This window comes from Lactuca virosa, chromosome 3 (genome assembly GCF_052849685.1).
Source record: "Lactuca virosa cultivar CGN04683 chromosome 3, Lactuca_virosa_CGN04683_v6, whole genome shotgun sequence".
In the NCBI taxonomy this organism is placed as follows: Eukaryota; Viridiplantae; Streptophyta; class Magnoliopsida; order Asterales; family Asteraceae; genus Lactuca; species Lactuca virosa.
The window spans coordinates 98,933,276-99,005,364 of NC_136428.1; the positions used below are offsets into that span (position 1 = coordinate 98,933,276).

The 72,089-nt window shown below is 35.7% G+C and overlaps 1 protein-coding gene across 1 annotated transcript; it reads left to right on the top strand.

Moving 5' to 3' along the window:
* The first annotated feature begins 38,623 nt into the window (after positions 1–38,623).
* On the top strand, positions 38,624–40,962 carry LOC145163865 (uncharacterized). Its single transcript, XM_079082615.1, has 4 exons — positions 38,624–39,379; positions 39,454–39,606; positions 39,683–39,932; positions 40,007–40,962. The coding sequence occupies exons 1-4, from the start codon at positions 38,624–38,626 to the stop codon at positions 40,960–40,962; spliced, it is 2,115 nt and encodes a 704-aa protein (XP_078938741.1).
* The last annotated feature ends 31,127 nt before the right edge of the window (positions 40,963–72,089 follow it).

The window sequence follows — 72,089 nt, forward strand, 5'->3', positions numbered from 1 at the left end:
GTTAGGACTCAGGTTCAAATGAGTGTTAGGTCGAGTGCGTGTTCGACCCGGTTTGGAAAGTGTTGTAAGACTGCGGGGGTAGTCGTAGCATTCACTAGTGGTCAGTTAGCATGAGAAGTGTTGTAAGACTACGGGGGTAGCAGTAGCATTCACTAGTGGTCAGTTAGCATGGGAAGTGTTGTAAGACTGCGGGGGTAGCCGTAGCATTCACTAGCAGTCAGATAGTGATAGAGTGCCGTGAGACTGCGAGTGTAGCCGTAGCACACTAGGTTGATTGATGGCATGAGGGTGATGTTGGAACGTGGGAGGAACAGTAGCACCCAATAGTTCGATTGTAGCAGTGAAGATATGGAAATCCACAGATTGGGTTTCGAAATTACCCAGATGGATTAGATTTGGTTGAGACAATGATAAGCCTGTGGGATCGCCTATACAGTTATGAGATCAGGGAAATAATGATTGTGTAAGGTCATTTGGTACGCTAGGCTACCATTGGTCGGGTAGCAATCACTTTTACCCTTGGATTCAGTAACGTCAGGATTCGACAATTGGACCCGATCGGTTGGATAAAAAAGTTGATAGAGTAGCAGTGGTATGATAACTAGTGGCAACTAGTTCCAGAGAAGGATTTCGTTTAGAAGTCGTGTGAGGCGACTAAGTAGGGAGTCCTTTGGCTCCGCAGTCGGGCCGAAACCCGATATTTCAGATGATTGGTGAACGAATTGAGACCAGGGAAGTCTCGATAGATTTTGGCAAGCAGCCATGTGGCAGCATACTGCTTTACGCAGTTCAATGTTCGGACAGTTTCAGCGTTTGGACAGTGTTAGTAATTGGGTTTGAGGTTGCACATATGCATGGAATGTCTAGACGATTTGGGGAGTGACAAGTCACTCACAGTGGGAGTATCTGAGCCTTAGCCAAGTAAGAAGGATCTGCAAGGATGATTGGGTCTGTGACCCTGTTTTATAGTGAGAACCTTGAGTCATCAGAAGTGGAGTAGACAGTTGAGGGGTAACCAGACTGGATTCAATGATAATGATTCGGTATGAGTGGTCTGTCAGGGAATCATACTATCTCAAGATAGCAGATTTCAGATGGAGTTGATGTGATCCTGTTGTAGGGAAATTTGTTCATTTTCAGGTTTTAGAACCCTGATAGAGTGGGTTATGGTTTCCTTGAAAAGGCTGGTCACGGTTACCCTGGGAAGGCTAGGGTGTGCCCAGGATTGTAACCATGTCGCCCAAGTTGTCGGGCGCGTAAGGGATGGTAAGGGATGATTTCGAGGACGAAATCTAATTTAAGTGGGGGAGAGTTGTAACATCATGTTTAATTAATAAATAAATAGATGAAATTTGATGAACGAATAGTCGCAATAAAATTCATAATGTTCAGTGAGATGTTGGTTCTGGGAGCGGCTTAGGGGTGGATTGGTAAATTCGGACCTTATTTGTAAGGATTTCAGAAGATGGGGTTTAAAGGGTAAAATATTGACTTAATTTGAAAAGAGATTGGGAAGGAGAGACCAAAGGTGTACATTGGGCGAAAGTATTATATGATCAGGTATTAAACCCGTCACTTGGCTTCACCATGCTAACCCTAACCCTAGCTATTACTTCAGCCGCCACCCATCCTTATGCCTCCCACTGTCCGCCACCCTCCTTCCTCCACTTCTGGCGTCGCACCCCCCACGGTTGAGACCGTTGACCACCAAAGCCACCTCCACGAAGCTGATGCTGCCTCTATCTCCGGTCCAAAGCCACCCTCAAGGAACTCCCAAGCCGTCACCGCAATATAGAGCCTGTTGCCGTTGCTAACTCGCCACCGGAATGCCACCCGCTGCCAGCAACACCTCATTCTTCGTTCCTCCCTATGGATTTGACATCAGGACCGTCGTTGCCGCCGGCAATGGCTTTTGGGTCGTCACCTCAACTCGTTCCAGCGTCACCAGCCTCCAGTCGGTGGTTGGGAGCGGAGGTATCATAGCGGGCGTGGGAGGGTGTTGATGTTGAACCTGAGACGTATGGTGCGAGGGTTGTTGGCAGGAAATCAAAGAAAATAACCACCATGGCCGCCAACCAAGGTGACCGCCGCTGCTGTCGCCGCCATTCGCCACCAGGTGGGTGGTTGGTTTCCCTTTCTGAGCAAAAGACGATATGATGGGCGTGTTGTAGTTGATGAGTGTGTGTGTGTATGGCTAGAGTTCTCGGATAAGGCATCACCACCACCATAGGGTGGTGGCTGCCGCCACGTGCCACCGCCGGCCACCACAAGGGTGGTTGCGTGTGTGTGTTTATTTTAGTGTAGCGTGTGTGTGTGTGTTTATTTTGGTATTTTCATTGTAAATTGTAAAAATGGAATAATGGAAAGAAATTGAAAACCACCACCTTGGGGTGGTGGCTGCCGCCACCGGCCGCCGTGTCGGGTGGCGGTGTGCTTAGTTGTGTGGATTGTTTTTGGGATGTTTGGACAAAGGGACTAGCGAAATCCTAATGGGCCCGATGAAGCCCTAATGGGCCCAGTGAAACCCTAATGGGCCTAATGAACCCTAAGTAATCAAAAGACCTAGCTAATGGGCCTAATGGGCTAAGATGGGTTGGAAAACCCTAATGTAATGAAACCCTAATTTGGGACTTATCGGGACCGCATTAGAATTATTTAATGAACTTAAAATATTAATTAGTAATCATTTACAATCAACCTAAGTTAATATTAGACTTAATGGATTAAGTCGTTAATGGGTTAAGTAGGACAACTTAACCCTAATCGTCATTTTATGTGAAACCCTAATTTCAATTAGGTTTATTGTTGGGCCTTTCTATTGGGCCTTGATGATTGGATTACTAATGGGTCATCCAAGAATAATCAAATGGACTAGAGAAATTAGTTGGGCTTTAGGGTAAGGCCCATATAAGGAGTTGGGCCCAATTTGGAAAATTGGGTCGTAGATGGGCCATAGTTTGGGCCTTAATGACTAGATGATGTTGGGCCTTAGAATAGGACCATGTAAAGGCTTGGGCCCAATTTGGAAATTTGGCCATATGTTGGGCTTTGATTCCTAGTTGATTTTGGGCTTAAGGATTGGGCCTTGGGCTTGAATAAGCCAAGTATGGGGTAATGTAATAATTATCCAAAGTATGTACTTAGGGTTATGTAGTGGAACCCAATTATTAATTGGGTGTTATTTTGGTGTTGACAGTTCGGGAATCTGTCATCCAGCAGCTTGGGTTGAGTCTGCGGGACTTCAGCAGTGTGGGATTGAGCCTGTGGGACTTCAGCAGTGCCAGGTGAGTCTTCTCACCATACACATGGGTCTAAGGCACCAAGGCCGGCCCATTATGTGATTATGTTATATGTGTTGGTCATTATGTGATTTGATATGATATGTGATTTGTTATGATATGTGATTGTGTGTTTTTGCATGGAAGACCCCGGGGGAGCCCGTGACATTGGATATAAGACCATGTGGGCTAGCCCATGGCATTCCTAGGTAAAGACCATGTGGGGGAGCCCATGACATTGGATGTAAGACCATGTGGGGTAGCCCATGGCAGTCCTAGGTAAAGACCATGTGGGGTATCCCATGACATTCTTACAGGTTTTATGTATGCATGGCTAATGTGATATATGTAGCTTTTATAGCTAATATGATATGTGGTATGTGCTAGAGATAGCTTGTACAGCTAAAGTGATATGTGTTATGTGGTATGTGTAGCTTTATAGCTACTATGATATGTGTTATGTGGATTGTGTGTGGGGTATGCTCTGGGGAAGATCACTAAGCTTCGTGCTTACGGTTTACAGTTTTGGTTTCAGGTACCTTGTTTCAAAGGAAAGGAGCCGGCTTGGTCGCAACGCATCACACTATGTTTTCCGTACAGTAGGTCTTTGGGATTATACTCTGATATTATTTTATGATGACATACTTGATTATTGACACCCTGGTTTTGACATGAGATATTATTATGAATGTTTTATATTGATGGTTTTATGTAATAACTTAATTAAAACGAAATTTTTGGTCTTGAATTTTAGGACGTTACAAAACCGTTATTGTTGCAGATATTCTTGAGAAACATAGGGATCGACCGCCACATGAGGCTATGTTTTGAAAGTCATGTTGTGGTAGGTGGTTAGATATTCATGTCGAGGTAGAGGGTATCATTTACTTTTATATTACACGCTCTGCAAAGAAGTTGTGACAATCCCTCTAACCGAAGTATAAAAAATGGTTTTTAGATCGACTGGCGTCCGGGAACAAGGAATTTTGTTTTGTTTCCGACTTCCAGTTTGGTGAATATTTTGGTGCCTCAGATTCCGGTCTCGCCTTCCAGTCTCGTGTGTTTCCTATGGTTTAGAAAACTGAGTCTGTAAAATTGCAACATGATATTGATGTATTTGAAAGATAGCTTCATCGGTTATCGGATGAGGATGCGGTCTGTGTATGTATATTATATATGTTAGAGAATAGTTTCAATGGTCGAGTGGCTCATCAACCGGTTAAAGACAAGTATTTGTCTTTGGTATTCACCTTTGATGAATTAAACAGGTATCATGTCGTTAATTTAAAATTAACATTTCTAATGTTTTCTATGAAATTGATTGTGTTTTTTTTGTGTTGCAAATATCTGTGTGAGGTAATTTGGGATCAATTTTACTCTTAGTTAGAGATGGTATTCAATAAGCTTTATAGGCTTATTTATCTCGAGAAAGAAAAAGAAAGACAACCTAAAAATTTTGATGTACACCATATCCGAAATTTTGTACACTTTTAAGGTAAAATACATAATTATCCATTTAAACATTTTATGTTTGCTAATATTTCGATACATCATTCTTTCATATATTGATTCTGGAGAGTTTTCTAGTGAGTAATTTGTTTGGTACCCGACAACCAAATGTGATCCTTTAAGTTGTTGGATGGTCGAAGCTTAAGAGTTTAAAGAAGGAGCAATGCTTTAAATTTCTTAACGTTGATGGGGTAGGATTATTTATATAAATTTTAATTTTCACCTCTATATAATGATGTAAAAAATTTATGTACAATTATGTTAGCAGGATAACCAACTTATAGAGAAGTTGCAGCCGATAGCAGATGAGAGTCATGTTGCACGGTGGTCTTTTAGCTCTGCGTGGATTGAACACCATGCTTTAGCTACCCCACCAATTCACATGACACCTTATCTAACACCATTACCTCGTAAGTCGCTTACTTATGAGCCTCCATAAAATAAGGCACAGACCAGATGTTGGCAAAGGTTTATATGCATCTGACCCACCGCCACCACCAACTGTAATAACAACAGAAAGGACCAAATGATTATTGAGTTACAAAAGGAGCTTCTTCAATGTCGCAAGAATTTGATGACACATGAGATGCATATTTTACAACTTGAAGTTGTGGTAGGCGTACGTATACATCCTGATAATAATGGTGCCAAAGATGATGATGGTACATCATAGGGGTTGGAGGTACATTGTTAATTATTTCACTCTCATATATTGTTATTTAACTTTATTGTATACTCGTTATTACATCATACATAATTTACTAGTATGGAACCGTTAAATGATTATAGGTTGACAATGTTACCGTATACAACCACTTATCATGGAGGAGCTTGGTAATGAATAATATGATGAGTTTTAGGAACATGGATATGAAGTACATAAATAATTATATATGTGTTTTTACACATTGTTTAATTGATTAAACCTTTATTATATTTAATATTTTCATATGATGACACTTTTCATACCGTGAAGCAAATAAATGACGAACATGAGTAGATGTATACTGTACACCTCGGCAGTGTAGCTATACCTGTATTTGTAGACCTGTCATAGATTAAAGTAATTCCACGGGAAGATTACAAAATGCCATTGCTAGTTTTTAGGCGTCCGCATCGAGCAACACATACCCATATGGTTGAACTCCCCATGGATACAAATGAAAAAGAAATACATTGCAAACCAACACCCAACACCGCTGGACAGTTGTATATGTTAGTACATTAGAATATAGGGTTTAGTCCCAAGGCCCTTAGGGATTTAGGTTAGGTCAAGGGTCCCTTATGTATCCCTATTTACATAAGGTTTAACCCTCACTGTTAATTAAAACAATATATTGTATATCATGGTATCAGAGCTCTAGGTTAAAACCCTACTGCTGACCATAACCTGCAATCATCGTCGTCCACCTCCAACGACGTTCTATAATAGTGGTCGGAGGTGCCCTAATTAGGTTCAATATTTTTTTCCCTTTCGTCTTTCTCATCCTAAATAATAATACAACTGTCGGCCCTAACTAGAGTCCATCTTTGAATTCTTTTATTGCTTTGTCTACTTATGCATCCTCCTTGGATGGTCCTTGACTTAGATCCTTCTATCTCTTCCCCGGATGACCCCTTCCTCCAAGCCTTCTATCTCCTCCTCTGATGGACCTTTTCCTTGGCTAGCCTCTTCTGATGCTGCTACTGCCTCCCTTCGTGTAGCGTTCCAAAATATTGAGTAAAAATTTCATTTAAATAAGTTAAATCTATTCATTAGTTGTTCCAAAGACGATCAGAGTTAATGTATTCTCAAAACATTAGAGTAATTTGTAAACATACAGTGCAAAATAAAACTCCAGGGGATGCAGTTCGATCAAGTCGAGCCCTTCATTTGAAAATAGAAGTACCAAAAAACATAAACATAAAACCGTAAGCACAAATCTTAGTGAGTTCCCCAAGGCCCTTAGGGTTTAGGTTAGGTCAAGGGTCTCTTATGCACCCCAATTTATATAAGGCTTAACCCTCGCTATTAATTCAAACAATATATTGTTTATCATGGTATCAGAGCTCTGGGTTAAAACCCTACTACTGACTATAACCCGCAGTCATCGTCGTCCACCTCCAACGACCTTCTATAATAGTCGTCGGAGGTGTCCTAATTAGGTTCAATATTTATTTCCCTTTCCTCTTTCTCATCCTAAATAATAATACAACTGTCGGTCCCAAACCAACGTCCTTCTTTGACTTCTGCTACTGCTTTGTCTACTTTTGCATCCTCCTTGGATGGTCCGTGCCTTAGATCCTTCTATCTCCTCCTCGGATGACCCATGCCTCCGAGCCTTCTTTCTCCTCCTCGGATGGTCCCTTTCCCTGGCTTGCCTCTTCTAATGATTCTGCTGCCTCCCTTCTTATAACGTCCCAAAAATACCAAGTAAAAATTTCATTTAAATAAGTTAAAGCCATTCATTCATTGTTCCAAATACGATCATATTTAAATTATTCTCAAAACATTAGAGTAATTTGTAAACATTCAGTGAGAAATAAAACTCCAGGGGATGTAGTGCGATCAAGCTGGGCCCTTCATTTGAAAACAGGAGTACCAAAAAATATAAACATAAAACCATAAGCACAAAGCTTAGTGAGTTCCCCAAAATACCACATACTTAACATACATAATAAATTGAAACTAAACTGAGTCTATTTCACCCCCTTCGGTATCTTTCAACCGGTATTGGGTCTATTTCACCCCATTCGGTATCTTTCAACCGGTATTGGGTCTATTTCACCCCCTTCGGTATCTTTCAACCGGTACTGGGTCTATTTCACCCCTGAGTCTATTCAACTCCTTCGGTATCTTTCAACCGGTACAAGTGTATTTCACCCCGTACAACAAAACATACAGTCATATCAACAAGAGTCACAAAGACAACAAACACATACAAACATATCAGCAAGTGTCACAAAGACAACTATCATCCTATAAACATAATTCAGTGGGCCGATATTGGTGCCTTCGACCCACGAGTACAGTGAAGAGACTTATCTGAACTACTCAACAGAAGCCCAACAGCTACATCATCATCAGAACAGCCAACGCAAACTTCCTAAAACCAAACCGAGACCAATCCTTAGTCAAATACTCCATTCTACCCAAGTTTGACCAAAAGTCAAATTAGTCAAAAAAGTCAACGATCAAAGTGTGACATCCCCATTTTCACAGCCAGAAAAGACCGATTTTGTTTATGCTTTATAAAAATCAGAGTACCTCTTTTAATAAAAATGTTGCGGAATTTGTTCCCAGAAAAACATGATAAATACGTTATCAAAGCATTTCCGAAGAAATGTATTTTTATTCATTTTAAAACATTGGGATGTCATCGTCAATACAGAAACATAAGCATAAACAGAACTTACATTCGTTATCACTAGTGATCTACACCTCTTTAATCTCTCAGTGTAATGTAACTTCGTATCGGCACCTGTGATTCAAATAAGCTTGAGTGGGTCAGGTTGGGAAACCCGGTGAGTACATAGGGATTTCAATCCCACAATGTCATATCATATATACAATTTAGAACTCACCAAAATATACAATTTTACCATATATATAATAGCAACTCTTACCCTACCCCGTTAATCCTCACAACGAGACTATCCATACTCCCAGACCTTAAATTTTACCTCTTACTTAATCCATACTCTCGGATCTAATCCATGATCTCGTATCAATAATTGTGTCCATTCCATACTCTCGGATTAGGGACAAGTGTCTATGTGTAAATCCATTCTCCCGGATTAACGACGAATGACTATGTCCTATCCATACTCCGGACTGAGGACGACTGACTAGATCTTAATCCATACTCCCAGACTAAGGACGATTGACTATGTCCAATCCATACTCTCGGACTAGGGACAATGACTATGTCTAATCCATGCTCCCGGATCAATGACATATACTAAATTTTCCACACGTAGGTAAAAACAACATCTACAACTTTCATTTAGACTCCATCGGCTAATTCTAGACCGATCTTAAATTTAACAGTAGGAGGAGATTAGACTGTTAAATGACCGCGAAAAATTCGTATCTCCTTCATACGGACTCCGTTTTCGTCTGTCTTTTTACCGTTGAGTTCCTATTAATGATATCTTCAACTCTCATTTAGGTTGCGTAAGCCAAAAACCACTCGAACTAAAATTCGAGTTTCGGGTCGTGCACTGCTAAGCCAAATCTTAGAAAATTCATAACTTCCTCATACGAAGTCAGTTTTGGGCGTTCTTTTTTTTGTATGTTCTCGGTTTAAAGTACACTACAACTTTTGTTTAGATCACTAAGGCCAAAAGTCGCTCTATCGTAAATTCACTATTTACGTCTCCCGTGTCGTGCCGGTTTTGCCGCGAAAGTTCGACGGGTCATAACTTCTTCGTTATAACTCGGATTTCGGCGTTCTTTATATGTACGGAACCCTTGGAACATATACTACCACTTGGTTAACATTACTCCTTCTAAATAATCTTCCATCAAAAACTCATTTTTGATGCTCATTGTCTCTAAATTGACTAGCCCGGATCTACGGGCGTTACACAAAGTCCACAAGGTCAACGGTCAGCTTAGCTAAAGTCAACGTCACGATATGACCATTCCTTGGTCACGTCGTGAGAATGCAATGACAAAAAATCGCGATTCTGGACACTATCACGTCGTGACAAATCCAATGTCACGTCGTGACTTCTGGTCAGATGGCCAAAATCTTCATTAAGTGCTTAATCTCTTCAGCCCAAGGCCCAAAACCTCATATCTAGATCCTAAATAGCTTCATAATGGATAAAGTTTCCAACTTTATCCATTAGGATGGTCCAAACAACCAAGATCTAGTCTTTAAGTCTCAAAGGGACCAAGAATGCATCTTCCTCAGCTAAATCCATTAAGTCCAAGTCTCCAACCTTCAGATATGAATCACTATGATGTTTAGATGGATAAAGTTTCCAACTTTATCCATAATAATGACGTAAGCTTTCAAGATCTAAACTTTAATACACCAAAATGGCCTAAATGACCAAAATAACTTGCATGGCTGAAAGGGAAGGCAAAAGATCAAAACTTTCCTAGTCCATGAGGTCGAAGAAAACATTCTACACTAATCAAAAAGGTTTTGGAGTCCAGATCTGAAACATAAAATGTTCTTAGGACCTTGGAGAGTAATCAAGTTGCAAACGTTATTACCAACTCTCACTCAAAACTCATTAAAATGGACCAAAACACCAAATACATTTAGATCCAAAGATGAAATGCAATAAAGCTTGGAACTTTATAACTTACAAAGGTCTAGAAGGTAGATGAAATTTGAGATCTTCAGTTTCCAAGCTTCAAGGATCAATCTTGTATGAAAACATTGCTCTAAAACCACCAAAACTCCAAAGAAAATGGATGAGAGAGGAGAGGGGAGGCTCAAATCTTGAAAATAAAGGCTAGGGTTTCTCCCAAGAGGTTCTAGATATGATGGAGGCTAAGAAAATACTCTAAAACATTAATCCTTACCTTTAAATACCTTAAAAATCCTAAAAAAATTGTGGGCTTTTGGGTTGCACATTTCTCATGTCGTGAGAATACATTCTCACCTCGTGAGTACGGGTTTTCGCCCATTTTCACTCCAACTTCAAACAATCATAACTTCTTCATTTCAACTCCGTTTTTGGCGATCTTTATACCTACAGAATGGTATTGACAAGGCCCATACTTATATCTAGTTAATTTTGGATTAACACATGTCGAACTAAAAATCATAATTCATGAAAGAAGTCGAAAACATCACTTTTCCTATTTTACCCTTTGACTCCAAGACACAAACCAAGGCTTTAATCACTTATATAACATTGTCATCATCCAATAAGGTCTGAATCACATTCCCTTGAAGCCCAAGACCATTACTTAATCTATTCATTGACTACAATCCTGAAAATAGGAAAGTTCTCGATACAAGATGTTACACTTCGCCGAAAACTTCTTTGTTGTGCAACCTTTGATCTATAATAGTCTCTCTCTTTATCTATCTATAAACACTGCAGTTGTTGATATCGTAAGCATTAGTTCCGTACATTACAACTTGAGTTCTCTTTCTTTCTCGCTGCCTTTCTCCGGATTCCTCAGCCACCAGCTTCATGATCGTCACCAATGCAACCGAATATCTGCTTATTCAACAATGGAACCGTCTTTGGTCGCATCTTCTTCTCTCGTCTTCTCCTATGAGCAGTCATTATTAGCTTCCATGGTTAGAGCTATGTCACGGTCGTTTTCGATGTCTACATCTACGTTTTTTTTATGTAATTTTCTTTTATTTATTTTTTCCAATTTAATCGTCTCCTCTTGATCAAACTTCGGGGGGTGTTAGTATGTTAGCATTTAGGGTTTAGACCCAAGGCCCTTAGGCTTTAGGTTAGGCCAAGGGTCCCTTATATATCCCTATTTATATGAGGTTTAACCCTCACTATTAACTAAAACAATCTATTATCCATCAGTATAGACCCTAGAAATCACAATCTATATGAATAATGAGATGCTTCACTATTGTTTGTCCATCGATTTCTCACTTATATATGAACGGTGGAGTTTTGGATGCACTTATATAGGGACTATGACTTGGTTGGTTGGAATGTGATGTAAGTTATATATGTATGCGATCATTGCATAGTACATATTTAATAAGGCTACTAACTTTATTGTATAAATGTGTTGCTTGGAAGCACATCATGGTCTGGATTTCCTTGTTGATAAAGTGTAGTCCGAATGATGCTCGGTGGACATTTATGCCGATAGCTTTCAGCATAGATGAATATGACTGGATTAACATGGATGATGGGTCCATTTACCCAACTTGTTCTGAGTGTGATACGGTATACTTGTGTTTCAATTAACTTGTAAGAATATGATATTTGATGATTATTTAACTCCTACCTTTTATGCAACAATACATCCTTATCAATATACCGAACTTGCACTGATTTTTTGGAGTATTGAATTTTCGAACATTCACAATGACTATATACGATAGTTATTGGACTGACGTCCATTTTTCAAACTTTGCATCTTGGTTTAAATCTATACGAGCCCATATACATGAACTCTTACTGGATATCAACTAGTGGGGTACCAAACCTACTGATGTAATCCCCCTTGAGAGTTTAAAAATCATCTTTGTGAAGGGCACAAACGTACCATAAAAGTCTGGCGGTAAAGGGGATTATTGAGTGTTCGTATGTTGGTTCCTAGAGAGGTTGATCATTGACAATTTTGTAACCATAGAGGATTGCACCAAGATCCGAGTCAAGTCATATCGCAGGCGATTTATGGAAACTAGCGGAAACACCCGGGCTTCGCCCCGGGCCGTTTTTTGTGTTTTTTATGAAAAAATGTAAAAGTTTTGACTGTAAGGACCAAAAGTGTCAAAATGGTTAAAGAATTAAAGGGGTTGGATTAACAAGTTTTTAGAAAAGGGACTAAAGTTGTCAATTCCTTAAAGTTTTGTGGCCAAACTTTGAATATTAAAAGGTTCCTAAAAAATATAAAAATTTTGATTGCAATGACCAAAAATGTCAAAACGGCTAAAAAATGAGGGGCAAAGTTGACAAAAAAAACATACAAGTTTACTATTCATAAGTTTTAATATATATATATATATATATATATATATATATATATATATATATATATATATATATATATATATATATATATATATATATATATATATATATGGGAGCGTTTAATCGAGAACATTTCTTATCGCGAGAACATTTGAGAACAAATTTGGACCACACAATTCTTTAATTAAAATTATAAAATAATATTCATATAAATCAAAAATAGTTACAAACAATTAAAAAACCCACTAACTAACACCACTCACCACCCAACCAACACCACCCACCACCACCCCGCGCCAACACCACCCACCACCACCACCCGTCACCACCACCCATCACTAACTACCACCACCCACCACCCATCACTACCCACCACCCACCACCACCAACCACCAACCACCACCCGCCACCACCCACCACCATCACCACCCAACCACCACCACCTGCCACCACCACCCACCTCCACCACCCATCACCACCGCCTACCACCACCACCCACAACCACTACCTAACACCCACCACCACCACCCATCACTACCCACCACCACCAACCACCACCACCACCCGCCACCACCACCCATCACTAACCACCACCATCAACCACCACCCACCACCTATCACTACCCACCACCCACCACCACCCGCCACTACCATCACCATCCACCACCATCACCACCCAACCACCACCACCCGCCACCACCACCCACCTCCACCGCCCGCCACCACCACCACCAACCACTATCTACCACCCATCACCACCACCCACCACCACCACCCACCACTACCCACTTTCACCGACCACTACCCACCACCCACCACCACCCGCCACCACCACCCAGCACCACCAACCACCACCCGTCACCCATCACTACCCACCACCCACCACCCACCCACCACAACCACCACCACTACCAACCACCACCATCACCACCCACCATCATCACCACCCAACCAACACCACCCGCCACCACCACCCATACCTACCCACCACCCATCACTATCACCACCACTTGCAACCACCAAACAACCTACCACCACCCATCACCACACACCACCACCACCCCGCCTACACCACCCGCCGCCACCACCCGCACCCCCACCTACAAAGATTTGTTATTGTGTTTTTGATTCATTAGTTTTTCTCGTGTATATAATCACATGTGATTATATGTATCAAGTCATATGTGATTATATGTATCAAATCATATATGATTTATATATTATTAAATATATATAATCACATGTGATTAAATACACGTGAAAAACTAGTGAATCGAGAACGCAAAAATAAATATTGTCCACGTAAATCATATGTGATTAGATACATATAATTACACGTGATTATATGTATTTAATAAAATATTATTTACGTGGGCAGTATTTATTTTCGTGTTTTTGATTTAATAATTGGCATCATGTATTAAATCACATGTGATTATATGTATTTAATCACATATGATTTACATGGACAATATTTTTTTCACGTGTTGATTCAATAGTTGTTCTTGTGTATTTAATCACATGTGATTATATTGTCACACCCCCGAACCAGACGGCGGAAACGTCCGGGGGCTCGTGTGACTAACAATTGAATTATCATTACAGTGAATATAAATGAAACATAACATCATCATCAGCATGCATAATTTAATACAACTGCCATTGTTTACATCAAGTATAATCTTTTAAGTTACATTACCAAAACATTCACTGGATGATGTTTAAAAGTACACAAAACACAATCCCATATTCTTGATGATTCTTCTGCCTAACGAGTCCCTGAGAATACAAGTTATTTTGAAAATGTCAACATATATTATGTTGGTGAGTTCATAAGCATGTTTGATTGAAAAGTTTTGTATAGTTCGTAAAGCACCAGAAAATCCGATATTTTCTGTAAAGTGGTTTGAAAATGATGTGTCAAATCAAGTATTAATGCATGTGTGTTTACTGCTTTTGAAATGCATAAATAAACAAAAATGTAATCCAGATAGAAACCCTGTATTTTCTGTTGTAAGTGGAAGGTGATGTATAAATGTATTTATCCCAGAAAATCTGATATTTTCTGCATATAAAAGTATCGTAATCATAAAATTTCCAAGACCGTGTATCGATGTATGTATGTTTTTAGTATCGTCTAGATTCGTATAAATATACTGAAATCCTTGATGAAGTTAGTCTCTAAGTGAGTCGTTACAACCATGTTTGATAATGACTAATTCGCCCGTCTTGACGTTTTCAGGCGTCGGTTTTGATATAGGTAAGGTTTGTCGCCCTAGACTGGCCTAGTCTAGCTGTAGAGAGCGGCTAAGGCGTGGGGGGTCACCCCGTATAGATCTATACACAAACTCCCGCTCTCCCTCCAGAAAACTTTGGTTATAACTACAGGCTACAATTGTACACTCAAAGGTGTCAACCGACAAGTCTCACTAGAATCTCAACCTCTAATACCATGTTTAATGTTTACGTGTATGTTGTATGTTATCAAATCCAAAGGTACATATATAAGTATACGAAGTTCAATAATTATGTAAAGATATAATTTCAATCTACTAAACATGTAAGTTTCAGTCCAAGCCCAATTAACATGTAAATGAATCACAAAGGTTCAATAACATGTAAATGAGTAATTTGGGCCCAATAGACATGTAAATGGACCACGAAGGCCCAACAACATGTGACCCATAATTCAGGCCCAAATTAACATGTAAATGGGTCGCATGGCCCAATAAACATGACATGGAAAATATTGGGCTAAATATACATTTAAATGGGTTCTTAAGGCCCATTAGCCATGTAACATGAATATTTGACCCAATAAAATTGTTATCGCTGTATTTCACCCATTTGTTATTGTATTGTTGCTTATTTTTGTTCGAGGTTTACCAAGTTGATTATAAAAAGTCTCCTTTTTGTAAAACAACATTTTTGGTCCAAAAAGCCTCAAATTTTCAATTAAGGCCCAAAGTTAATAAAAATAACACTTTTGTCCCCATTTTGCACAAAACTTGTATTTATAGCTAGTTTTGGTAAGAATAACATTTCTAACCCATTTTTGTCAAAAATATCATTTTTGGCTTGATTTTTGTGAAAATACACATTGTTATGGTTTTTGACTTTTCTGACCGGATTGTTGGAAAATTTGTAGAAAAATCATTGTAAGTCTAAATCTGGATCCGTAAACTCTGGAAGTTTGTAAATTTTGTCTACTTTGTTCATAATTTTTCTCATAATTTTTAATGGTCTCTAACAAGTGTGAAATTGCTCACCTTCATAGGCTGGTCCGAAATTATTTCAAATATGATAGGCAGTTTAGTAAAATTCGCCAAAAATTGTAGAAAAATCATATGAAAACGTGAGAGTAGTCATTTTAAAAGTATAAACCTGAACTTTGTTCATATAAAACAGTTTTGAAAAATATTATCATTAAGGTGGTCAAAACAGTTCGAGATTGGACCAAAACTTTTCTGTCAAGGGATGATTTTTAAGTTAAGTTTATAGATCTTTGAACCCAACACTCATTTTTGCTATTTTAAGTGTATAAATCCCAGATCTACAAGTTTACATGTATTATATGTGATAAAACATACTTTTATCAAGGTTTTCATGTAGATCCAAGTGATAAACTTCATATTCTTAACGTATTTCTAGATTTATGAAGAAAATAACACATAATCACAAAATCAACTAAGAAATTCACACAAGACATGCATATAACACATAGATCTACACATTTTACTTGTATTCTCCCCCAAAAATCATGTAAAAACCAAAAACAAGGGGGTATGAACTCACCTTGGGGTGATGGATCGGTTTTGATGAAGGGATATGAGAAGATGATGTTGTTTTCGGCCTTAGCAAGCTTTCCTTGTATGATTTTCGAGTTTAGAAGGTTTCTAAGAGTATGATCACAAACAAGTGTTTAGAAGGAGTGTTCTAACACAAAAATGAAGTTGTTTAGCTTGAATGTGTGATGACTTACCCAAGATTGATGACCTTTAGTGAAAATCTTCTTGAAACACCTAGAGATCTCGAAAATTTTGATGGAAGGAAGGAGGATGTTCTTGAGTGTTTTGAGAGAGTTTTCTTGAAAGATTTTTGAGAGAATGAGGGTGGTGTGAGGTGTTTTGGCCGAGAATAAGAAGAAGAGAGGAGAGATGGAGTGAGGTGATGTGCATGGAGATCCTCCATGCAATAAAGAGGTGGCAAGCTCTCATAATTCCTCTAATTTCCCTTTATTTTTCTTTTCTTTTCCTCATTGGGCCGAGAATTGGGCTTAAGATGAATGAAATTGAATTAGTTTGGTCCAATCTTGGCTTTGCTCGATTTTGTGAAGCCCAATAAATATGTTTCGGCCCATTGGGCCCTTAGGAAGGTTTACGGCCCAAATTGGCATAAAAGAATAGATTTATGGCTTACTAGGTTTAATTGGATTAGCTATGGCCCAATAAGGCCCATTAGGGTTAGAATGAATCATTCTAGGCCCAAATGGTCCAAAATGTTATAGATTTGTGAATTGGGTCCATTTAGAATCCAAATAGGGTTTTCCAAGCCCAAAGTAGTTGAATTGAATACTTATTGGTCTATTAGGCCCAATAAGGAAATCCTAGTCCAATATAGACTTAAACAGGGATTCCTAGGGTTTTCAGACTCTTTGTTGAACATGAAGGTGAATTTAAATGAGATCTGAGTATGATATTCTCTCATAGTACAAGTTATTACACTAGGTGAATGATTGCATGAGAGTAGAATTTCCTAGCAAAATGCAAGTTGTGACATATATTTATTTAACCACATATGATTCGTATGGAAAATATTTATTCTTGCGTCGATTCAATAATTGTTCTAATATATTTAATCACATGTGATTATATGTATTTAATCACATATGATTTATATGGACAAGATTCATTATTTCTTTCTCAATTCAATAGTCGTACTCATGTACTTAATCACATGTGATTATATGTATCAAATCACATATGATTTATATTGATAATATTCATGATTCAATATTTTTTCTTATGTATTTAATCATATGTGATTGTATGTATTAATCACATATGATTAATGTGGAAAAAGAAAAACTATTTAATCAAAAACACGAAAATGAATCTTGTGTACATAAATCATATGTGACTAAATGTACAAGAACAACTATTGAACAAGAATGTGAAAATGAATATTGTCCATATAAATCATATCTAATTAGATACATATAATCTCATGTAATTAAGCACACAAGAATAACAACTGAATCGAGAACGCGAAAATAAATATTTTCCACATAAATTCTATGTGATTAGATACATATAATCACATGTGATTATATACATTTAATCACATATGATATATGTGGACAATATTTATCTTTGTGTTCTCGATTCAATAGTTGTTCTTGTGTATATAATCATATGTGATTATATGTATCTAATCACATATGATTTATATAGACGTCATTATTTTTTGTCCGTATAAATCATATGTGATTAGATACATCTAATCACATATGATTATATGTATTTAATCACATATGATTACAGTGGACAAAGAACAATTATTTAATCGAGAATGTGACAATGAATCTCATCCACATAAATCATATATGACATGATACATATAATCATATGTGATTATATGTATTTAATCAGATATGATTTATGTAGACAATATTTATTTTTGCGATTTCGACTGAATAATTGCTTTTGTGTAATTAACCACATGTGATTATATGTATATAATCACATATGATTTGAGGTGGACAAGATTTATTTTTTCCTTCTCGATTCAATAGTTGTGCTCATGTACTTAATCACATACGATTATATATATAATCACATATGATAAAATACATGAGAACAACTACTGTCCACGATTATACATATAATCATATGTATCCAATCACATATGATTTATATAAACAATATTCATTTTTTGAGTTTTCGTTTCAATAATTTTTCTCATATATTTAATCACATGTGATTATAAGTATTTAATCACATATGAATAATGTGGACATAATTTTTTTTAATGTTCTTGATTCAATAGTTGTTCTCATTTATATAATTACATGCGATTATATATACATATATATATATATATATATATATATATATATATATATATATATATATATTTCATCACATATGATTTATTGAATCAAGCACATAAAAACAATTATTTTTCACATAAATCGTATGTGATTAAATACACGAGACCAACTATTGAATTAAAACCGAAAAATGAATAATGTCTAGATAAATCATATGTGATTAAATACATCTAATCACATGTGATTATATGTACCTAATCACATATGCTTTATGTGGATAAGATTCATTATTTTTTTCTCAATTCAATAGTTGTACTCATGTACTTAATCACATGTGATTATATGTATCAAATCACATATGATTTATATTGATAATATTCATTTTCTCATTTTTGATTCAATATTTTTTTCTTATGTATTTAATCATATGTGATTGTATGTATTTTAATCACATATGATTAATGTGGAAAAAGAAAAACTATTGAATTGAAAATGCGAAAATGAATCTTATGTACAGAAATCATATGTGACTAAATGTACAAGAACAACTATTGAACGAGAATGCGAAAAAAAATATTGTCCATATAAATCATATCTGATTAGATACATATAATCTCATGTAGTTAAATACACAAGAGCAACAATTGAATCGAGAACGCGATAATGAATATTTTCCACATAAATTCTATATGATTGGATATATATAATCACATGTGATTATATGAATTTAATCACATATGATATATGTGGACAATATTTATCTTTGTGTTCTCGATTCAATAGTTGTTCTCGTGTATATAATCATATGTGATTATATAAATCTAATCACATATGATTTATATAGACATCATTATTTTTTTCCATATAAATCATATGTGATTAGATACATATAGTCATATGTGATTATATGTATTTAATCACATATGATTACGGTTGACAAAGAACAATTACTTAATCGAGAATGTGACAATGAATCTTATCCACATAAATCATATATGATTGGATACATATAATCACATGTGATTATACATATTTAATCATATATGATTTATGTAGACAATATTTATTTTTGCGGTTTCGATTGAATAATTGCTTTTGTGTATTTAATCACATATGATTTATATAGACAATATTCGTTTTTTCCAAATAAAATCATATGTGATTAGAAACATATAATCACATCTGATTAAATGTATTTAATCACATATGATTAAAGTGGAAAAAAATAATTATTGAATCGAGAACGCGAAAATGCATCTTAGCCACATAAATCATATGTGATTAGATACACATAATCACATGTCATTATATGTATCTAATCGCATATGATTTATGTGGACAATATTCTTAAAACAAGTAATGCCTACATAATAGGAGAGTTAGTGTAACTCACCTCCTTGAACTTGAAAATTAGCTAGAATGAGCAACATGGATCCTTTCCTTTCCGAAAACCTACACACCAATTTATAACATTATTTAGCTTATTCTTTGTTGTATTACTCTTATAATACTTATGTATATATTTTCTTAGTTTCTCTTTGATTGTAGTGCTCTTTTTGGGATCTGTTTTCTTACGTTTAAACCCATTCTTAAATTCTGATAAAATAATATTGGTAAAGTTCCCCCTTTTATCTTTTCAAAAATATAAATATCTTGTGCTAATGATTTTTGGTTGATTTTATATTAAATTTACAAGTTAGTAACTTTAAGCTGTCACTTTATGGACCACTCAACACTCTTGGAATAAACTGTATCAATCTACTAAGAATTACATCATTCCCTTTATATGTGGGAAACTATACATCCATATCTAACTATAGGATTTGGAATTTTGGCATTTGGAGTTCCAATGAATTTATTATGATTTTTTGAAGACAATGCATGAAATCTGTGATAGCATGGACCAGCCTGAGAAGATTGCTAATTTTACCCCTCAAGGAGTTGGAATTTCGAAATGTGATTCAAAGTTTGAAGAAAGTAGATACACTAAGATTTCCAGAAAACTAATTCTCATGATTTTTAGGTGTTCTTATTGACTTGCAAGAATTTTAGAAGTTGGAGGACAGATTTGGCAAAATTGATCATAATAGCTTGTAAATCACTTTTGGTGTTCTATTAAGGACTTAATGGTTAAGCCTTAAGTTTATCACTTTTTATATGATTGTTGGTTAACTATTAGGCTATTGAGATATGAAATTCAACTTAACCTAAGGGCCTTAATGCTTGGCTTAATGAGGGTTCAAAGTTAAGGATTTTCACATAAAATGTCACTTTTACACTTTTAGGTTCTTTCAGGCAATATGACAAACACCTTGTGTGCATGAAATCCTACAGTGATCATCAACTCTCTAATAGACTCCAATCCAACCCCTAGAACTTACTATTTTCATTTATCATAAGAAACAAATTAATCAAGAAGCAACCTAAGAGATTCCACCAACATTAACAAATAGAAGATAATAGTTTCCAAAATATGAACTTACATAGCTATAGAAAACAACCAAGTTACCATGGCAGATCGAAAAGGCAACGAAATTGGTTATTGGCCTCCAACAAATTCCTCTCTACAAATACAAATTCAAATAGATGTACCAAATTGGTGAAACTAAATTATAAAATGAAATGTTTCTTAACGAATTTAGTATAAAATTGTGTTTCAAAACCATTAATCTGATAACAAATATAAAAAATTGTAAATGGAATTACATAGGATAAGGATAAGGAAGCATACCAATTAATCAGGGCAAAATGCCTCTATTGGCTCCTTTCATCAACGTTCTCCAGGTGAACGAAAAAACGAAGCAACGACTCCGACTCCATCTCCAACAGGCTCGATACGAAGAGATTTTGGGCAGTATGTTCGCAAAATCGGAGACTTGAATGGTAGCGGATGAATATATGTACCGGAGTTTCGTGAAATCCAAGTAGCATCGGAAATCGTAGAGAGGTCGGCGATCGGAGAAGTGGTGAAGATCGACATCTTCAAGTTGATGCATAGTTACTTCAGTGTGTTATCTTCTTATCTCCTCCGTGTGGCTTGTTATGGGAATGTAATAACTTTAAGAAAATTACATATACACCCTTGCTTCATTAAAAGTAACGCGTTTGTTGTCCTATTGCTGATTTTTGTTCTCAAATGTTCTCAAACCCATAAATGTTCTCATTTGAACATAGCTCTCTCTCTCTCTCTCTCTCTCTATATATATATATATATATATATATATATATATATATATATATATATATATATATATATATAAACAAATGACAAAAAATAGATAAAAAGAATATTATTATCTTTTTAATCTAATAAGTTATATACTATTTTTGAAAACTCAATTTTTAAAAATTGAATTCTTAGGATAATAAATATTATTTTTAAAATGTTTATTAATTTTTTAAACATTTGTTTAATTTTTTGAGTTTTTGAAAAAATGATTTAAAAAAATAATAATAATAAGAGAATAAATAATTTTCAAAATCAATCACAAATACCTCTTAAATATATAAGCCTAAAGTGTGTCCTGATGTTTTTGTCTATGAAAAAAATGTATCACATAGGCGCCACTTAAACTTTTACTATTTTTGTCAAAATTTGTCTATGAATGGAGTGTGGTGAATTTTTTGTCTACCAACTTTTTTATAATTAAAAAAACTATAATGATTAAAGCCCATACAATGTATTTTATGTGATGTTAACTATACAAGTTGATCAATGCACATAAACACACTTCAACGACAATATTAAAAATTGTCAATGGAAAAAAAAACTAGTTAAATGGTGGTGTTTACCGTCGACATTACATGTCACATAGATATACCGAGTTACCGACGTCAAACAAAGCATGACACCGAATAACCTAAATGATGGATAGTTGCCTAGGTTAATACATAATGGACCTTTAATTTACAAATATAAAAATTAAAGATATTAAACAACTCATTAAAAATGAATTAAAAAATATGTGTTATGTCATTTAACCATTTAATATAATTATAATTATTATATATAATAAAAAAACAACAAATCTACGAATAGTATATTTTTAAATTTTAAATTTTGACAGTAATAGTTTCGTATGTTGGCAAGTTTCTATGTTGGAAAATAAATTATTAAAATTGTCTTTATAATTTACAATAATGTCCTTGTGCATTTTTTATTTTGCGTTTGGGTTTTAGATTTTGACTATAATATTTTCGTATGTTGGTAGGTTTGATCTCTACACAACTTTAAAACTTCTTTTTTAAGAAAAATAAAATCCAGGTTTATGCATGTTTCTTGTGCAATGTTACTGTATAAATTAAGTAAAAGTAACCTTATAAAAATGGTTTATCCATTTTTGTATCTGTATGTTACAAAAGGCAAAAAAAAAAAACAAAAGCACATGTTTGTTGTGACTTGGAAGTTTAGAACTATTAATATAATCAATTGTTTGATATATTCTTGTTATCTTTTTTTCTCCTAAGAACTAAATTACTTTATACTGTCAAGTACTACTTGGTAGTCTAATTCTTTTCTTTCCCTATTGTTTCTATTCAGTGGATGATAAGAAAAAGAAAACCAAATAAGGTTCCAAATAATGAATTTGAAAAAAAAAAATATAATTTATAAATTCAATCGCATGAACTAATTTCAAAACAATAGATAATCTTTAATCTCACCCTACCAACTAGCACACTAAAATTGAAATCCAAATGATAAAGTTGAAATATAAACCTTAACAGTGTAAAGGCAAAATTGAATGTTTTTACTTTCTTGGTGAAATCAAAGACGAATGAAAAAAAAAAGTTGCCTGATTAAAAATTTGATATCTGGTTTAAATAAAACAATCTCCAAACTTGTCAAGACTTCTATAGTTATCGCATAAGTCATGTCGGATGATTCAGTTTTCAAGGTCTCTAATCAAGATCTAACTGTTGGACTATGAATTCATTAGACGATTGGATTAAACAGGATGTGATCTCCTTCTTTCCTTTTCACTACGTAATCTTTTTTTCTAAACAAGTACCCTAACCTAATCGGAATTTTTGACGATGGTGTTGAAGGTTGTGATGTTGAAGATGGTGATCGGGGTAGAGGCGATGGTGTTGTACGGTATGACGTGGAGATGATGAAGGCCATGTGAAACAATATAATCGTGATCTATGGAAATGTTCCTTAATTATAGGTCTTATACTTTTAATATTCCTTAATTATAGAATTGTTAAATTTGGATACTATTTACATTTATTACAATCTCGAAATTACCTTCAATGAATTGATTGGTCTAAAATTGGCCACACATTCACACAATATTTATGGTTTATATATGAACCTAAGCTTTATATATGAACCTAAGGTGCTGTTTGGTTTTTAAAAAAACTTCTTCAAACCACTTACCACACGCGCAATACTTTCCCTCTCGCAGCAGTTTGTTTTTTGGAAGGCTTCAGACTACAAAACCTCTGCGCATGTGCTGCGTGGCGCAGCACTTGACTTGTCTCTTCAAACCTCTTCAGCCTTCATTTATTTTCCAAGTGTTTTTTATAGAATTTTGGTATAACATATTTTTTTTTTAAACTTTTTTTTTAATCTTTGATTTTTTTTAAACTTTTATTTACGGATTTGATATAATTTCTTTTTATAGTTTCCCACAAATTTTTTAAACTTGATTTAACAAAAAAAAAAACTTTGATTTTTTTAATTTTTTTACCTTTTCTATTAATAATATTTTTAGTTTCAGTTGTATCTTTTTTAACGTGTGTAATTTTTTACGAATTTTGTAAACATCGTTTGCAATACTTTCTTAATTTTTTTTTTTTTATGTTTTTTACAATTAGTTTTTTTCTAGAATAATGTTAGCTTCTTTTATATTTTTTAAAGTTTTTTTTAAAAAGTTTTATATTTTTGTTTTTTTACATGTTCTTTTTAGTATTCTTTCAATGTTTTAAGACTAAAATTATTAAAATTTCGGTGTTGAAAACTATTTTCAGTTTATAAAATTAGTTTATTTAAATTTCAGTTTACTGCAGCAGTCTGCAGATGTTAAAAAACAAACATGCTTCTTATTATAGGCTGCAGCCGTTTGTTCCACCTCCTCTGCTACAGAGGATTGCAGAGGTGGTCCGCAGACTTCATGAATTTTCGCTTCGAAAAAACAAACAGCACCTAACTCTCTCTCTCTCTCTCTCTCTCTCTATATATATATATATATATATATATATATATATATATATATATATATATATATATATATATATATATGTGTGTGTGTTAATTACACATGTATGTGTAGAAAAGAAAAAGTAATGGTGACGTGTATACAAAAATAAAACAAGTTTAATGATTATATATATATATATATATATATATATATATATATATATATATATATATATATATATATATATATATATATATAAACATAAATGACTAAATATATGTAAAAAATATATAAATAACTAATGTATAATTATATTGCCATATTTATACACTTATTTAGGCTTTATTTTAATATATTTAAGCTATATTTTGATAGAATGCCAATATATTTGGTACTTATAATGTTAAATTGTATCTTGCAACCAAAAAGGACATTCTCGAGAAAAATGAGTTGAAATTGAAGAAAGTTTGATACTTTAAGGACTGGAACTGAAAATAGAAAATAAAAAGAAGAAAGCGTGCAAAAAAATTCATGTCACGACGTGGCAATCTCAAGGCCATGCCACGACGTAGCAATCTCAAGGCCACGACGTGACCACCTTTCCTGACACAGAAGCTTCCAAGACTTGGGGCATACGTGTTTTAAGTGAGTACCACGGCGTGGAAGTCTAATTCCCACAACGCGGTGACCAATTATTGGTAACTATATAAGTCGATCCTTAGGTCGAAATTCAGGGGGTAGCTTGAGGATTAAGCTAAAGGGTTGCAACTAAAAACCTCTGGAGAACCCTTGGAAGATCAGAAATCATTTGATTGAAGATATTTAGAACAAGAACAACATACAATCGTTCTATAACACATGGTTCGGGTATTGGTGGGAAAGTTGCCAATTTGGGGAGGATTTATGCTTGGACTACGTGAGTTGGGAGATCAACTCGTCGAGTAGGGTCGTGGCGTCTTGGACGCGGGTCGGAACTGACTCGGCGAGTCGGAAGGCCCGACTCGGCGAGTCAGAGCTGTTTAGAGAAAACCCTAGTTTCAGGGTTTGCCCCCTATATAAACATTGTTATAAACCCTTGTAGCCTCCCTTAACACCATAGAAGAACGTTCACGGCCGCAAACCCTCTTGTGTGTGAAGTAAGAACAATTGGGAGCTTATCTTTGAGATTTTGGGGAGGATTCCAAGTTTGAAGAGGAAGTATCAAGGGGGAAGTATTAGATCAAGCATCTATTTCGTGTTGGGCATCTGTCTGAGGTATTAATCCGCTACCTTAAGCTTTGATTTCTTTTTGGAGGTTATGGCCAACCTTGAGGAGATGGAAGCAAACTTAGATCTGGACCCATCACAAGGATATGATTCCAGATCTGGACCTCCTTAGGTCCCAAATATCATAAAGTTGCACCTTTTATTAAGCTTATTCCCTCTCCATGCATGAAAACCTTGTTTGAAGGTTAGTCTTGGTGTTATGGCCATGTGAGGCCTTGCATGCACGTAAAGTTTGCAACTTTACGTGTTATCTACACTACTGAGGATAGATCTGAAGTTTGGGACCTTGAGTCCCACTGGAAAAGGCCGTAAACATAATGGACTAAGAGGACTCGGCGAGTCGAGAGGGTTTCCTCGTTTACGGTGAATGGTTCACGGCCAAGGGTTCACGGTCAAGGGTATTCGGTTTGGAGTTTACGGCCGTAAACATCAAGGAACTCGAAGAGTCTCTCAGATGACTCGGCGAGTCGATGAGTTAAGCAGGGAACCTAATGAGTGGCTGATTGCACTCGACGAGGCAAGGTCAATATGGACTGTTGACCTTGACTGCAGACTTAGACTTTGACCAGGTTTGACTCAGAGGAGTCTTAGGGGTTGAGTTAAGATTATTTATTTATTGGTTATAGGCAGTTTGGGAGGAGCAGCGTAGAACATACCTCAATTCAGTTGTCGGTTCAGCTTTGTGAGGTGATTCTTCTCACCATACCCATGGGTCTAAGGCACCAAGGCCGGCCCATTATGTGATTATGATATATGTGTTAGTCATTATGTGTTTTGGTATGTCAGGTGAATGTGTGTTTTGCATGGAAGACCTCGGGGGGAGCCCGTGGCATTGGATGTAAGACCATGCGGGGTAGCCCATGGTTGTCTTAGGTAAAGACCATGTGGGGTAGCCCATGGCATTGGATGTAAGACCATGTGGGGTAGCCCATGGCATTCTTATAGGTTTTATGTATGGATGGCTTATGTGATATGTGTGTAGCTTTAATTAGCTAACATGATATGTGTATATGTATTGTGTGTGGTATGCTCTGGGGAACTCACTAAGCATTTTGCTTACAGGTTGTTGATTTGTTTCTGGTACATCTAAGCCCAAGGGCAAGGGCAAGGCATGATGGCGCGGTGTGCACTCTATCTCTCTTTCACTGATATGTTTTGGGGACACTCCGATGATTTAATTAAGTTGTAATGAATGCTGATTTGGAAACAATTATGTTGGGATTCCATGATTTATGCAAATGTGTTTTATTAATTAAAAATGAAATTTTCTTTGGAAAATTTGGGTCGTTACAAGTTGTTATCAGAGCCTTGGTTCGAGGGATTCGGGCACACTCTCGGGTGTGTCAGGACTCAAACTAAGGAAATGATAAATTGTTTTCAAAAAAACTTTTAAGAAATGAAAAGAAGAGAGTGCAACGTGTGCGATCGGCCGAGCCAAGTAAGTAGTTCCCAATGTGTTAGCCATGTTATATTGATATTTGAGCTTGATGATCGTATGAGACTTGCTATGTGTATGCTTTTAAAATTGTATACGGTTAGGAGCTTATAGCCTCAGAATGATTGATTTGGCCTTATTTCCTGTTCCTTGTTTGGTTGTGGTCCTAGGGTAGAATCTTTTATTCGAAAGTCTATTTGATCCTTTTCTATGTATAATTTGCATGCATAAAGGCAACCTGTTATGATTGGTGTGATTGATATGGGTAGAGCAAATCTTAGGACAACCTGGGATTTGGGTTATACAGTGGTTTGTAGGTTATGATTTATTTTGGGACGAATTGGATTCATCAGGTGGAGCCTTGGGGAAAGGTACAGGTAGGTGTGGAAGGTAGTATTGGGCCCGTACTACTGAAAGCACAGGACCTGTACCGGAACCAATGCTAGATCTGACCACTCTAAGGAGGAACGGTGTGGGAAGATCCACTATATATATATATATATATATATATATATATATATATATATATATATATATAATGTGTCCTGATTATTATGGTTTATGACATTTCAGTTCAGCATGGTAGTGACATGATTTGGGGCAGGGGGATCAGGATCAGGGTCTGGATCGGGCAGCGGTACTGATCCTATTGATGAGAGACTGCGCGATATCATTGCAGCCGAGGTTACGAAGGGCATCCTTGACGCTACCCCAGTCATTTTTGGGACAGTCAAGGAGGGTATTATGGAGATCATGGAGGAGAGACTCAGATCATTCAGGGTTGAGATTGCTACGGGCCAGATTGGGGCCCGGACTCCCTCGTTCCGAGAGTTCAAGGCCTGTGGGGCGCCGGAGTTTTTTGGGGTCAGAGACCCCATTGTCAGCCGACGCTGGGTGGCGGATATCGAAAACGCCAAGCGCACGAGTTCTTGCCCGGATGTGGCAAAGGTTGGGTTTTCTTCTTGCATGCTGAGAGACAGGGCCCGAGATTGGTGGGGCGAGGTTACTAGACAGGTGGGACCAGTCGGGGAGGCTGAAATGACATGGGCCGAGTTTGTCTGGCGATTTGATTTGGAGTTTGCACCACCCATTGAGGTGCAACGACTAATGCGAGAGTTTCATAATTTGCAGCAGACCACCGAGACTATGGCGGAGATCACCGCCAAGTTTCAGGAACGAGCTTTGTTGGTCCCACAATATGCTACCGATGAGGAGATGAGACGGACCCGGTATCATTCCATGCCAAGGGATGATATCCGGGAGTTTGTGAGCTTTACGTGGTGCAAAACCCTGAACGAGATGGTGGAGAAGGTCCGTGAGAGGGAGATGGAGTTGGATTCCCGCACGAAGCGGAAGACTGAGCAGGTGCAGGCAGCAGGGGCTTAGGCTAAGAAGCCTAAGACCTCTGATTCTTTGGGTAGAGGCCAGCAGGGCCGGGGCCGATGTGCCAAGTGCGGGAAGTTTCATAGTGGGGAGTGTCGGACACCTGGGATATCGGGATGTTACTTTTGTGGTCAGCAGGGCCACGTGAGCAGGGATTGCCCCAAGAAGGGCTTGATATGCTTCCACTGCAACCATACTGGCCATAAAAAGACCGATTGTCCGAGGTTGCAGGGAGGGGAGGAACAGTGGTGGCGCCCGCGCCTGCCACAATGAGGATCACATATGACAGATGGTCGCCCGGCTAAGGCGGATGCTCCAGCGGTGAGGAGTCGCGCCTTCCAGTTGACCACCAAAGAGGCTCGAGCAACGCCAGATGTTGTAGCTGGTACGTACCTAATATTCCCTGTCTATATTACTTTTGTATGACTTATGTGTGATCTATGCTTGCATAGGGACCTTTTTGGTCAATTGTATGTCTGCTCATGTCTTGTTTGATTCGGGTGCTACCCGATCGTTTGTGTCACTTGCACTTAGCAAGAAGTTTCGAGACGCGCCGGGAACCTTGGATTCCCCACTTGAGGTAGAGATTGTTGACGATCGCACCGTTAGTGTTGCGAGGGTATATCAAGGTTGTGTCCTAAATGTGTTAGGCGAGAGGTTCCGGGTTGATCTAGTTCCAATACCGTTGCGAGGGTTGAAAGTAATTATCGGGATGGACTGGTTGGGGGCCAACGGGGCCATGATTGATTGCGAGCGCCAGTTGGTCAGGGTTCGAACCCCAAGTGGAGGAGAACTAGTTATTCATGGTGAGTGGGCCTCGCAGGGACCGACCCTCTGTTCGGCTGCGAGGGCTAGGAGGTTTTTACAGCTGGGTTGCACGGGATTTCTGGCATATGTCTCGGATACAAGAATAGAGACCGTGACGGATGTGGGCTGTGTCACAATGGTACAGGATTTTCGGGACGTCTTCCCGTAGGAGTTACCAGGAGTGCCTCCGGAGATTCAGGTGGAGTTTCGCATTGACTTGGTGTCGGGTGTCGCTCCGATAGCAAAGGCACCATATCGGTTGGCACCACCGGAGATGCAGGAACTCTCTACGCAGCTTCAGGAGCTGCTAGACCGAGGGTTCATTCGTCCGAGCAGTTCCCCGTGGGGAGCACCAATTCTTTTCGTGAAAAAGAAGGATGGATCGCACAGGCTGTGCATCGATTATAGGGAGCTGAACAAACTAACGGTGAAGAACTGTTATCCGTTGCCAAGGATCGATGATTTGTTCGATCAACTGCAGGGTGAGTCATGGTTTTCCAAGATTGATCTTCGGTCGGGATACCATCAGATGAGGATTCGGGATGAGGATATACCGAAGACGGCTTTCAGGACTCGGTATGGGCATTATGAGTTTGTGGTGATGCCGTTTGGGCTCACCAATGCCCCAGCAGCGTTCATGGATCTTATGAACAGGGTGTGCAGACCGATGCTGGATCGGTCGGTGATCGTTTTTATTGATGATATCCTGGTCTATTCTAAGACCAAGGAGCAGCATGAGCAGCATCTGATGGAGGTATTAGAAACCCTGAGGGCGGAGAAACTTTATGCGAAGTTCTCCAAGTGTGATTTCTGGCTGCGGGAAGTACAATTTGTGGGGCATGTCATCAATCAGGAGGGCATTTCGGTTGATCCAGCCAAGGTTGAGGCTGTAATACGGTGGGAAGTACCGAGGAATGCATCATAGATTCGTAGCTTCTTGGGTTTAGCGGGCTACTATCGTAGATTTATCCGGGATTTCTCCAAGATTGTCGTGCCATTGACCCGCTTGACCAAGAAAAATGTGACTTTTCGGTGGGGTGCGGATCAGGAGATGGCTTTTGAGACCCTGAGACGGAGGTTATGCGAGGCTCCGATTCTAGTACTACCTGAGGGGTTAGATGATTTGGTGGTGTACTGCGACGCGTCGATTTCAGGGTTAGGTGCGGTACTGATGCAAAGGGGGCATGTAATAGGTTACGCCTCGAGGCAGTTGAAGCCTCATGAGACAAATTACCCCACTTTTGACCTAGAATTGGGGGCAGTGGTGTTTGTCCTCAAGATTTGGAGGCACTATTTATATGGAGTGCAGTTCACTATTTATACCGATCACAAGAGCCTAAAGTATTTGATGGATCAGCAGAACCTCAACATGCGTCAGAGGAGCTGGCTGGATGTACTGAAGGATTACGATTGTGAGATCTTTTACCACCCAGGGAAAGCCAACGTGGTGGCTGATTCATTGAGCCGCAAGACGGAAGGGTCCCCGATTAGGGACATTTGTATGAGGATGACGGTGACTTCTCCTTTGTTGGACATGATCAAAGAGGCTCAGGTCGAGGGGGTGAAGAAGGAGAATTAGAAGATCGAGCGGATTCGGGGGCAGTATCCTTTGTTTGTGAAGGATAGCCATGACCTTTTGACACAATGTGGTCGAGTATGCGTACCAGTGACAGGGGGAGTGAGACAGAGGCTATTAGAGGAGGCGCACAAGTCCAAGTTCTCTATACACCCAGGAGCTACGAAAATGTATAGGGACTTGAGGCTGGGTTATTGGTGGCCCTGCATGAAGCGGGAGATCGCCTGGTTCGTGGAGCGGTGCTTGACCTGTAGGAAGGTCAAGGCCGAGCATCAGCGGCCTCACGGCAAGGTTCAGCCACTACCCATTCCCATGTGGAAATGGGAAGAGATCACTATGGACTTCATCACGAAGTTGCCTAGGACGGCGTGGAGAGTGGATGCCATTTGGGTGATCGTGGACAGATTAACGAAGAGTGCCCATTTTATTCCAATATCTGAAAGTATATCCGCGGAGAAGTTGGCAGATATTTACGTGCATGAGGTAGTGACTAGACATGGGGTGTCTGTGTCGGTAGTCTCTGATCGTGATGTTCGGTTCACATCCAGCTTCTGGAAGAAATTCCACGAGGAGCTGGGCACTCAGCTACATTTTAGCACGGCGTACCACCCCCAGACCGACGGTCAGAGTGAGAGAACGATCCAGCCACTGGAGGATATGCTACGGGCATGCGTGTTGGATTTTGGAAGGAGTTGGGATACGTATCTTCCACTGACAGAGTTTTCGTACAATAACAGTTATCATGCCAGTATAGATCGAGCTCCGTTCGAGATGTTATATGGTCGGAGGTGCAGGACTCCGGTTTGTTTGGATGAGATTGGGTATCGGGTCATGGGAATCACTGAGGTAGTGCTCAAGACTACCGGGCTGATTCAGCAGGTACGCGACCAGCTGCGAGTCGCGTAGAGCCATCAGAAAAGTTATGTTGAACGAAGACGATCAGACTTGGAGTTCCAGGTGGGGGACTTCGTGTTATTGAAAGTATCACCCTGGAAAGGGATCATCCGATTTCGGAAGTAGGGCAAGCTAGGACCTCGGTATATTGGGCCGTTCAGGATTTCGGCTCGGGTGGGCAAGGTAGCCTATCGCTTGGATTTGCTGGAAGAGCTTAACCAGATTTACAACACCTTCCACGTTTCTCAGCTTCGGAAATGTATCGCTGACGAGGCTGTGATTGTCTCACTGGGTGATATCCAGGTGGACGAGAGCTTGAACTACATTGAGAAGCCCGTTGCCATTTTGGATAGGAAGACGAAGGTTCTTCGAAATAAGGAAGTAAGACTGGTGAAAGTGCAATGGCAGGATCGGAAGGGTTCTGAGTGGACTTGGGAACCGGAAGAGGAGATGCGAAAGCATTACCCTGATTTATTTGGGTCAGCAGACTTCGAGGACGAAGTCTAGTTCAAGTGAGGGAGACTTGTAACACCTGGTTCGGGTATTGGTGGGAAAGTTGCCAATTTGGGGAGGATTTATGCTTTGGACTCGGTGAGTTGGGAGATCAACTCGTCGAGTAGGGTCGTGGCGTCTTGGACGCGGTTCGGAACTAACTCGGCGAGTCGGAAGGCCCGACTCGGCGAGTCAGAGCTGTTTAGAGAAAACCCTAGTTTCGGGGTTTGCCCCCTATATAAACATTGTTATAAACCCTTGTAGCCTCCCTTAACACCATAGAAGAACGTTCACGACCGCAAACCCTCTTGTGTGTAAAGTAAGAACAATTGGGAGCTTATCTTTGAGATTTTGGGGAGGATTCCAAGTTTGAAGAGGAAGTATCAAGGGGGAAGTATTAGATCAAGCATCTATTTCGTGTTGTGCATCTGTCTGAGGTATTAATTTGCTACCTTAAGCTTTGATTTCTTTTTGGAGGTTATCGCCAACCTTGAGGAGATGGAAGAAAACTTAGATCTGGACCCATCACAAGGATATGATTCTAGATCTAGACCTCCTTAGGTCCCAAATATCATAAAGTTTCACCTTTTATTAAGCTTATTCCCTCTCCATGCATGATAACCTTGTTTGAAGGTTAGTCTTGGTGTTATGGCCATGTAAGGCCTTGCATGCACGTAAAGTTTGCAACTTTACATGTTATCTACACTAGTAGAGGATAGATCTGAAGTTCGGGACCTTGAGTCCCACTAGAAAAGGCCGTAAACATAATGGACTAAGAGGACTCGGCGAGTCGTGCAAGAGACTCGGCGAGTCGAGAGGGTTTCCTCGTTCACGGTCAAGGGTTCACTGCCAAGGGTTCACGGTCAAGGGTGTTCGGTTGGGAGTTTACGACCGTAAACATCAAGGAACTCGACGAGTCTCTCGGATGACTCGGTGAGTCGATGATTTAAGCAGGGAACCTGATGAGTGGCTGATTGCACTCGACGAGGCAAGGTCAATATGGACTGTTGACCTTGACTGCAGACCTAGACTTTGACCAGGTTTGACTCAGAGGAGTCTTAGGGGCTGAGTTAAGATTATTTATTTATTGGTTATAGGCAGTTTAGGAGGAGCAGCGTAGGATATAACTGAATTCAGTTGCCGGTTCAGCTTTGTGAGATGAGTCTTCTCACCATACCCATGGGTCTAAGGCACCAAGGTCGGCCCATTATGTGATTATGATATATGTGTTAGTCATTATGTGTTTTGGTATGTCATGTGAATGTGTGTTTTGCATGGAAGACCTCGGGGGAGCCCGTGACATTGGATGTAAGACCATGCGGGGTAGCCCATGGCTGTCCTAAGTAAAGACCATGTAGGGTAGCCAATGGCATTGGATGTAAGACCATGTGGGGTAGCCCATGGTTGTCCTAGGTAACGACCATGTGGGGTAGCCCATGGCATTCTTACAGGTTTTATGTATGCATGGCTTATGTAATATGTGTGTAGCTTTAATTAGCTAACATGATATGTGTATGTGTATTGTGTGTGGTATGCTCTGGGGAACTCACTAAGCATTTCACTTACAGGTTGTTGATTTGTTTCAGGTACATCTGAGCCCAAGGGCAAGGGCAAGGCATGATGGCGCGGCGTGCACTCTGTCTCTCTTTCAGTGATATGTTTTGGGGACACTCCGATGATTTAATTAAGTTGTAATGAATGCTGATTTGGAAACAATTATGTTGGGATTCCATGATTTATGCAAATGTGTTTTATTAATTAAAAATGAAAATTTCTTTGGAAAATTTGGGTCGTTACACGTTCGGTTTGCTAGTTTTCACTATGTTTTATCTAGCTAAATCAAATTTATTGCTTTTTTCTACTTTAATCGTGTGCTAATCACCCTATACTTTTGTTTGGTGAAGATGAGCCCTTAACATATGTGTTGATTTCAAGATTATGGATCTTTTATGTTGGTTTTACTAGTGTTTGATAAATCATAATCCTTGCATGTTGAAGTTCTAGCGTATATTGCTTATTATACTAGTTTTGTGTAGTAGATGATCATTCTATTTGCATAAATTTGTTATCTAGTTGTTTATGTTAAATAATTAGATATGGTGATTGAACAATCCTAGAGATAGGTGAATAAAAGTTAGCTACTTTGATTGTGTAAGAGAGCATAATTAATCATTAATTTGGGCTTGATTTACTTGTCTTGATCTAGGATAGGTAATTCATAGATTTATCATTCATAGTCCAATTCATATTTATATTAATTTTGTGTCTAACTGGTGATTGATCATTGCATGATAGTTCATAAATTAGCAAAAACTAGGAATCAGAACATGATAACTAATAACTTAATGAATTGGTAATTAATATAAGTTATCCACTAGAAATCAACCATATGAGAGGGGGATTTCAAAACTAATTAGAAGTACTCTTAAAATTTGAATTAAAAATCGTTTTTTTTGTTTGCTTAGTCTTAATAGTTGTTTAATTAATAAGTTGTTTGATCTAAGTTGCTGGTTTTGCCAAATCAGTAAAAAAAAACCCCTATTTAAAATTGTTTCTTAGTTTAATTATTAGTAGTTATTTTCTTATTTGAATTTTGTTTCATTTGTTTAATACCCAACTTACTTTTTTATACTATAACTGGACTAGATACACTGCATAAGTGCATTTTAACTAGTTAAGTCCATTAGGTTTATAAATATAAAACTAATAGGCATAAATCTGCACATCATATACACATGGTAAAGTTTATTACCCTTATAAGCTATTAACTCAAAATATAAAGACTATTATCTAATACAACTTAGGTTGTACGAAATACATACTTCTATATGATTAGTTTTATCCATATGTTTTACGGACTAGAAGTCCTTTTGGTCAGCTTGGAAATAAATACGACTAATTTTGGTTAGTTTGACACTAATTTTTATCAACTCAAAGAGTAAACTTAAATAACTTGTTAGCTTACGTTGATTTGATAGTTTTGTCATTATGGATGAATTTGGCAAATTTGGTCTGCGGTGGTGGATGACTGATTTTGATTAGCTTAGGGAAATTTTAATGTCCGATATAAGTACATAACTTTTTAATTTATGTATTATATTTTACAAAATAGCCATCAACCTCAACAATGTTCGTAATCATGGGACTGGTATTCATTTATTCATTGTGTTCAAATTCTTAACTCTCCATTGTTCAAGGCCCATAGTTCGTCAAAATTAACTGACATCAAAGTATGTTGGTGCTATAAAGTTTGTAACATTAGAGAATTATATTTTATATAACTTTAACTAGATTCGTTTTAATTAATTTGCTTGAGGAATCGTCTGGCTATTTCCTTTATCATTCATTCATTCTCCATCAATTTATTTAAGTTGTTTGAGGAATCGTATATTTACTTTATCATTATCCATGACCATTCCTTATGTTTCTTACATGTTTATACTTTTTATCTAGCAAAAAAAGATGGCCTGAATGAGCTCTTGAGATTGACCATATTTACCTTTTATGATGCTTGGTATCCATGTGAATTTGATCCCAAGTAAACTCAATCTGACAATGTCCAAGTTTAATTCTTCACTTCATTTAGCACAACTCGAATAAAATGTCACATCCTTCTTTTTAGTATCCTTGTTGTTATATATTTCCTTTATCATCCTCCATCGTGATTCCTTATGTTTCTTACATGTTTATACTTTTTACCTAGGAAAAAAAGATGGCCCGAAAGAGCTCTTGAGATTGACCATATTTGCCTCTTAAGATGCGTGGTATCCAAGTGAATTCGATCACAAGTAAACTCAATGTGAAAATGTCCAAGTTTAATTCTTCGCTTAATTGAGCACAACGAATAAAATGTCATGTCCTTTTTAGTATCGTACTTTAATTAGCTAAAACAATAATAGTACATCACCTTTATCTTTTATTGATATTTAACAGATAATACTCTTTTCTTTTCAATCCAACATGTATGTCTTGCAATTGCTATGTAAAAACACAATCATGTATACTTTTTAAGACCTACCTGTATTTATATTTTCTTTGTGTTTCAAACCGTAACACGTTTAACCTTTTGCATTTGCTTTGTTTGTTGGTGTTTTTGTCACAAACAGTTTAAAATCATGACTTTGGTACTCTTGGGATTGCTGATTTATTATGATATCCGATCTTTATCAAATGATAGTTGTCCTTTTATTCCGTGTGTATAATGGATATGGTATAATGGTTTTGTTAAGTTTATGGATCTTATATTATATTTTCTTATAAATAAATATATTTTATTTAATGATAAAAGAGAGAATAATTTAAATTAAGATGACATGACAACTATGAGTCACAGAGACACGTGTTTCTAGTTTTGTTTTCTGTGGATATGTCTCATTCACGTACTAAGAAAAGCTCCTTTCTTGTGGAAAAAAGCCTACAACTTCTAGTTTCATCCTATCTTCTTCAAAACAAAAGCTAAAAACAAACATTAACGCAAGAATTGGATTCTGAATCTAAAGGGCACAATTGACTTAAAATTTTCAATTATTATAAATGTACCAATTAAACGAAAAAGCACTAGATTATCAAAAATCGACTATTTTCTAATTTTATGAAATATCTAAAAGGCGTTGTTAACATATATTTTGGTTGTTAAATCATTAATAAAAACACTTTTTTAGCAATATGTTTTAGCGTTTGAAGATACGATTGCTCAAGACGAGCATGGATATTATAAAAGACAATCTGAGCCGATCCTGCAAAAAAAATAATAAAATAATAAAACAAAAATAATAAAAAAAATAAGAACAAATTACTGAAATAGTCCCTGTGGTTTGGCTAAAGTTGCGCGTTTGGTCCCTATGTTTTGTTTTGCACTCAGACCATCCCCACGTTTTCTTTTTATTACCCGCCTGGTCCCTGGGTCCGTTAGTCGTCAATTCCAAACGTTAAGTCCCTCACGTGCTTCGCACATGAGGGGTATTTTCGTCATTATATACATGGCGCCTAAATGCAATGCCAATCGTTTCTTCATTCCGATCATTTTACGATCACCTCCCTCTCACACACACACTCTCTCTCTCTCACTTAATCTGTAACTCATCAAAATCGAGTAGAAACCCTAACTCCTCAAAATTTTGCAAGAATCATCGAAGCAACAATGGTGGGTTGGAGGATTAGAGCAAACATGGAAGAAATAAACGTTGAAAACCATTACGGTAACCCCTTAATTTCAAAAGTTAAATTTATCACTTACAAATTTCAAGCTAATAAGTTGAAGCTTTCTCTTTTACAACTGGTCATCCAACTATCTTCTCCATCAGATTATTCTATGGTGGAGAGTTTACGAAGTTTCCTGGAAGGAGGTACGTCAAGGGCAAAGAAAGATACGTTGATCTATTGGACATTGATGAGTTTTGTGTGCACGATATTGATGAGATGATGGAGACCCTAGGCTGTGTTGAGGAGGGTAAGTTGCTTTATTACCACTTCAAAAGACCCTTTTCAGATTTGGACTTTGGGTTGTTTGCATTGGCTAGTGACAGTGACATTAACCATTTGGGTACATACGTGGGTCAACATAAACTGATTGAAGTTTATGTTGAACATGGTAAAACAATGTTGCATACATATACAATGTCATCTACCCCTAGTAAAGTTAGGATAAAAGAAATCGTTGATCAACCTTCGTGTAGTAGAAGGCTTTTTTTGGAATGGAAGGAAACTGAAACAGAGGATTGTATTGGATCAAGTAAACCAAATGTTGTGCCAACAAAAGAAACTGAAAGTGCCCAAATTGATGCCCAATGTGAAACACAAGGTATATGTGATGAATTTGATGAATTTCTAAATGAAGAAACTGGAGGGATTACTCATGAAAGTGACAATAGAGATGATGCTGATGATAGTGGTGATAGTGGTGATAGTGATGATAGTGAGTTCTTAGTAGACTTAGATAACCTCCTAGATGAACCTGAGATAGACATGAATGAGTTTTTGTTAAATATTGATGAAGATATAGAGTGGGTGGGTGATCTTGGAGGGTCAAATGTCAAGGAAACAGAAACAAGGGAAATTGATGATATTGAGGTTGTAAACAATGAGGTATTCTTATATGAGTCATCATCCGATGAAGGTGGGAGCAACAAGTGAAGAAAGTCAATTAAGGCAATCCGAAGGGCAATGGAAAACAGTGAAGCAAGAGTTAGTGATCCATTCTATGTGTACCAAAAATTCACCTCATCTGAAGAATTGAAAAATGCAATAAGACAACATGCTGTGGAGACAAGGAGGGAACTAGACTTCATAAAAAATGACAAAAACAGAGTGAGAGCTATTTGTAAAGGTACTATCCCAGACCTTGGTCAACTTGACCCATGTGGGCCCAGTCAAAGCAATAAAGAAAGTGAAGAAAACAACTGTCCATGGGTACTTTATGCTAGCAAGTGGGAACAAGATGTTGACTGGGAGATCAAGACCTACGAAAAAGAGCATAGATGTCTACAAACAAGAAATGTGAAAGCTTGTACCTACAAGTTCTTGGCAAAGAAAATTGTGCAACAGATTGAAAGCAACCCTACAGTCCCTACACGAGCTTTACAAGAACAACTTCAACGTGAATACCAGGTAGATATTTCGAAGATGAAGGTATTTAGGGCTAAAACAGAAGCATTGAATCAAGTAAGGGGCGATTATGCAGGGCAATATACTACACTACGAGACTATGTTCAAGAACTTCGCACTCGAAACCCAGGGACAACAGTTAAGATAGAGGTCGAAAGTGAGCCAAACCCATCTTCTGAGACTAGAACTTTCAAACGGATCTACATCTGTCTAGGGCCATTAAAGAAAGGTTTTCTAGCTGGTAAAAGAGATTATCTTGGTTTAGATGGGACTTTTATGAAAGGGCCTTATCCTGGAATGATACTCACAGCAGTGGTAAGATGTAAACACATATCTTGTGTCATTTTATTCCATTTTATTTAAATTACTAACTCCTTCACTATGTTTAGGGTCTTGATGGAAATAACTGTATATATACTTTGGCATATGCTGTCGTGGAGGCTGAGAATATAAACTCATGGACTTGGTTCTTAAGGTGCTTGGGTGATGACATTGATTTGCAAGCTAATTCCAACTTTACCTTTATATCTGACAGACAGAAGGTAAGTAATTTCAATGGACTTGGTTCTTATTGTACAATGTATACATTACATCTAATGTTGTTTACTTTTTGTACAGGGCTTGTTGCAAGCAATTGGTACATTGTATCCATGTGCAGAACACAGGTTTTGTCTGCGACACATTCATGAAAACATGAAGAAAATGTGGAGGGGAAAGGTGTTCCAAGACATGTTGTGGAACTGTGCAAGTACAACAACAATACAAGAATTCAACCATGCTATGGAAGAGTTAAGAAAGCTAAACAATGACTGCTACGAATGGGTCAAAGTTATTCCACCTCAACATTGGTCTAGGGCACACTTCACAGGTTTGTTTTATTTTGTTGGGTTAATTGTTACCAAATGATTCACTTTCTTACATAATTTTTTATTTATATTGTAGGGAGGGCTCATTGTGATGGGCTTCTGAATAACTTGTGTGAGACCATAAATAATCAAATTAAGAAAGCACGCGACCAACCAATTATCACATGCCTTGAGTACATTAGAGAGTACCTTATGTTAAGGATTGTTAGTGTCCAAAAGGTAATTGATAAGGCTGTTGGACCATTAACTCCAACTGCAACAAGTGTGCTTGAAAAAAACAAATCTGATGCAACTCAATGTGTGGGTAAGTTCTGTGGGAATGGAAAATATCAGGTGAGTGGTCCATGGATGGACCAATGTGTGGTAGACATGGCTCAGCACACATGTTCTTGTAGAAAATGGGAACTCACTGGTATACCCTGTAAACATGCCCTTGTTGCTATATGGGACATGCGAAAAAATAAGCAGAATGTTGGCGTACCTGAAGAATGGGTTCATGCTACTTACTGGTTAAAAACTTGGAAGGAAATGTATTCTTTCAAGATTGAACCAATTAATGGAAGAAGAATGTGGGAAAAGTTTCCATGTCCAACCACTTTGCTTCCTCCTAATCATCATGTCCCTATTGGAAGATCAAGGAAGAAAAGAAGGAAATCAGCTGTTGAATTAGAAGATATGGTGAAGGGTGGTAGGGCATCAAGGAAGGACAAGAGTGTGACATGTTCAAAATGCAAAAAGCTTGGTCATAATAAAAGAAGCTGCAAAGGTCAAAGTGCATGTGATACTAGTTCAAGCAAGAAAGGGAAAGCTGGGAATAAAGCTAAAAGTGTAGGTGATGGTAGTTCAATCAAGAAAGGGAAGGATGGGAAGAAAGGTCAAAGTGCAGGTGATGGTAGTTCAAGCAAGAAAGGGAATGTTGGGAAGAAAGCTCAAAGTGTAGGTGGTGGTAGGCAAAGTGGAACTCAAAGTGCATGTGATGGAATTTCAAGCAGGACAATGAAGGCTGGGAAGAAAGGGAAGAGTATTGCTTAAGTTATGATTGTGTTTTTATATTTTGTGTCTGTGTTATGAACCAATTATGGTGTTATGATCTTTTAATGTATCTCTATTTTCAATTATGGTATGAACAATTAGTGCTATAATCTGTTGCTATGTTTTTGTTTTAATTCAATTCCATTTTATCCAATTCTATTCAATTATTCAATTCATTCCATTCTAATTCAATACCATTCAATTCTATTCAAACATTCAATTCAATTCCATTCCAATAGAAAACCAGTTAATTGCATTCCATTACAAACCACTCAATTCCATTCCATTATAAAACAGTCAATTGCATTCCATTACAAACCACTCAATTCCATTCCATTACAAACCACTCAATTCCATTCCATTATAAAACAGTCAATTCAATTCCATTCCATTACAAACCACTAAATTCCATCCCATTAGAAAACTGCCTTGATGAAACAAAAGATAAGTACATTGATAGCATAAATTAAAGCTTGTAAATTAAAATTGACACAAAAAAAACCCAACTGAACACTAATAACAGCCTCAAGGCCCTATTCTCATGTTGAAGCTCATCCATGACTTCTGCAAATCAGGGGAGATACTTTTTTCAGTTTTTTCACCATTAAAGTTGTCCTCATCAACCCAATCTATGAAACCACATTTTGCTCCCTGCATTTTGAGTAATTTGGTGTGTGTTAAAGGTATGTGATATATAGATATACTTAAGAAGAAATTGTCCTTACCTTTCCAGTACAACAATAGAAAAGTCTTCCAGGGTTTTTCTTGGTAGTCGATCTTCGTATCACACCAACTTCACCACACTTGCAGGTTTTTTCCATTAGGGTTGATCGACACTTCAAAGAAGACGAAATGAAGGAGAAGAAGAAAGGGCGTATTCGAAAATAGAGAGAATCGGGGTTTAAGGGTGTTCTAATAGATTTTTTATATAAAATGACGAAAATACCCCTCATGTGCGAAGCACGTGAGGGACTTAACGTTTGGAATTGACGACTAACGGACCCAGGGACCAGGCGGGTAATAAAAAGAAAACGTGGAGATGGTCCGAGTGCAAAACAAAACATAGGGACCAAACGTGCAACTTTAGCCAAACCACATGGACTATTTCAGTAATTTGTTCAAAAAATAAGGCACTCAATAAATAGCATCAATATGATGGAACAAATGGGGTAGTTTTTTTTTTTTTTTTTTAGTTGATTCCGCTGCGACCATTATTTTTTTTGTATTTCAATCAATTTGTTTTCCGCTCAGATTTTTAAATTCCAGTCGATTCGTTTTATGTCAAGTTAAAACTAATTGTCGTCACTATGCATCAATTTTAGCAACTTCAATACCTTAGCAATGCTAATGAAAACTATATGTAACAATTGGTATTTAATTTGGGGCCTCAAAACCAGTTAGAACTTGATAATGGGTTGGCAGCAATTTATTGTACTAGTCTACTGAACCATTTTTGAAGCATTATCGTAATATAGATTTGATATAAGAATCTCATATTATCACCCACTATATGTTTGTAACTCACAAATTTCTTATTTTACACTTTTGGGTTTTGTATCACTTATCACCATTGTTATAACTATCTTACCTGATATGACATTGGTTCCCAATGTATGAATTAAATAAAGAAGAAGAAAAAACATGAACAAATGAATTACTTGTTAACCTTGAAATTATTGCTAAAAATCTCAATATAACTTTACGTAAACATAGTTCTATTTATATTAAACTAAAAGATTTTGACTCTAATACAAAGACTTGGAAAGAAAGCTAAAAACACAAAACTTTCCTAAAATACCCCTAGATATAAAAATTGTTTTTGAATCATTTGACCAAACCGATTAATCCATCAATCACCCATTTAATCGGTTTGGTGGTACAGCTCGTTCACAACAGCGTTTAATCACCTTCCTTTTCATTCCGATTCTCAAACTTTTCCGTACATCCAACCTTCACCTCGGTCACATCTAAAGTCTTCTTTCAATCCCTTTGATTGTTGACAACACACGTAACATATATCATGACATCCTGTTAGACACATTCATTACCATCTAGACTTGTCCCAGATTCATAGCCTCTCCCCGGCCACATCCAAAGCCATTCGATTTGAACTCCAACGGCATAATGTTCACACCGTGTAGTTTCTCCAATCTCTTCATTTGTTTCGATCACATTTGTTCAAAGAGGCATCTCCACCGACTAAGAAAACAAAGCCACCCGTTTCACCGTTTTCTTTCAACCTGTCGAACGAACTGAATCCAAAGCCACCTGCTTTGACAGATCCTTTATGCCCACTTTTCATGCACTTGCGCCGATATCCCCTTATCACGAACAAACCGATCAAGAACTGTGAAATCCCGAAAGCAGCACCCCTTGTTAAGACCGTCTCGAAACAAACCATTCTTTAATCCTAACTAATAGCCATGGACCGCCTATGTTCATCATTGGTCACCCTTGTCGTCCCGAACGGTGCTCCCCGTCTCCCCACAACAACGGTCGACCCGAAAACACTTGTTTTCTTCTTCTGCTATAAAACAGTCTCGAATTAGCCACTGCTGTCCCGAACCTTCTTATGCAATCAAACCTTCAGATTGCTACTCCCTGCATATATATAAAAAAATAATAATAATAAAAATTAAAAAAACCGTTGCGAAACACCTCGCTTCTGCTGCTGCGATGGCAACCCCGCACCGGAAGGCTCCTCCCCTTTGAAAATCGACTCTCAAACCGGCACTGTCTTCGCTTCTCTCTGATACCAAGTGTTAGTAATACCACCTGATATTAACTTGGTTCCTAAGGTATAAATAAAATAAAGAAGAATAAAAAACAAGAACAAATGAATGACTTGTTAACCTTGAAATTATTGATGGAAATATCAATATAACTTTACGTAAACATAGTCTTATTTATACTAAAACAAAAGACTTTGACTCTAATACAAAGAATTGGAAAAAAAAGTTAAAAACACAAAACTTTCCTAAATTACCCCTAGATATAAAAAATGCTTTTGAATCATTTGACCAAACCGATTAATCCAACACTATCTATGGTGGTTTAAATGAAATTCTCAATGGAAATTACCAGAGAACAACACCACTTGAGATATCGATAGGATATTCTAAAACAATCTCAATTATGTAAAAAATCATATCATATGGGATAAGATCGTGGGCCTATTATAGCTCGCCTGGATCAAAATTTGTCTGGTCATAATAACCAAAATTGTTAAGGTGTTTTCCACAAAATAATCAAAAATCATAAAAATGATGATGATAGTCATAATTTTTGCAGACACCATTTGCAAAAATTTTGGTGGTTTATGATTTTTTGTTGAGATTTTTTTCAAGCAACACCAGCGAAAATCTAAGTGGCGTGCGATTTTTTTTCTGAGATTTTTGTAGGTCACTATTGTGATTGAGAGAACCTAGATAGACCGTTGATTGTTATGAAGTTCGTATGTGAAAGTTATGGAAAAAAAATTCGTAATTTTCACCGAATAGGTTACTTTGGAGCTAAAAAAAGTATGAACTCTCAACATTCAAATTAGGAGTGTAATATGTTCATATATAGCCCTTGTTACAAAGAACGCAATGTAAAAAAATAACTCAAACAGAGTTCGTATGCGGAATTTATGAAGGATCAAAGTTGAGTTTTTTTTTTTTTTTTTGGTGGTTTAGGTCATTTTTGGTCACTTAACTTTTGACTTTGTGCTAATTTGGTCACTTAACTCATTTTAAGTTTTAAAAGGTTACTGAACTTTTGTCTTTATGCTCATTTAGTCATCTAACTTTTGGTTTGGTCGCTTAACTTTTGGATTTGTGCTCATTTAGTCACCTAACTTTTAAAATTATGCTTATTTAGTCACCTAACTTTTAAAATTGTGTTCATCTTTATAGCTTTATTTTAAAAGTTTAGTGACTAAATGAACACAAATCCAAAAGTTAAGTGACCAAACCAAAAGTTAGGTGACTAAATGAGCACAAAGCCAAAAAGTCTGATGTCATTTTAAAACTTAAAAAGAGTTAAGTGACCAAATGAACACAAAACCAAAAGTTAAGTGACCAAAAATGACATAAACCCTTTTTTTCATATTTCCACCAAATAGCCTAATTTGAAGCAAAAAAATGACTTCCTGATATTCAAATTTCGAGTGTAATATGTTAAAGAAAAGTCTTTATTGCAAAGAACACAATGAAAAATTCAGCTCAAACTGAGTTCATATACAAGAGTTATGAAAGTTCTAAGTTTAAAAACAAAAATCGCAAGCACGTGTGAAAATCTACATTTTTGCAGGTGGCCCACACACAAAAATCATGGACACTTTTAGTTTTTTTGAAGTTTTTGATTATTTTATAGAAATTTGAGAAAATTGGTTATTATAGTCATTTTCTCTTATATTTATTGGGCAATTAAATATATTTAAAATTGCATTGTAATTATAGGTTGTTTACTTTATTTATAAAAGTGTATTTATTAAATGTTAACTCCATATGTGTTATAGAAGAGGCGTTTCCTTTTTATATTTTATGCAAAATTTCAATATAATAAATTCTTTTATGAAGACTCATCCGAGATGATATGTCAAATAAATTAGACATATTATCAATCAATTTATATAAAGTTCAATTTATTTCAGGTTGCCAACCTTACTGTTTCATATAAAAATTAGGGTGGAGGCCTTCTATACTTTGCTGTTGAAAAATTTGTATTCAAAATATTTGGAAAGTGGGATGTCAATTTCTAAACAAAGTTTGTAAAAATCAAAAACAAATGTTAAAAAACATGCAAAAAAAAAAGGATAAATTTCTATAAAAAAATCTAGGTAAAAGAAGCTATCTATTAAAAAAAATACTAATTTTAAAAAGCATAATAAAAAAAGTTGTAAAAAAATTTGGGAAAATCGGTAACAATGTTTTTAGAATTGCTGGTGTGGGAGTAGCTCACTTAGTAGAGGTTTTACCTCTTAGATTAGAAGTGTCGAGTTCTATTCCAGACGTTGACGGTTTTGTGATACTAACTGCTTTCGTAATACTAACTGCTAACCACTAAACACGCCATTTAAAAAAAATGTTTTGAGAATTCATGAATAACTAGCGGAAACCCTCTGCACCATTGGCACGGGTTTGAATGAGTTTCAACCAAATCAGTGAAGAAAGAATTCAAATCTGTAAATTATGGAAACATAGATTTTCATAACATTCTACTGAGTCTCCTCACCAAAAAAGTCATCTCCATGGCAAGGCTTCCAACATCCATCTGCACAATGCTATAATTAGTAAAACACCTTAATTCCATCTCCCTTTTTGTAACAGATTCAAGATGAAATAATAATTCTAACTTTCAAGAAAAGAAGAGAAAAAAAGGGTAATTGAGATAATAACCTCACAAAAAGGCCAATGTTAGTATGTAATGGTGTTGTTGTGCACAACATTTCTTGCCTAGATTAACTGTTTATTTTATGAAAAATATACTCAAATTGCAGAAATTTTTTACTGTTATAATATGAAAAGAGATTGAAAGTACATTATTATTTTTTCTATAACGCATGAAATCTTTTCAGTTTTAAAATATGAATATCAAACCATCTTTCCAAGGGGACAAGAGGTACTTAGATATATAAGAATGAATGGTAGACTTTCTCCTCAAGCTCCCTTTGTCTCCTAAAAGCAATCTATTTCCTTTTCTTGCTTTTAGCTCATCTAGCCTCTCCACTTCCAACTCCACCTTTCAACAACAACAAAAAAAAAAACAAAAACAAAAAAATACTAACAATTTACACTTCTTAGTTTAATAGTATGTAATTAACGTTTATGGTCATCAGTTCATTCGAGATGTCCAATACGGTTATATATTACAACTACAACATTATAAGTTAATCATATAACATTACTAAGAATATCAATGATAAAACCACATAAAGAAATTAGATATTATAAATTGTTTGCCACCAAATTTTTTTGGTGAGAAATGGGTAGTTTCGTTGAACGTAAATGTATTACCTACTTTGAAATATCTGAGGCTATAGTCGGTAAATTAGTCTTCAATGATTAATCTTGTAGGGTTTCAATGAATTTATTGGAAGCTATATCATGACAAATAAATCGCATTGTAATTACATGTAGTTAATCAAATATATGACAAATAAATCCGCATTGTAATTACATGTAATTAATCTTGTAGGGTTTCAACGAATTTTTTACCAAAGGGCTTCTAGCCCAGCGGTATCTGGTTCCTTCAGGTTGAGGGTTCAAGTCCCGTTGTGGACCGCAATGGTTTTCAACATCTTTAATTGCAGCTGCTTTCCCCTTTTAATCTTTCTTTCCATTCTAGCAATTGCATCATATAAACATTTTGCAATGTCTAGAATGACGATAACTTCTCCATTTTCAATAAATAAAAAAACATGGTTGTAATAATGAGAGTTTTCAGTTTGGAAATGAATAAAATTTACAACATATATGTTGACGTTGGCTAAAACTAACCCTTTGTCACCACAAAAGACCGGTGGTAAACAAATTGAAAGCATATTTTTTGCTTAAAGTTTGATAAAATCTCCAAGTGCGCATCATGACGAATACAAGAAGGCCAACACCAACAGATGACCTCAAAACTTCAAAAAAAAAAAAAAAAAAAAAAAGAATCGTTGTTCATAACATATTCATATAAATCTTGATTCAAAGATTACATATATTATTATGGTATGAAAAACTCAACATGCCCAAATTTCATGTAAATAAGTAATTTAATGATTCAAATTGAAAGCAAAATCCAACAAAAAAGCTCCAATATGCCACCCTGCCAAAATACCTACCAGTAAAATAAATGTAAAATTAAAACTTTATAGAAATTACCTTCATCTAGTCGATATGCATTTAAATGATACTATTTAAGCATTGCAGGTTAATATATCAAGAACAATGTTGTCCCACCAGCACTCATTGAAACTTGGCAACATATGGCTAGAAGTTAGCTGAAAAAATAAGATAAGACATTACTTTTTTAGAAAATAATGTCTTGATTCGAAGGGTTTGTTTGACATGAAGGTTCTCTATAAAGTAAGTGTATAGATTTTACTTGTAGGTCTTGATGCCTCCAATGATCCCCTGTTTAAAAAAAAAAACTAAAGTAAAAAGAGAATATATATCAAACACTTTGAAAAAACATGAATTTGATAAATGATAATTAAGTAAGATTGAAAATTAACAATTAACTCAAATGAATGCGAAAGATACAAATTTACACATGTCTGATAACAAAACTTCATATCCCCCTTATACATTTCTTGTAATCCACCAAGCAGCAAAAATCAGAACATAAATTAGTTAAAAGGAATTGATATTTTATAAGAACATGTAAAAACAAGAAGATATCCATAGCAGAGACCAAATGAAAAGAAAAGTGACTAAATCTGGAATTAGGAACCAATGAGTTTCCACATACATAAAGTTGCCTCTATAGTGAACCAAACAGATACCTTTACAAAAACCAACTAGTATAACTTTAAATAAAGATATAACACTTACACTCCAAGAGATGTTGTTAAGAATTTGATGACAATGCCCCAGGTAAAGCTTAATCCACTTACCATTCGGAAAAAAAAAGTGCACACACAACAACTTCAATGTTGAATACTATATGCTAAATAATTAAAACTTAACTAAAATACAAAATATCATATAAACTTCTATTATATGAATTAATACAAAAACCTCAAGTCGTAATAGCAGAAATCAGAAGTGATGCGAGTAAATCAACCCTTTTATGTAGAAAACAATCCAGTACGTGAAACAAAGAACGTATGAAAACTTTGTATTTTAAGAGTACTTACTCTTTTAGTACCTCCAGCACGATCATCAAACTTGTAAATCGAATGAACCTAATAAAACCCTAAATAGTGCTCCAAAAATCCATGTACTTTGATGCGGTTGGTCTTAATTTGTAGAACAAAGTTTGAAAAATGCAAAATCTTGAAAAACCCCAAATGACAGCAGAAGAAAAGGTGGCATCCGCGATGGTGATGATGCAGTGGTGACAGCTAGGGTTTTTAGGCAGGAAGTAGGGGCGACATGGTGGGTAATCGAATGGTGGTGCCATGATAGTGAGTATGGATTACAGAAAGAACGCAGGGTTACGATGGTGATGAAGCGAACGGTGCAAAGATTAAAAAAGAGTGTTACTTTAGATTTTCAACAATAGAGGATGATCAGGCATCAAACCTTCCTCCGAAATTCGACGCATGCGGAGGTAAAAGGAAGCAAAAGGGGAGGAGTCGATTAAAATGCAATGGCGGTGATTATATTTATATCCGGATTAAAGAAGCGGTGGAAAAGGAGGTGGGATACCTAAAGCGTTAGCTGAAGAAATAAAGGGACCAAAAGTGTAACATTTGAAAACTTATGTGTCAATTGTCTAAAACATAGGAAGTATACTATTTCCTAATCTCATGTCAATATATATATATATATATATATATATATATATATATATATATATATATATATATACTGATTTCAGATGGTACAAAGATAATTATCTCGTTAAAGTTTTTTCAAGACCTATATATATATATATAGGGCTAAGTTATAATGTGGATGGACAACTATTATGTGGACGTGTGGATAATGCTATTTTATGAAAATTACTAAGAGAATATGTTGTTTAGTAATGTGAATACGTTCAATCTCACAGAACTATTGTTATTTTAATGAATTATCACCAATTCAAATTCATTTTTGTTCTCATTCATCGTTTTTTATTTATTTTAATTCTTACAGAACACGACTCAATAAACATCCTGATAACATTCTGACAGAATGAGAATAATTAAAAAAAGTGTATAATAACCTTATAGACGATTTAATTAGTGAAAATGCTTAATAATTAAAATAATTATATAAGATTGAACGTATTCATATTATCAAACAACATATTTTCTTTGTAATTCTCACAGAATAGCATTATCCACACGTCCACACAATAGATGTCAATCCACATTTGAACCTAGCTCTCTCTCTCTCTCTCTCTCTCTCTCTCTCTCTCTATATATATATATATATATATATATATATATATATATATATATATATATATATATATATATATATATATATATATTAATGGCACTTTTTAAAAAAGATGCAACCAAAGTTGTAAAAATATTATTAAAAGAAGTTACAAATTTTTTTAAAAAAAAATCAACTTACAAAAATTATGGAAAATATTAAAAAATGTTTGTAACAAATTTGTAAAACAAACTAAAAGTTGGATCAATATTATAATACATGAAATCTTATAACGCATATTTTTCATGTATGAGTTGTAATCTTGCTGTTTTGAAGTAAAAAAAGTGGGGTTTTGGCTAAGCGCAACACGAGTACTGTGTGTCACGGCGTGCGCCACATAGATAAGTAGCAACGTGACATTGTATTGGTCGCGATGTGAAGCTGCCACAACCCAAAACCTAGGTCTTGGGCTTTGGTCCCTATATAAGGGTGCTAACTTTACGGTTTTGTTAGGGGTGTAAAACCCAACAAATAATAGGGGTATAAAATGAACTCCAAAACATTGTTACTTTGCACTGAAAGGTAATACAAGGTAAGCATAGTTGATCCACAAAGATACGAGACAATTACTTATGCCTTTTTGCACAACGTACAAAGTAGTCACAAAAAGGGGGTCGTATGCAATGATTTAAGAAAGCGATTAAAGAAACAAGTAAATGATTAAATAGTTAAAGTAAATTCAAGATTTGTAAAGTCTCTAACTCTATATATAATAACTTAGCAATGTGATTCAAAGATGACATGATATTTACTCAATTTTACCTAAGTTGGTACTTGAAAGTGTTAACAAGGTCTAACACTTCCCATTCACCAAATTGTCAAATTTAAAATAAGCTCTTTGAAAATAACTTAACCTCCTAATTTAAATCTAAACAAGCTCTTAAGTAGAAATCAAAAGAATGCATTGAGTTTGATGTGAATTGTCACACCCCAAAACCGGAACGGCAGAAACGTTCGGGGGCGGAGGACGTCATGTACAATATCACAACAATTGTATAATATGAATCAAAGCAAACATAATCATTACATTGATAAGGTAGAGTATTTACATCTGTTCAATGCATTGTTTGTATGACATCAAAAAGTATATCAAAAGTATAAAAGGCGTGACCCTAGAAGCTTCGTCTTTTCAAAAACCTGTGGGTGTACATGTCTTGTCGGTTTCCTAAGAATACAAGTGATTTTAAAAATGTATCAACATTTAAGTTTGTGAGTTCATAAGCATTTTTGTAATTGAAAGCCATCAAAACGATTCTTGAAAATGTAAGTGTGCTTTTCCCATAAAATCCTATATTGTATATTGTTGAACTCGAAAAGTGTAAGTGATATAATGCTCTGTAATAGTAAAAGGTAGTTATAAATTCCATAAAACTATGAATGTATGTTTTATCTGTGCTAGAATAGTCTTCTGTATTCATACCTTGTTAAAACCCCCTGGATTCACCAGTGGTACTTGTAAAATAATGTTTTATAGTCTTATTAGTTAAATAAAACTAAGTAAAGTGGTTACTTAATCATACACTAATCGTGTTGTTCGATACCAAATTGTGAGTTCTCATAACCATACATAATATGACGGATGGCATGACTCGACGTTCTTCAGGCGTCGAAAATCGCTCATGACATTTGTCACCCCTAAACTTCCGTTCCAACTGTAGCTAACAGTCGGGGTGCGAGGTTGTCAATCCCGTATAGATCTATACACGAATTCACGCTCTCCCTCCAAGAGACTCTGGTTATTAAGGTCAGGACTTTTGTTGGCACTTAAATAAGTACTTGAAGACGTTATCTCACAAAGCTATATCGACGGTTAAGTGTAGAATAATTGAAAATCCTTTGAAATGAATAACTGTATATATGTTCCATAAACTATACCTAATATAGTTTATATATTCGTTACTGTGATAAAACATGTATTTAGTAAGATAGTACTTATGTTCCATAAACTATACCCATTATAGTTTATATGTTCGTTACTGTGATAAAACCTGTATTTAGTAAGATAGTATTTATGTTCCATAAACTATACTCGTTATAGTTTATATGTTCGTTCCATTGAAATTATGATTATTCTGAAAATTTACCTTTGCTCAGCATGTTACAAAGGATTAAAGATCTGTACTCGTATTTATATATAATGTATACATATAAAATATGTTACCGTAAAAATAATGGTTGCCACTAATTTAAAACAGTTTAAGGTCATTTGAAATTGTTTGTAACCGTTTGAAATCGTTTGATTGTTTACACAAATTTAATTGTGTTGTACTTGTATTCCCCCCCCCCCCTAAAAACATGGAAAAATATTGAAAACGTAGGGATATGAACTTACCTTGAATGTGCGTTGGCGTCGGAATTTAACGTGTTGTAGAAATGATCCCCGGGTAAGCGTACGCGCTAATAACGTTACCCTAAAAATAATTGTATTCGTCGTCGTATTTAAATTAATAATAAATTAATTTAAATAGTGAATTGAATAATTAATTATGTAAATAATACTTACAATTTAATTTGGGGATATTTGAAATAAAGGGGGAGGGTGTTTTCGGTGGAATTAGAGTTTTCGGTGGGGAAATTGGATGAACTCGGTGTGATGGTGTTCTTGGTGAGGCTTTGAATATTTGAAGATTTGAATGTGGTTTGATGAACTCGGTTGATGAACTCGGTAGAATGTTTGAAGATGATATGAAGATCTGGGTAAAATTCTTATGACTTTTGAGAGAAAATTTTGCAAGAGTTCGGTGCCAAAAGAGGGAAATGAATTGGAAAATCGGCCTAACACACACATATATATAGGGTGTGTTCGGCCTTAATGGGCCTCAAATGGTGGGTGTTCGGTCCTATATGACCGAATTCCTTCATGAAATAGGTCTTAAAGTCAACAAAATGAAGGGTGTTCGGTTTCTAGTCAATGTGGAAATGGAGAATTCGGTCCAACCTTACAAGTGGGTGTGAATTCGATTTCTAGGTCAAAGAGAACACAAAATTCGGTCAAGCCATTCTTTCAATTAGGGAATTCGGTTTTGAGGCATGGAATTTGATTCCATAAACCGATTACTATATATATATATATATATATATATATATATATATATATATATATATATATATATATATATATATATATATATATACTACTTTATAATGCATACATAATAGGAAGTTTAAAAATTTTAAGACCAAAGTCTTAAAACTAAGGAGCTTAAATCTTAGCCTTTAATTTTATATCAAATACATCTAATGGTAAAAAACATCATCCATGTGAACTAAAATTGACCAATCAAAAGAAAGTATTTTTCTCTCCAACAATTTTCACGGATGTAGACATATTACCCTTGACCTAATTTTTGTTTACAAGCCTCCCTGTTTCTCAAGACCTAGAAGCACCGCTCAGCTTCAGAAGCATCTTCCCTAAATCCTACTCACAACAACCACTTCATCATCGAATCTCAACACCACCACCACCTCCGCCACCCTTCCTCACCGCAACAACACTTTTCAACCTACAGACTTGTCGTTGAACTCCATCGACGGATCTGTAAGCCACTACATTACCATATTTATTCCTCTTCAACGTCGCCGTCATCCTGACCTTAACCCTCGAGAAAAGCTTAAGGGTTGGTAAAAGACGTTAAAACCCTAGATGGAAGAACGCAAAGAACACTTTAAATCATAAACTTGGATTTTCCACTGTCGAACCATCTTCTTTGAATGTTATTTTTTGTGATTTTAAATGGTATGTTATGTTTCTTTTATAAATTCCCCAGGTTCTATGGCTTCTGATTTTTCGTGGCTTTTGCGATTCTGAGTATTTGAACGAATTCCAAATTTTGTGGTTTCTACGATAAAGGGTAAAGTTTTTTTTTTTCTTTCCAGTTGCTGATGAAACCCATGCATAGCTTCTAATTGATCTTCGAGTTTGTTGTAGGTTGCTTGACAAACCTTTTTTCTGATTGTTCTTCAATCACATTTGATTTGAAGCTTAACTTTAACCATTTATTTATTGTTTCTTTATGATTATTTGGAGGTCATGAAGTTCAAATTCTTTTATGTTGAGAGTCCGAATTACTACGGAATTAGTAAATTATCAAATTAAAGGTACTATTTATAGATTCATTTTTTTTGTTCTTATTTTACATTCTAAATTTGTTTTCTATGTTAGAGTTGACCACTAAGTTTTTTGTTGGTGTTAATTGGGTGCAGGTATGAAAGCCTTGATGAGGTCAGACACCTAATTATTATTGATTTTTTATATTGATTTTTATGCGTGAAACCTTTTTATTTTTTCATAAATCTGATCACTGAGTTTTCTATATGGAATTGAAGGTATGGAAGCATGTATATTGCTAAATATGGTTTGGAAGTGCATGTATGAAAACATGATTCCTTGGCAGTGTTTGGCAGAAAACGTGACTGGTTTAGATGAATCATGCTTTATGGGTTAATCCAGATAAAGAGTCAATATACTCGACTATTTATAACAACGCATCCAACTAAAAATCATATGAGAGATTGCTGAAATTTTTATTTTTTAGGTTTAATTTCGTGTTTGTAATTGTTATCACTCCCACTGTCAGCTGAATAACAATCTTCTAATGTTTTTTAGATCTAGGTAAGAAACATGTAACAAGAGGTTTTAAGGGTCTATTTTATAAGTATAAAATTGACACTTTTTTATTTAAACTTTTTGGAAGTTTTATGATCATTTGTTATGTTTATTAGTTCTAGAAAGAGTAAATGTTCATGGTTTGTTTCCTTTGTGTAATAATTATAATAGATATGAAATGGTTATAGTTTTTATTAAAATGAATAGTTTTTGTAGATTTTAGAGAAATAATAATGGCAACAACAATAACTAAAATCAAACCAAGAGCTGGACATAGAAACAATTAGTTCTCACAAAAACTAAAATCAAACCAAGAGCTTAAAACAACAAAAAAGCACACATTGTGGCAGGAAACCTGAACAAATAGTCACCAAGAGAAACAATGCACTTTTAAGAATTTGAAGAGATGATTTGATTAATTTAAGTTTAGCATAATTCGAACTAAACTATCTCCCTACTACCACCACAATCATTCGCATATCTCAATATTAAAAAATTCAAAAATAAAATATAAAACTATATGAATTGAAATAGTTATAATGAAGACCAAAATAGATATTATTTTGATTTGAAAAAAACTATATTTTTTTATCATGTTTTTGTAAATAGACTAATATAATCAAGTCATAACACCAGAAAGGTAAAATAATGTTGGAAAAAGTAACCTAAACAAATAGTCACCAAGAGAAACAATGCACTTTTAAGAATTTGAAGAGATGATTTGATTAATTTAAGTTTAATATAATTCGAACTAAACTATCTCCCTACTACCACCACAATCATTCGCATATCTCAGTATTCTTAATATCTTAGGAAAAAATTCAAAAATAAAATATAAAACTATATGAATTGAAATAGTTATAATGAAGACCAAAATAAATATTATTTTGATTTGAAAAAACTATATATTTTTATCATGTTTTTGTAAATAGACTCATATAATCAAGTCATAACACCAGAAAGGTAAAATAATGTTGGAAAAAGTAAAAATAAAATAAAAATATTATTCAGATAATATTTTTAGCCAGTGGTTTTTTTTTTGTGTTTTTATTTGTCTTGGTTATAAATTATTTTGTGTTATTAATAAATTATTTTTCATCCGTTGAGGTATATGTACTGCAAAGCCCCAATGTCATTTTTTTAATGATACTTATGTTTGCACCGTTATGATTAAGGAACCCCAAATAAGGGTATATTGACACAAAGGTCAACTTACTAACCTTTTGTCTTTCTTTGTTTTTTCTAACGTATAATCAATGCTTAGCTAAAAACATGTAGATTATTTCATGATCTTCAAAATTAAAACTCATTTGAGCTTGAGTTAAGTTTTGGGATTCGAGTTTAGCAGAGCTCAAGTTTGGCACGATTAAACCCTTATACGAGTCGTGCCCAAGTTTGACATAATAAATAGTTATAATTTTTATTTTTAACCAATAACAACAATGTAATTATATTTTTAATCCACAACATCAATATCAATGTATTTTGGTTTCTAAACCAAAAACAATGAAATATACTTATTTTTAACCAACATAACAATATATTTTTATTTTTAGCCCTAAAAAACAACCTGTTTATATAATAAACAAAAACAGAAACACAATTTTAGTTTTCACTCAAAACATCAAAATATGTATATTTTTTAACACAAAACTCAACCACTATTCTTTTTAAGCAAAAAAAAAAACAAAAAACAAAAAAAACAAAACAAAACAAAACGTATATTTATTTTTAACCAAGAACTACCACATATTTTTACTTTTAACCCCAAAGGTCAACGTACATTTATTTTTACCTAAAATAACCCGATGAAAAAAATTAATCGCCCCCGAAACCTATTGGTTGAAATGACCTATTCGGCCTCGCTGCATCGCGCGGGTACGCTACTAGTATATATATATATATATATATATATATATATATATATATATATATATATATATATATATATATATATATATATATATACTAGCCGTTTACCCACGCTAAGCTACGGGTGTGAATAGTTTGTTCCAGTAATTTGTTTCCTTTCGGCGAACAATGATTAGATTGAATTCAACAATTATTTTGTTTTAGGAAATATGTTATATTAAAAATAATATATTGACAAATGCCACTAAACATCAGTTTCAATTCAACGATTTATTTTCTTTCCAACGCATAATGTATTCTTTAATGTATTTGTTAATTTTCAAAGTAACATGTGCTAATAATAATAAATAATATAATATTAAAGTATAAACTATAATAAAGAAAACGCACAACGTATTGTTCTTTTTCGCAACATGATTATGTTGTTACAAATAGTAGCAATATACAGCTCATAATTACATCATACTTACCTTTCTTATAACCATAAAAATTGCATGCGTTAGGACTTAGGAACTTACGCAAAGCGTATCAATGATCAAAGATCTTTTAACACAAGAGTTATAGCAATAATTATTAACTTAAGAAAATTATGATTAAACGAAAAATGAAAAAATTGTTACCTTAATTAGTTTTGAATGCTACCTTCTTACTTTATTTTTTTTTCGAATAATATATTTCATTATCAAGACTAATATCAAAATTAATGGTTTTCAAAGCTTTCTTTACGCCATGATATATGTGAAACAACAACCATTAAGTAACTTTTAACTTTTAAGTATGAGACAAACACAAATAAAAGTTTTATTTTTAGCCCATATAATATACTACTTTTAAGCCACTTTTAAGCTCGCTTGCATATTTATTTTTAATGAAATCCAACTTCCTAATAAATAATGCATTTTATTTAATCGTCCATTTTGATTTGAATCTTAAATAGTTTAATATTTTTTAGTTTATAACCATTATGATTTTAAGTTTATTTACATCTTTCAGAAAACTTTTAAAAAAAAATTCATTTCAAAATAAATGAATTTGAAAATTACATCTTTATTAAGTTAGTTGCAGCATTATTATAAAAAAAATTTAATAAAAAAATCAACTAAATGATTTTATGTATTTTTAACATTAATTTTATAACAAAAATTAGCAGGGAGCTACACTGATACTAAAGTGCTGTTTGTTTTTTCGAAGCGAAAATTCATGAAGTCTGCGGACCACCTCTGCAATCCTGCAATCCTCTGTAGCAGAATAGGTGGAACAAACGGTTGCAGCCTATAATAAGAAGCATGTTTGTTTTTTAACATCTGCAGACTGCTGCAGTAAACTGAAATTTAAATAAACTAATTTTATAAACTGAAAATAGTTCTCAACACCGAAATTTAATAATTCTAGTCTTAAAACATTGAAATAATAATAAAAAGAACATGTAAAAAAACAAAAATATAAAACTTTTTTTAAAAAAAAAACTTAAAAAAATGTAAAAGAAGCTAATAGTTTTATTCTAGAAAAAAAACTAATTTTAAAAAACATTAAAAAAGAAAATAATAAAAAAATTAAAAAAGTATTGCAAACGATGTCTACGAAGTTCGTAAAAAATTACACACATTAAAAAAGATACAACTGAAATTGAAAATATTATTAATAGAAACGGTAAAAAAATTTAAAAAATCAAGTTAAAAAAAATCGTGGAAACTATAAAAATAAATTGTATCACATCCGTAAATAAAAATTTAAGAAAATCAAAGTTTAAAAAAAAGTTAAAAAAAAATAAGTTATACAAAAATTCTTAAAAAAACACTTGGAAAAAATGAAAGTTGAAGAGGTTAGAAGAGACAAGTCAAGTGTTGCGCCACGCAGCACACGCGCAGAGGTTTTGTAGTCTGAAGCCTTCCAAAAAACAAACTGATGCGAAAGGGAAAGTGTTGCGCGTGTGCTGCGTCGCGCAACAATAAGTGGTTTGAAGAAGTTTTTATAAAAAAACAAACAACACCTAAGAGTCCAATGAACAAAAGAAAATTACAGAAACTAAGCATACTAAACTAAATAAACAACTCTAAAAAGACTAAACAAAGAAAGACATCAGAACTTATGATTGACAAAGAGAAGCAACTCCACAATCATTTAAGAGCAACATGAATTAAGATGATCACAACCTAAATAGGTGATATGTCCATTAACTATTGAGAACTTTATTTTAACCGTTTGACATCGGCAATGTTTGATAGCACCTCCATAAATATCACCCAAAGTGAAATGAACTTTCAATTAACAACCTAGACTTTGTTTTATCTTAAACAACTTCCCATTAATGACATTTTTGACTGGTCAGATTCAGTACACATATCCCCAAACACCACCAGAAATCTTTCATCATAAGATCTTAATCCTTTGTACTAATTATTTTGTTTGCATTTTCAATCAATAGTGAATACATTATACAATAGTATCAAATAGCAAAAATGGCAGTTTCCATATTTCAAATAACCCCATCAGAAACAGTAACATCAACAATAAGGGTAAAAAATCGTCCAATGTAGGCCAAAATACCATATTACACTCCGTCCTAATAGACTCAGAAGACATTAAACCTGAAGAAGGGGTAGTTTTGTCCAAAAATTTGAAATCAACATCATATATAACATTAAAATCAACTAAAGGGCTTGAATGTGCTTTCCAAAAATAACAATTCAGATTTGTAGGATGTCATATAAAAAGATGTTCCCATTGGAAACAACACAAAAAAGTCAAAATAAGTTAGTAAAAAATAAATCATTTTAATGGAACAATTTTAAGTTTAAAAATTGAAAACTTAAGACCACGCATAAACGACAAAATGACCCTCATGTTTCCTCTGAAAAACACAAAAAATTCCCGTCCTTTTGATTTTTCTTTCATGCAATGCATATTCTTTCAAAGTTTCAAAGTAACGAATTTGTCTGCTTGATCTACAAAGATTAAAATCAATTATGGAAACATAATATCATTACTATCTCTCATGTTATGCTTGGGCATACATATAAACATGGGCGGACTTACAATAGGGGCAGTGGGACAACAAAAAAATAATCAAAAAATAGATTGTTTTTAAAAACAATTTATTTTTCCCTTTCAAAATAAATATCCCTTCAAACTTTGGGGTTGAGACAGTTACCTCTCATGTTATGCTTGGGACTGCATATAGTGTCCTCATGAATTACAACTTCTAAATCATCACCTACACAAGATTATGATGTGTTGATAAAAATATAAATGGGCATAGATATCTTAAATAACATAAAGCCAAATAATTTTTTGGTAGCAAAAATAGAACATTTATAAATAAACCATGCATCTGTTTTAAAATACATTAAAGCATTATTTGTAGAGAAACTCACAAATATATGAACAAACATGAAGGGAAAACCATGTATCAGTAGCAAAAAAGAATAATTCATGCATAGAAGCTCACCAAGTTACATGTAGCAGCAATAAAGAGAGCCAAAGCAACAAAAATGCAGTCTAGAGCTTTCCCAACACCCATACTTTTGACCTACGCGAAAAATAATGCTTGAATGTCACTGGGAAGTAGCCTATGTGATTTCAGACTAATTTAAAAAAAAATAGCATTTATATACTTCAAAATGATCCTTTTATGAAAGTAAATATTACAACATTAAAAGAACAAATCGAGCTTTTTTTTAACTGAAATGTCATTGTCCCATTTGAGAAATATGACCAGATACACCTCTTTGGGCACTTTGATCTTCCACCATCTTGCAATATCCTGCCTGCATATGTGGAAACCAATAAGAGTATAAAACAGTTAATTCCCTATACTGATAGAGAAAGTAAAAGAAATTTCTTTTTTCCATATTCACCCTCATCTTCCTGTAATACGAATAGAAGAAAAAACAAATTAAAACCCAAGTTCCTTTACTCTTTATTAAAGTAGTAATATTTAAAGATTTATCATATTAACCTTGATACCACCCCTTTCTTTCTCCAATAACCAAAGTGGGGACATAATTGCCATTAGCATACATGAATGTTTTGTTGCCACTTTGACCCCCTTGCATCTTTAATTTTTGAACCTGAGAACATGCTCTTAAACTCGTGGTTATTCATGCCAAACGAAACATTCTTTGTTACCTTTACCACAATAATAAAATCAAACAATATGATAGTATTCAAGAAACCAATGTATTTACCTCTATTACACATGCATCATCTCCCCCATCCTTGTTCTCTATCACCCATCACAAAAACAACATTTTCAGCAAGAAAATCATAAAAATATATTAGCCCATATATGCTTTGCCTTTTCAATGTCCGTTTTTCTTTCTTTTAGAAACCTAAAGAAAATAAAACATCAATAATTCATCATTTCATATATTTTAAGGTTAAATAGGAATGAAAAGGCAACAATACCTCAACATTATATGATAATCATACACTTTTCTTACATTTATACTTCTATCAGGAGAAACTTAGAAATAGAGCCAAATGCAATAATGACTGTTAAGAAAAGGAAACAAAGTTACACATGAAATATTTGATAGCAATAGTACCTCAACATTAGTTGTTGCTTATTATCTTTGGGTATTTGTGTAATGCCTTTTCTCTCAACCCTCTACAGAAAAATAGAAGATTCATAAAGGTCTTACCTTGCATTGACAAAACCACAAGAAAAAATTGATCACGTAGATGGAAATATGATCTGACCCATCACCGATTCGATTAGAAAAAAAAGTAAAATAAGAAATGTTTTTTCGTGATACCTGAAATCAGATGTTCTTTTTTCGACTGCAAATCAGAAAGGAGGAGGGTGAAAGAATTTAATGTTGGTCGTTCGATTTTAGAGAGAGGGACGACTTGTGCAATGGTGTTGCGCTGGTGCAATGGTGCTCCATCGGTGTTGATGAGTTGTCTGAAGGTGGTTGATGGTTTTGAAGTCCGTGATGGCTAGGATTTGTAGGATTTTTTTTAGAGAGAATCACTTAGTATAATGATGACAGTGGATGGTGGAGAAGTTGAGAAAGGCGGTAGAGGGTGATTATTGTTGAAGAACGTGGCTGATGGAGGAGATTATGAGATATTAATTTTGGGTCTTCACTCTATGTGAGTGGTTCATCCTCATGGCAACATCAACAATAGGGGTATCTGGTAGCGGAGAATGTGACTTCATATAGGGTTTATGGTGAATTTTTTACAGAAGATTAGAATGGCAACGTGGTGATGAATTTTAGGGCTTTTTTAGAGAGAGAGAGATAGAGATGGCGATGGTGAGTGGCTGTAGGTAATACCATGTTGAGAGAGGAGATGCCATATAGAGTGTATCTCTGATGACCGATTCAATCGGCTATGTTATTATCATATAATTACTGACCCGTTCATATCCCATATTCCAAGCAAACATTTAAGGAATTCAAATTTGACTTAGTTTTTCAGCTTAAATCTTACCGTATTTGAATTATGATTGTTATTATAGCTATATTTTCTTGTACTTTAGGCTTAAATATTTGGACGTCTTAAATGTATTTTTAGAAATATTAAGGTTTGTATAATAATATAGTAAGATATATATATATATATATATATATATATATATATATATATATATACTAGGTTATAACCCGTGGAAACCACGGTCGATATATTTAAAACTATTATAATAGATAAAAAAATGTCATCCTTTTGCCTAATGTCGATTTTAGTAGTTAATTAAATTTTATATTTAATAAATAAAATAAATCAAAATGTTATTGTCCAAGTTTTAATCTACAAAACTTTTTCAGACATATTCAAACCAAAAATCAAAATCAAAAGATACTATTAATTAAATTTAGTTTCCAGATTTAAAACAGAGAAAATTCGTTAATCATGTCTCAAAACCACAAAGATTAACATCGACATTCAACTAATTTAAACATCACCATACACATTCTAACTAATTCAAATGAGGTTATATACCATCCAACTTATGAATACTTCCTTCCAAACAGTAACTCCTTTGCATCCCTACCTATATCCAAAAAAAAACTTTTTAGAATAAAAATATGAAAAAAAACGTAGTTAACCAAAGGTAGTCTAGTTCAAATACCATCACATCAAGACCTTCCCAGTATGCACAAACGACCCAATGAAAGTAAATATTTTGACAATGGCATGCTAGCTTTCACCAGTTTTCGATACTCAGATACTCATAAACCCACTTATAGGGGTGAAAATGTATATCAAGTATAAATTGAATCACTTGCACGTATATCCTTCTGGACTTCCTAGTAATCAATCCAAGAAAAACTCCATATTAAACATGATGACAAATTGAAACACATATATCATTAGTGCCTGAAGAGATTACTAATTGAATGCTGACATGCCCAAAATAGCCAAAAATATGTTTGTTGATGCCTAAGTTAACAAAACACAGAACATACCACATCAAAAAGAGAAGTTTGAATCATTAATTAGATAATTACAGTGCAACCATAAACGTACTTTGGTCTTTTATATTTACTTGGGCAAGAATAGCAGCGTACTTTAGTGTTTTTATCATAAGGGTATTTTGGTCTTTTTAATAAAAGAGTAAAAACTAAAGTTTGTTCTTAGGAATAGATTTGGATCTAATTGGGAATGATTTTGTGGTCGTATGGTGGCATATAATAGTTTCATCATTGTAGGTTGCAATGGTATATCTATTCCTATTACAATTAAAGTGAGGATATTTTTAGAATGTCAAATTGTTGGAAATAGAAATTTTAGTAGTATTCAGCTTTGCAGGGAAAATGTTACGTTGACTTATATTATATGTTATAAACCATAGATGATTTTATCATTTACCTCAGTGAGTGAGATAACATATAGTTAACATGATTAGGTGTTAAAACCATCTTCAATTGTCTGCGACCCCAAACTTAAGAATTTTTTAAAAATGAAAAAGAAAAAAAAAAGATGAATATGGTTAGACAGATTTTTTTTGAAGAATCGATTAAAATGAATAACAAAAAACAAAAGTCAAAAGTAAATTATTGTCAATTTCTTATTTTTACCCATATCTAGAAGAAACTTTATAGGATTTGGGATTCGAGATGTAAATAAGAGCAACTACAACATCACTAAGAAAAAAAACATAGAGAGTTCATGATCTTTCTTTGGAAGCCCATTAATCACTTGAAAACTATAATCTATCAAACGTGAATTCACATAGATATGTATGTGGGATATATGATGGTTGAATATTTGAGCCTAAATCATATTGCCATTAGCAAACACCAATTCAGTAATAGAGTTTCTTCTTATTCCCTAATTGTGGTTATAGCAACTGAATTGGACTACAGAAAAATATCCAAAGAATCAAAAATCAAAACACATAAATGGATGCAAACAAAATTGTAGCAAAAAAGAACGATGAAGAAGGGATCCAGTGACCATTCTTTAGATGGTGAAGAAGTGAAATGAAGAAGAACGATGAAAAACTACCAATCAATAGAAAAATCCACACGAAAAGTTGCAAAAAATAAAATTACCAAAATAGGAACAAATTGGCAAACATACATACCTCAAAGAATTTGGCATGGTGTTGCACCGAGAGAATGAGAGTCAGCAACAGAAAAGGGGTATAAAGCACAATATTCCAGGTTAATTTGGCCTTTCTATAAATCTTAACACATACGCAAACTGTTAGATAGGAAGCACAATGATCGTGTAAGGGAGATGGAAAACAAACCAATTAGAATTGCAGGCGGCAAACGATCTACACAAATAAAAACTCTAAATTAGGTGAGATACATGGAAGAGATTTTATTCCTAATTTCTTGCGATTGCATTGATGATTTAAGAAAAATTAGGAAACCGATGAAGACCAAATTTCTTGAGTGGAAAACAAAAGGGCATGTTAACATAAACATGACACGTGGCAGAATAGAGTTTAAAAAAATGACAAGTGGCATATTCAGGTTTCTTTTATTAAAAGATATATATATATATATATATATATATATATATATATATATATATATATATACACATTATATAATATGATTTCATTTAAGTTTTAAGATTTTACATATTTTCAAAGGCATAACTTTCATTTAAAAATTTCTTGGAATAGAACCCATAATATATTGAGATATAATATAATTTAGCTAAGTATTAAACTTAGCCATGAATAGATGTAACTCTTTGTTTGATCTAGTGTAAGCTTTGATTGAACTAGTGTGAATTTCATTGACTTTTATTGGCTCAAAACAACGGGTTGTTACATGATTGTTCTCAACAACACTAAATACTCCTCATAAGCTCGAGAGCGTAAGAGTGTATGAGTAAGATTTAAACTAATTCATTCAGTGGAAATTAGTTTGATGTGATGTGACTGAAGGCCTGGCTGGACCGCCTCACAGGCCTTCAGTCTATCCGGACCGCCCCGGGTATCTTGGCCTTCAGCATAAAGCAGGACTGCCTCAACCAAAACACACCATAACATGTCGACGTATATACTATAACAATCAATAACCAGCAACACAAGTAATCATACAGATCTATCAATCTAACGCATACTTAGTGAACACAGGTAATCATACAGATCTACTAGTCTAACACATAATCAACATAACATCAATCCAATATATCAGGATATAAATTCCAGTGGGTCGGCCTTGGTGCCTTCGACCCACAAGTATAGTGAGGAAAACTTACCTCACAGTCTGACGAAATAGTTGAACAACACGCTGCTCTGAATACGAACTCTACCAATCACCTTTACAGCAAACAATGACCAAATCTCAGTCTACAACTCAAAAGACCCAAAATACCCCTAGGAACTTGTTCAAAATCCTGGTCAAGGTCAAAGGTCAAAAAGTCAACCAAGTCAACTCAGGCTGAGTACGCCCAACGTACTCACTAATCCAAAACGGGGCTCCAAGGGAGTACATACATCATACTCAGAAGTACGCCCAATGTACTCGTTAGATGTCAACTTTTTCATTGAGTGCTTATTCACTTAATTCCTTTCGTCCAAAGCCAAGATTTAGTCCCTAAATAACGTTCTAAATCATAAAGTTTTCAACTTATGATCTTGCATGGCTATTAAGTGCTCAACACCAAAACCTTAACTTAACACAAGGTTCTAAACCACTAAAGAGCATGCATGGAGGGATATGAACAATCAAGATTCCATTTTTATAGCTCTGGACACTATAAATTGTCCAAAAGGACAACTCATTTGGTCTAAAGTAGTCCATACTCACTTAGACCAAGAATATGGGACTGAAAGCACAAAACCTAAGATCTAACAAGATCCAAAGTAAATAAACATCAAGGTCTGAACTTTATTGTAACACTCCAAAAATCATAATAAATTTAAAATTTTCAAAATCAACCATGAATCAACATTGTTTACAAAAAGAGTCATTGTTTCAAAAGCATAATTTCAAATCAGAATTTTCCCAAGACTCGGTGACATAAAACAGGAAGTTGTGTACGATCATGCCTTTGCCTTCCCATGATCCTCTGAAGTACCTGAAACGATAAACTAAAAAATATAAGCCAAAGATTAGTGAGTTCCCCCAAAGTACCAACACATCACATAACAAACAAGCATACAATATGAGCAACCAGCCTCACTGGACCGCCTCTCAGGGCCTACAACCTATCTGGACCACTTTACGAGCCTTCGGTATAACTGGACCGCCTCGCAGGGCCTACAGCCTATCCGGACTGCTCCACAGGCCGTCGGCCTGACTAGACTCCCTCGTAGGGCCTACAGCCTATCCGGTCGTCCCCGGGTGTCTTGGCCTACAGCACAAATCAGGATTGCCTCAACCCAACACAACATGTCGACATATGCAGCAAATAAACATAAACACAGAGCCAGAAAATACACATAATCATACAGATCTACTGAACAACTACAAACTATCATAACACTATCCTGATCGGGATAAATAATCTAGTGGGCCAGCATTTGTGCCTTCGACCCACGAGTATAGTGAAGAAAACTCACCTCTCAGTCGGAATACAAATTGAATAAAACTCTACTCTGAAAATCGGTTGAACGACCACCTAACCAAAACCAATGACCTAATCTTAATTAATAGTGCAAATACCCAAAATACCCCTAGGTAAAGCTTGGTCAAAACTTTGGTCAAAGGTCAAAGGTCAAAGTCAGTGAGTCAACCCAGAGGAGTCAACTCAAGCCTCGTACGATGGGCGTACTTCGGATGTACGTGAGGCGTACTCGAGCCTTGACCAAGATCGGGCTGTTAACCTCGTACGTATGCATGACGTATGCACCAAGGTCTCATTTTCCATATGAAGAGCTTAATGCGTTAATCTTTTACATTCCAATTATAGATCCAAGGCCAAAATACCACTAAGAGTCATAAAGTTTCCAACTTTATGACTTTGCATACCCATTAAGTGCTTAATACCAACAAACTTAACTTATTAACACCTAAAGACCTTCTAGAACATGCATGGGGGAAAACAAAGCATCGAGATCTCATTTTTATGACTCAAGACCCCTCACAACGTTAGAAAGGACGACTTATTTGGTTAAGAGCATGCCATGCTCAAGAATCACCATGGTTGGGACCAAAAATTGCCTAAATGAAGAAATGACTAGATCTATAATAAAAGATTATCAAGCTAGGAGCTCTTTACCTCCTGGAGGTTGCTAGCAAGTAGAGAATCCCAAATCCAAACTCCTTCTAAGCTCCAATGTCTCTTTATTACCTTCTTCTTTTTCTTCAAGAATACCACCAAAACACAAAAATGAGTTCAAGATGCACTCTTCTCACTTAGGGTTAGCTAGAGGGACATTTTCTCAGGTGGAGGCTGATAAGGGAGAAGGTCATGGGCCATAAAGGGGATTATATATGGTGTAAACCCTTAAACTAGGGTTTTGGTCTAAATAGCGTACGCGTAGTGTACCTGCTGAGTACGATCAGCGTATGCGTCCAAGACGTGCCTCCTCAAGCATGAGTACGCCATGCGTACACCCCGATTACACACGACGTACGGGCTAAAATGCCAACCCTTTTAAGATTTAGGGTTAAAAGTGTACCTTCTCGGAATGGGTGTTACATTTATACCTCCAAAGGTTGTTTGAGGGCAAGATACTTTTGGATCTTGATGGTCTTGAGCTTCCAAGGTGAATCCACTTCCTTCTTCCTCCTTCAAAAACACCAACAACACACTCTAAGGCTCAAAATGCTTACAAACATGGATTAGGGTTGGCAAGATATGAAATGGGGTTGGAGGCTGATGAGGGAAGGAGTCTTGGGGAGATAATGATGATTAAATAGGGCTCAAACTATAAAAATTAGGGTTTGACCACTGACCACGTACGCCCAACATATACATCAAAGTCACGCGATTCATATTAATGCACCAAGGGACCAACTTTGCAATAAAATTTCATATCAAGGGTCAACAATTTAAGATACATGAATAACGATTGTTACATTGTTTTATCCAATATTCCTTTGATTTGTCTATTTGAGACTTCCATTTGCCATTGGTTTGAGGGTGATAAATTGTTGAAACTTTATGTGTCACCTCATACTTCTTCAAAACGGATTCAAGCGGTTGGTTGCAAAAATGAGTCCCAGGATCACTTATAAGATCTTTTAGCGTGCAAAATCTGGAGAAAACCTATGCTTTAATAAAATCCATAACTTTAGAATCGTTAGTATGTGTGGCATTGGCCTCCACCCACTTAGACACATAGTACACCGCCAACAAGATATATGAAAAAACAAAAGTGGGCGAAAATAGTCTCATAAAGTATATGCCCTACACATCAAATATGTCATAAACTAAGATGGGGGTAAAGGGCATTTGATTCCTAGAACCTATGGACCCAAATTTTTGGCACTTATCATAATGTGCACTTATCACATAGGCATCGTGAAATATGGTAGGCCAAAAAAATTCTCTATCTAAGACCTTTCTAGATGTCCTTTGGGGTCCAAAGTGACCTCCATAAGCATAAGAATGCCAAAATTTGAGTACGGATTGTACCTCGTTTTGAAGAACATGCCTTCAGATCATTTGATCCACACAATATTTCCAAAGTTATGGCTCATTCCACACGTACCTTTCTTCCTCGTTTTTGACTTGCCCTTGCCATGGAATAGAATCTGGGGGAAATTGGTTTGAAACCGTGTAATTGACTATGTATGCATACCATGGTGTTTCTTTGGTCACGAACAAATGCTCATCCCGAAATGTGTCATGAATTGGTGTGGCATCTTCGGGTGTTACGATACAAGGTGATCCACAACCAAGTTATCATCCCACTGTGACATCCCCTAATTTCTCGGCCATAAAAGACCGATTTAATTTATGTTTTTTAAAATAAAATCAGAGAAATCTTTTTAAAAGATGTTGTGGAATTGGTCCCCAATACAAAATATGATAAAAGTTTGTCAAAACCTTTCTTAAAGATATATATAATTTCATTTCATATCAAAACCTCGGGATGTCATGTTCCGATACAGATCAAAAGCATAAACAGGACATTATAAGCCTTTCAACAGTTATTTACAACTACTGGCCTATAATCCAAAAATCTCTCATCGTCCTCCGACTATGCTCGGGGTCCACTACCTGTAACATAAAAAGCTGAGTGGGTCAGGCTTGGGAGCCTGGTGAGCATATAGGGTTTTCAACCCACAGTAATAATAAACTTATTAAGTTCATCAATCAACAATAACCCTGATTACCCATTTCCCGTTATCCTCACTTTACATCCCTAAACACTTATCACAAGGGACCTAGCCTAAAGAATATCATCGGGATGGACATTACTGCTAAGGGGTTTCCTCAGCCATACATGTCCTAAAAGCAACCATGAGGGGGATGGAGTACAGCGAATGAACACCCAAGTTCATTAACACCAACAGGTTGCGGGCCTGCTAGCGTTTCCACTGGACTGTCTAGAAAGTCCGTGGTCGTCATCCAAACTCCGCTAGATGGCTGGATCACAAATCACATCGAGGCCTCTCATCATTTTATCTCATCACACATCAACTATCTACCCATGTTTTACCCAACATATTTGTAGATAAAAATGCATATACAATTTAAAACTTGTATAAAACATCAATTCAACAGTCACCTCAGTTAAACAATTAATATAATTACACGTAGCACGTATTTCATATAAAATACTTCATATCTAGGTGTAAGATGAAGGTGACTATACACTCACTTGATTTGATGAAATTCGGGCAGCAATTCGTTTCCTAAAACGATCGTTTCTAATAAAACCGGGAGTTTTATTCAGAAACCGGGCTCTGCGAGGGTCGAGCTTCGAAACCGAAAAGATAAATTTTTCGGGCTTCTCGGGCTCTTCATGGCGTATTCCGGGGGTTATAATCGATACCGGGGCTTTGGGGGATGTTAAGATGAAGAAAATATGAAGAAAGGGGTGAAAGATGGTGATTTTCTAAATGTATCCGAGAAGGCTCGCAAGCCCTCTATTTATAGAGGTCCGAAGCTGCTGATCCAATGGCTGAGAAGTCTCCACGCGTCAGCAGATCCGAAGGCTCGTAGGTGGCTCCCACGTGGCTGCGCATGCGAGGGCCTCGGTGTCACCTCCTGATTGGACCGAGGTCTAGTTCGAGGTAGGGTGGGTTCGTGGCATCATGCGAAGGCTCGGACACGAGGAAGAGGACACGCGTCGGATTCTCACTGGACCGCTTCGGATGACTCAGCAGAATTTTGGACACGCGTCGGATGCGAAGCGAGGACACGTGGCCGAAGTCCACGTATGCGAGATTTCTCGGTTTTGCGGATTTTTCTCGATTTTCGCGCCAAAACTTCTAAAATACATAACTTTCGCATACAAGCTCCGTTTTTGACGTTCTTTATATGCACGCGTAGGTAAAATTACGCTCTACAACTTTTGTTTAGACTTCGTCGGCTAATTTTTGACTTTAAATTTTAAATTATTATTTTTAACAGACCGGGACAGGAAATCCGTTAAAAATTCATAACTTCTTCAGCCGACGTCCGTTTCGTCTGTCTTTTTACCGTTGTGCTACTATTGACGAGACCTTCGATTCTCGTTTAGGTCGTGTCGGCTAAAAATCACTCGATCTAAAATTCGAGTTTTTAGCTGTCTACTGCTAAGCTGAAACTTCGAAAAATCATAACTTCCTCATACGAAGTCAGATTTGGGCGTTCTTTTTATACCTACTCTCGGTTTAACGAACACTACGAGTTTCGTTTAGATCACTAAGGATAAAAAGTAGTTTATCAAAAACTCACTTTTTACGACATTCGGCCCCATGCCGGTTTTGTCGCGGAACTTCGGCAGGTCATAACTTCTTCGTTATAACTCGGATTTCGGTATTCTTTATATATCTGTAATCCTTGTCACGCCCACTACAAGTTTATTAATAGATATCGACTTTATCTAATATTTTTTTTTACGCTCATTTTTATTCTTAATTAATTAAACCCTAATAATTAAGCATAAAACACATAATTCACATAATATTCACATAATTCCTTTTCATTTCTTCATAATAAGTTACAAAGGTTAACCTAGACTATAATGTCAATATTAATGCCTAGCCTAGAAACACGGGCATTACACCCACTTTTGACCTTAATCTCTATGTCGAACTCTTGCAATAGCAACATCCGTCATATTAGTCTCAGCTTTGAATCTTTCTTACTTAATAAATGCTTTATCGTTGCCTATTTTAAGTATATGATCACTTTAGTTCCAATGAGATATTATCAAAACTTCTCTAGTGCAAATACAATAGCAAGAAACTATTTTTTATTTTGGTATAGTTGCTTTGTGCACTCAAGGGTCTTAGACGCGTAATAGATGATTAAATGAGCCCGATCCTCTTTTGTCTGAAAACCGCCCCAAACGCGGTATTACTAGCATCACACATAATCTCCAATAGAAGATCCCAATTCGGCGGTTGAATGGTAGGGGGGGGGGGGCGGATGTCAACAAGTCTTTCAAACGATCAAATTCACTTTTACATACATCACTAAACTCGAACTCGGCCTCTTTTTGTAGAAGTTGGCACATCGGCACCGTGATTTTGGAAAAGTATTTGATGAAATTTCGATAAAAACCTGCATGGCCAAAAAAAGAATGCACTTCCCGAACATTTTTTAGGTATTGTAAACTCATAATGACATTAATCTTGGCCTTGTCAGCTTTCAAGCCTTTTTGTGACACTACATGTCTAAGGTGTTGTTCGTTTTTTGTAAAAAAAAAACTCTTCAGACCTCTTATTGTTGCGCGGCGCAGCACACACAACACTTTTAATTTCGCAGCTATTTGTTTTTCAGAAGTCTTCAGAGTTAAAAACATATGCGTGTGTTCATTTTGGGATAGCATTCGCATTACCTCTTCATACCTAAAACCTAAAAAAAACGGGCATCTCAAAGAAAATAGCGTCGCACAACATCTTCTTCTCCCATCAACTCCCCTGCTCTCTCCGGTTTCATCTCCTATCGTCGGAGTCTTCTCACTGTCGCCGCCTTCTCGCTGTCGCAACATCCTTCCCCGGCGAACCTTCCTTCCTCGTCCGGTCGCTCGAATTCATCAGGTAAGTCGTTTGTTCCTTTTTTTC

Excerpts from the sequence above, each read along its gene's own strand:
- LOC145163865 (XM_079082615.1), top strand. The coding sequence starts at position 38,624 with ATGGAAAACAGTGAAGCAAGAGTTAGTGATCCATTCTATGTGTACCAA. Across the intron at positions 39,380-39,453 it reads GAATGATACTCACAGCAGTG|GGTCTTGATGGAAATAACTG; the intron begins GTAAGATGTAAA and ends CACTATGTTTAG. Across the intron at positions 39,933-40,006 it reads GTCTAGGGCACACTTCACAG|GGAGGGCTCATTGTGATGGG; the intron begins GTTTGTTTTATT and ends TTTATATTGTAG.